Source organism: Chiloscyllium plagiosum, unplaced genomic scaffold (genome assembly GCF_037043375.1).
Source record: "Chiloscyllium plagiosum isolate Xiang-an unplaced genomic scaffold, Cpla_swu_hap1 HiC_scaffold_29, whole genome shotgun sequence".
Taxonomy (NCBI): Eukaryota; Metazoa; Chordata; class Chondrichthyes; order Orectolobiformes; family Hemiscylliidae; genus Chiloscyllium; species Chiloscyllium plagiosum.
The window spans coordinates 2,545,701-2,608,811 of NW_028270167.1; the positions used below are offsets into that span (position 1 = coordinate 2,545,701).

Below are 63,111 nucleotides of genomic sequence, written 5' to 3' on the forward strand. Positions count from 1 at the left end.
TGGATACTATTCACAGTTTAAGCAGATGCACCGCAAACATTTCACACAATCGCCATTGCATTCTATGAATTCCTAGTGACAGCACTGAACTGCTTTTGGTGCTTGAGTTAATCAGTAATATTACTAGAGCACCAGCTCCCAGAAGAAGCTGCATCACCTCTATTAAACATCCAGCTCTTTACCGTGATACTGTGCTGTTTCGAATTTTCTGTCAGCCACAGTGACAGAACAGTCGGATCAGACTGCTTCGCACAAGGTTCATCCAATGGGATCAGGCCCAGGTTGTCAGGTTTCCCATCAGGGCGAGGTACCTGCAGGTCACATGGGAAATAACTCAGCAAATGGGAATTCAAAGTCATTTTTAAATTAATTTTTATGAGGTGCTGGTGTGCTGGAGGGGCTGAAATCTGTAAACAGTTTAATGTGCTGTAATATGCTGAGCTGTGTCTAATTGGACCAGGGTATTATGTGAGTATTATTCATCCTAATATCGGATCAGTGAATTAGGTTGTCAAGACCACTTCCTAGTTTGATATGTTTCTGCAGTATGTGGAACAGACAGTAATTCATCAGCACTGTTAAGAGATAAAAAGAATAATTACAAGTGTTTGAATAACAAACTAAAAACAAAATTAACTTCAGAAAAATAACAATGTAGAAAAGGAAACTGAATTGTGATAATATAAATATTTAATTTCTGAACCTTCAAAAAGGCATCAATATCACCCACTGAAGGAATGAAGTCTGGAATGAATGGCTTCAGCTTATGGTCCAGCTCAATGGATTGCGGAGTATATCTGTCACACACAAAGCCAAAAGCAGTCAAAAACACTTCTCTAGACTCGTTTAACAGCATTGATGCATTTAAGAGGCAAACTGTTTTTTAATTTGTTCTTTCATGGAATAAGTGCGTTGCTGACTGGGGAGCATTTATTACCCATCTTTAATTATTCTCAAGAAGGCAATAGTGTTATAAGTACAAAGAATTACATAAAATACATACAGCAAGGAAACAGAACATTTAGCCCAATTAGTCTGTACAGGTCTTTACATTCCATCGAATTACCTTCAAATATATTCATTTTCTCTCAGCCTTCTCAGCAAATCTTTTAATTCCCTGCTGGGATTTATAAGTCACTGAGGTAGATATGGAGAAAATATTTCCATGAGGAGAATCCAAAATCAGAGGCCAACCATCTATTTGATTCAGTATTGGATTTATGAGTCACCTTGGATTGTTGGTTGGTCACTGGTTTTGGATTTCCTGGTGGAAGTATTTTCTCTGCAGGTTATGTATGTACTGTGCAGGTAAACAGTGCCTCAGCAACTCACCAAACTTACTTTAGCAGCAGCTTCCAAATCCTCAGCAACTGCCACCCAGAAGGACAGGAGCAGCAAATGTCTAGGAACACCACCACCTGCAAGGTCCCCTCCATGCCTCACACTATCCTGACTTAGAATTACATCAACATTTTTTGACTGTTGCTAGGTTAGAATCCTGAAATCTCCTTCCTAACAACACTGCAGGTTTCCTCAGGCCCCAAAAACCACAGTGGTTTGAGAAGGCAACTCAACATTAACTTTCTACGGCAATTAGAGATGGGCAATAGAGGCTGGCCTAGCTATTAACGCGCACACCCCATGAAAATATTAAGAGACAAGTGCATATTGTACAGGAAGATAATGAGTTGAGTAAACTGTGCTGGTGCACAAATACATGTTGTACAGGTACAGAATGAGTTAGAAAGGGTTATGAACATAAAGTGGGAAAAAGGCATTTTTGAAGTTTTCAGTCAGCTGTGATTACATTAAATGGGGAGCCAGCTCAAAAGGCTGATTGGCCTACTCCTCTTGCAATGTATGCATCTCAGCAGCAATCAGTGGATCCTTCTGCCTCACACCTCAGGGAAAATTGAGGCAGGTGAGAATGTAAACTGGAGGATACTGTTGCTAAAGTTCTGCCATAGGAGATTCTCTAAAACGATCGCTAGAATATAAAAGCACCATAGAACAACAGGAATGTGGGTGACTCCTAACTGCTCTCTGAAATGACATGGCAAGTCACTCAGTGCAAATGCATCCAGCGACGGTCAACAAATACTGTCCTTGCCAGTGGCATCCCCATCCCATGAAAAACAAAATCTACTTGAAACAAATTATTCGTGACTTTTACCTGGTGATATACTGGAACAGTTCCTTTATCTCATTGGAAGTGGGAAGATGCTCATAATCTGCAGGATCATATGCACTGAAAGAGACAGAACATTATAAATTATGGGTAGTGAGTCAGTACCTGATTCTAATAACAATAATTAGATCTGACATTAAACTAATTCTGTACATGGTACCACAGAAAATAATATGAGGAAAATCTCTAAATAGTGAGATAAGAGAGAGTCTGTTAAAAGACAAAACTCAGAAAACTCAAGGACTTAAGAATTAAGATCTCATTAAAATCCTTTTATCTTTAAAAAGCTTACCTTTTTAAAGATAAAAGTAAAAAGAATCTTAGTATTTCATGTCTCATCTTGCAACTAATGTTTCTTATTTTGGCATAAATATACTGTCTGTTGTGTGAGAAGAGTACGTGCTCATACCATTTATGCACCTAGTACAGGGATACACAGCAACAAAGCTCTCTGTTCAACTTCTGGGTAATGCTCAGGTTCCCCTCGACCACAATGCAACTAAAGCACACAGTGTGAATGGGATCAGCTCATGGTATGATCAACGCCGATGAGCCCAAAGGCATTATTTTGTGTGAAAAATAAAAGCTATGAATAAATTGGTCATTTTAAATGAGTTAACAATGATGTTAAATCAAAAAATCAGACTAGAAAACATTGGCAAATGTGCCAGAGACATGGAGAGCAATGAATTACTTTCTCTGCATTTCCTGTGAAATTGTAAACAGGTTCAAAAGAATTGCCTGACTGAAAACACTGACTGTGGACTTGGAATATCAATCTCAAAATCTTGCCACTTACAGCTTCAGACATCAAGAGCTCTACAGAAAAACCTTAGTGGTCTCCAAAGATACTAATTGAGTACAATTGTTGACTGCATATAGTGAGTACTTTCTAGTGGCATGATTTGCCTACAGTACACATTGGTTGATAAAAATCATAAGTAGTTTTAGCAATTGAACAATTCCTGCAATTGTGAAGTGTGAATAGCCAATTATAACAGGCTTTGTCTCAAGTGAGGGAGCATTAAAAAGTTAATATTCTAATCTAGAAAGCTAGATGGTGAATGTGAGAACCAGAGCTTAAACTTTAGACAGTTTATAAAATTTTATTTATGGAAATGTACATTACAAACATATGTTTCCTAAACCAGTGGCAGTTTCAATCTGCACCAATATATTTGTTTGACTAAATCAAATAACCTAATTAACAAAAGAAAAGAAGGCTTCTTACAGAATTCAGAATGATGTGATTCGTGTCTGATTTAAAAGCGCGTGCAAGAGGAATAAAGCCTTACTCTTCCTGCAACAGCTCAATACTCGATGTTGACAATGACCAAGCCATCAGGCTGAGTTCTCTGGCTTTCATTTCCACTCAGCTTGATTTGACTCACCCTTCTGGTGGTGCTCCATGCTCCTCATCATCATCATCAGATTCTGTGTCATCTGAATCCTCATCCTCCTCCTCATCTTCATTCTCCACAAACCCCTGCTGCATGGCCTTTGATCCTTTCTTCTTCTCCTGTTGAATAGTTGCAAAAAACTGCCCATCTTTAAGTCGTAACTTTAGCTTATTGAGCTTTTCCCCTTGTTGCTAAGCTTGCTGCTACTTTATTTCCATCTATGAGAAAAAACTCTTAATTTTCCCTCTCCTAGACGTATTGTCTCTTTCTGGAAATTTTATAGGAGTTGCTGACTTTGGTACTCTGCCTGATGCTTACAACAAGAATCTGGACTCTAAGAGTTACAGGTGAGGCTGATCCTGTTCCCACACATAAATTAGGACCTCATGACTGTGGTGGTCCCTGACTCTGATCCATGAGGCCTGGGTGCAAGTCCCACCTGCTCCTGCGGGGTGTAATGATGTCTCTGAGCAGGTTCAGTAGAAAATATTGCACAAGGGTCTCAGGGCTCCTGTGATGTTATGGTTGTGTCCCTAGTTCTAGAATAGGAGGCTTGGATTCAAGTCCTATCTGATCCAGAGATGTGTCATAACATTTCTGAACAGGTTGTTCATAAGAAATTAAAAATTAATAAGATTCTTTGGATTCCTGTGGCACATTAGTAATGTCCCTACCTCTGGGCCAGGAGAACCAGGTTTAAATCTCACCTCCTCCAGAGGTGTGTAAAATTATCTCTGAACAGGTTGATGAGAAAATATAAATAGATTAGTAAAAATGGGATGTCCACATTCAAGTCCCACTTGTGCCAGAAGTGTATCAGAATATGCTTGCACAGATCAATTCAAAATAGGGGCTTTTGATGTGCAGAGGTAGTTGTCTTACTCCTGAGCCAGGAGGCTTGAGTTCAACTCCCACCTGCTCCAGAAGTGTGTTATAACACATTCTGAAGAAGGGCCTGTGCCCGAAACGTCGAATCTCCTGTTCCCTGGATGCTGCCTGACCTGCTATGCTGTTCCAGCAATAAAGTTTCAACTTTGATCTCCAGCATCTGCAGACCTCACTTTCTCCTATAACACATTTAAACAGGCTGATTAAAAATATTGCAGCAATCTAAATGAACTTAACAAGATGGACCTTGTCCTTCTTAAATAAAAATCTCCAGGAGGCCTGGGGTCAATTCCTATCTGCTCCAGAAGTATGTATAACATCACTGTACGGATTGATTAGCAAATATCTACTCAAAGGCCTGTGGACAGTGTACAGGAGCAGGAACCTTGGCTGACTGCCTCTTTTCTAACTGTCAACTATTATAAAATCAATATCTTTGTAGTTATAATACGTGCTGTGCAAGCCAGCAGCCTGTGTAATTTGCATCATAAGCACAAGATGTTCCACTGCTAATCACATTTAAAACTCTCTTGGAGTGTTTCTATCAGTTAATCAAAACAATTTAAGGGTCACTGAACAGCAATTCAACAGTCAGTTCAAGTCAGTGAGTGAGTGCAAAAGTCTGTAAAGGTGACTCAATGGTGCTGAACTGCTATTGAAATTGGATTCATGCACTTAGGGCAAAGGCCAGTCCATGAGCTTTAGGGTTCTGCTCAAAGCAGCTCAAAAGCTGGAACTGCACCAATGATTCTGGAGTGCAGCTATGTTTGACCAGAGAGATGCAGTCTCAGGAGAAGAGGTTAAGCTTCTAAGAGCCGAGCAATTATTGGCAGTAGTACAGTCCTGCATTTAGATGCTAGACAATAGTCTGGTCAATATAATGGATGACATTTCAGGTCAGCTCAGCTGGCAAAGATGACCAGTAAGGTGGGGACAAGGAGCAAATCTGACAGAGATCTGGAAAAAGAGTGCCTTTCGGTTAAGGATCGTACCTGTGAAATTTAGGTGGGGTTGAGCGGCTGTTGGTTGGGACCAAACCAGCTTTAAAAGAGAGGTGTTGAAATTCTTCTGAGTGAGATAGAGTTCTAAAAGAAATTTTGTGACACGGAGATCACGCTCAACTGGGTGGGTTACTGAGATATTTGTAGGATTTGTTTTGGCTGAACATGCTGGGTCATGTGTATGGTATAAAAAATATTTTACCAGTTTCCACATTAATTCATGTTTACTTCACATTAATTCTGGATTATAGATAAATTGTGTACACATAACTATATGTTGTAAAATGTATTACATTTACTTGTATAATTTAGTAATGTTGATTTGTTTAAAAACCATTGAATCTTGTGGTATATTTTCTAAGCAAGTACATGGGATTTCAAACTTTATCTACTTTAAACAAAATCTCTACCAGGTAATTCCACAAATTTGGCAGTTTTATCTAGGACTTTTGCACAAAAATTAGCCCAATGAGATTATATCAATTAGTACCAACTGAACATGGATCCAATTCAAAACCTTTTTGCTCCTTAGAGCTCAGCTCTGGTTTGGACCATCTGCCTCCTACTAAGTTATCTTTACATGAACCTGTGATCAATTGACATCAATTAAAATCTGAGAAGAACCAGGCACAATGTTAACTTATACCTCTCTGAAAAGGGCACAAAAAGCTCCAATTGAGACAAGGTCGTTCAGCTTGTGGAGCTCTCCCTTTTATTGTTCATGGACAGGATCTCAGCTTGCTGCTGAGCCCATACCCATTCTCTGCAGTGGAATACTATTTACTTGAGGACCTTGATCTACTTCCTTCTTCAGTGACCTGCAATTGCACCTATTGATCATTTTCAGATGTGAGTGTCAGCAGATTTGTTTGCAAATGGCTAGGTTTAAATATTTATAATAACTACATACACGCAGCATTTTCTAGGAAAAATGAATGGTGATCCAGAACAGGAAACCTGGCTGATTGGTATCCTTTGGGTTAGAGAAACCCTTCCACTGTTACACTTGAAACAAATCATCCCAGGGCAGGGACTAGTGGACAGCATGGATTAGGTCAAGGTCTGAAACAGTCAATTGCTCGGTGAATTTACAATGAACCATTTCAATGCTAGTGGACAGAGAAACTGGAAGAATTTCCAGCTGGTCAGACACTTTGAGTACCAGTGGTAGTAATCAGCTTTAATCTGTTACATTCCTATCTGGAGCCTGTCAAATCCTTGAGGGAGGAGACTTCTGGAATGTATACAGAGGACCCAAGCGACGCATCATAAGAAATTGCAAAATTCTGAAGCCTGCTCGATTGCTTGATCAGATCAAGAGAATAATCTTCCCAAAGGTTTTTGTTGAACTTGGTGACAGATTATCGACTCCCGCTACTCCCAGGAGCTGGCATCACTAGCAGTGATCATGTAATACATTTTGTTGAGACATCCTGCATTCAAGATCCTGACAGCTTCTTTAATTCATCCTTTTTATATGTTCTATATATAAATGGGGGCTTTACTAAGTAGCAAACAGAACTTCAAAAACTTCAGTCATCAGCTAATGTAAATGGCTGCTCATGCAAAGATGCATTAACCTCAGCAGTGAACAAAGACTCTCAATTACATTTTTACAATCTATCCAATTGCATTCTTATTCTATATTTATCAGTGTTGTAATTTCTTGAGTGATGACTGGGACAAGTCCACTACCTTTGTGGAATGCCTGTATTTTCATATTCTGTGAAAAGCCAGAATTTGCCTAACTTGCCACAGATATTAAATACTCAGGGTGCAGAAACACATAGCTCTCTGGCTGTTAAGACCCTCAAGTCACTAAACTGGAGAAAGACAACACATAAATTTAGGTAAATCTTCCCGAGAGGAGGTAAAGATCATTGAACACTGCCTTCAGTTGGGTCAGGTAACACTGCATTGCCACAGGGTCAGAGGACAGAAATTGTGTGAGAATTCCTATCACAATTCCATTATGATTTCCAGCACAGAATGATACAGTCCAATTAACCATTTCACTGCATGCTGCTCCCTCCAGGTATAGCCTTTCAAATTTGAACTGATGATCTTATTGCTGTTTTTTAATTTAATTTTGGCTTCTTGGCCACTATTTCCAACACCATGCTGTACTGACTTTCTGATTTTAGCCCTTCAATGAGGTTTCTTCACTTTAAAAACATTCATACACCCAAATCCAAGTCAGTAGGGTTAAGCACATGTAAAGGAATGTGTATGCTGTCCAACCTGTGCTAACAGCAGCATACGCAGAGATTTGAGCCCTACCTGGGTGACATTACCTTCAAGTCACACCTTTCCCTTGTGTAGTGTTGGTGTAACGCTGTGGAAAATGCAGAGCCCTTGGTAGTTGTGGAGAATGTATGCATTACCTCAGTGGACGTTATCTTACTGTTCTCCTCCTCATACTCATCACTGCTGTTATCTGCCATGAGTCTGGTCTGGGAACGGTTTGACCTGAGACCAGCTAGAAGTAGAGAAAATTAAATTTCAGAAAATCATTAGAGTTTAGTCTTAATGAAAACTGGCTACAAAGGTGCAGCAGGCTCATATTATGAGATACATGGGTAAATAATGTTTTTATTTCTGCCGTGGCTCAGGCATAGAGATTTCAATATTGTTATTAAACAGTGTGACTTTAAGAAGAAAGGGATATATTTACGAATGCTGTGAGATTAGTGAGACTGAGTGGACACCCATCTTCTCATCCAAATTAGTAACTTATTCTTATGCACAACTGAACACAGTCAAATGGTTGTGATATAAACTCTGTTCATACTTCTTTGCAGGCCTCAGCAGCTCATTCCAGTGAGTCAGAGCACTCTTTGCTAACTAATATATTTTAAAGATGAGCTGTATGTTCAAATAAATCCATTAACAGTTCACTACAGATTTGTGGTAAAATACCAAGGGTTACTTGGAGGAGGACAATCTCTCTTTCCAGCATAACTCTTTCTAATGCAATGATTGCAGGATCTGTGAAACACATTTAAGTACTGAATTCCAGTTGAAGTCCCGAGAGGGAGGAGCAGACAGTGACTGGGTACTGACAGTGGCAGGGCCATGCATTCCGAAATAGCAACTGGAGCCGAGTATAAAATACCTGTTTAGGTTGAACAGTTATTCTCTTTAATGAAACATTATATTTTGGTTACTCAGTGACCAGAGGGGTGGCACAGTGGTTAGCATGGCTGCCTCACAGTGGCAGGCACCCAGGTGCAATTCCAGCGTCTGGTGACTGTTCGGACTTTGCACGTTTTCCCCATGTCTGCATAGGTTTCCTCTAGTTGTTCCAGTTTCCTCCTATAGTCCAAAGATGTGCAGGTTAGGTGAATTGGCCATGCTAAATTGCTTCTCAGTTGTCAGGGATGATCAGGCAAGGTGGATTATCTATGGTAAATGTGGAGTATGGGGATAGGGTGGACAGGCTGGATCTGGGTGGACTGCTGTTTGGAGGGTCAGGGCAGACCTGAAGGGCTGAATGGCCTCTTTACACACAAAGGATTCAATGATTCTAAGTCAAAACAGGAAGCTGTCAAGTTCGATGCCTAGTAGGTGCTGAGTTAGCAGGTGTTCTGTCAGGAACAGTAAGGGAAGCTGAAGTGGGATGTGGTCTCCCTGGCAAAAAAACACTCTGCAGTCTTTTGTGTCTGGACCACTAACTAGCGATTCCTGTTCAAGTAACTGTGTGTGCAGGAGATTGAGTGAGAATGGAATTTGGCTCCTGTTTTACCTCCTGCTGTGAATTAGCAGCATTCTCACATTACAATAGCTATTTGGGTAATGAACTGAAGAGCACTCTGTCCCTGGAACTGTACCTCCTTCAGGAGTCACTGCTCTCACAAAAGGAGGGACAAACATGAGAGATTATATCAAGAGATATATACAGGTGATCGTGGCCAAACATTGGAAGCAAACACGTCAGGTGGAAACACATTACAATCAACATGAAGAGCGTCATTGGTATCTTCTGATGTGCCTTTATCTCTGATAATTTCTGTCATCAACCACATCCACTGTAGTTTTGTCAAGATATGTTACATCATACAAGTCTATGCATTATTTTTCATATGATACTGTCTGCAAATGATAACATGCACCTTCCTCTATCTATCATTCCTTTACAATACATGCTTCCATTATCTGAGACTTACCAGGCTGCCTTGGAGATGGAGTGTAGATGCTAGCTACCTCTTCTGGATCATTCACGTCCAGACTTTCATCATATGGTTGATTAGTAACAAGCTTTGTCTGAAAATAAAATAGCTAGTTTCAAACACTGAAGCCAATCAGTCAATACTGAGGAAGAGTGACACTGTCAGAGGGCTGGTACTGAGGGAGAGCCGCACTGTCGGGAGAGTCAGTACTGAGGGAATGCCGCACTGTCAGAGGGTCAGCGCTGAGGGAGCGCCGCGCTGTCGGAGGGTCAGTGCTGAGGGAGCACCGCACTGTCAGAGGGTCAGTGCTGAGGGAGCGCCGCACTGTCAGAGGGTCAGTGCTGATGGAGTGGGCACTGTCGGGAGAGTCAGTACTGAGGGAATGCCGCACTGTCAGAGGGTCAGCGCTGAGGGAGTGCCGCACTGTCGGAGGGTCAGTGCTGAGAGTGCCGCACTGTCGGAGGGTCAGTGCTGAGGGAGTGCCACACTGTCAGAGGGTCAGTGCTGAGGGAGTGCCGCACTGTCGGAGGGTCAGTGCTGAGGGAGTGCCGCACTGTCGGAGGGTCAGTGCTGAGGGAGCACCACACTGTCGGAGGGTCAGTGCTGAGAGTGCCGCACTGTCAGAGGGTCAGTGCTGAGGGAGCGCCGCACTGTCAGAGGGTCAGTGCTGAGGGAGTGCCACACTGTCAGAGGGTCAGTGCTGAGGGAGTGCCGCACTGTCGGAGGGTCAGTGCTGAGAGTGCCGCACTGTCAGAGGGTCAGTGCTGAGGGAGCACCGCACTGTCGGAGGGTCAGTGCTGAGGGAGCGCTGCACTGTCAGAGGGTCAGTGCTGAGGGAGTGGGCACTGTCGGGAGAGTCAGTACTGAGGGAATGCCGCACTGTCAGAGGGTCAGTGCTGAGGGAGTGCCACACTGTCGGAGGGTCAGTGCTGAGGGAGTGCCGCACTGTCGGAGGGTCAGTGCTGAGGGAGCACCGCACTGTCGGAGGGTCAGTGCTGAGAGTGCCGCACTGTCGGAGGGTCAGTGCTGAGGGAGTGCCACACTGTCAGAGGGTCAGTGCTGAGGGAGTGCCGCACTGTCGGAGGGTCAGTGCTGAGGGAGTGCCGCACTGTCGGAGGGTCAGTGCTGAGGGAGCACCGCACTGTCGGAGGGTCAGTGCTGAGGGAATGCCACACTGTCGGAGGGTCAGTGCTGAGAGTGCCGCACTGTCAGAGGGTCAGTGCTGAGGGAGCGCCGCACTGTCAGAGGGTCAGTGCTGAGGGAATGCCGCACTGTCGGTGGGTCAGTGCTGAGGGAGTGCCGCACTGTCGGAGGGTCAGAGCTGAGAGTGCCGCACTGTCAGAGGGTCAGTGCTGAGGGAGCACCGCACTGTCGGAGGGTCAGTGCTGAGGGAGCGCTGCACTGTCAGAGGGTCAGTGCTGAGGGAGTGGGCACTGTCGGGAGAGTCAGTACTGAGGGAATGCCGCACTGTCAGAGGGTCAGCGCTGAGGGAGTGCCACACTGTCAGAGGGTCAGTGCTGAGGGAGTGCCGCACTGTCGGAGGGTCAGTGCTGAGGGAGTGCCGCACTGTCGGAGGGTCAGTGCTGAGGGAGTGCCGCACTGTCGGAGGGTCAGTGCTGAGGGAGTGCCGCACTGTCGGAGGGTCAGTGCTGAGAGTGCCGCACTGTCGGAGGGTCAGCGCTGAGGGAGTGCCGCACTGTCGGAGGGTCAGTGCTGAGAGTGCCGCACTGTCAGAGGGTCAGTGCTGAGGGAGTGCCACACTGTCGGAGGGTCAGTGCTGAGAGTGCCGCACTGTCGGAGGGTCAGCGCTGAGGGAGTGCCGCACTGTCGGAGGGTCAGTGCTAAGAGTGCCGCACTGTCGGAGGGTCAGTACTGAGGGAGTGCCGCACTGTCGGAGGGTCAGTGCTGAGGGAGTGCCACACTGTCAGAGGGTCAGTGCTGAGGGAGTGCCGCACTGTCGGTGGGTCAGTGCTGAGGGAGTGCCGCACTGTCAGAGGGTCAGTGCTGAGGGAGTGCCGCACTGTCAGAGGGTCAGTGCTGAGGGAGCACCGCACTGTCAGAGGGTCAGTGCTGAGGGAGCGCCGCACTGTCAGAGGGTCAGTGCTGAGGGAGTGCCGCACTGTCAGAGGGTCAGTGCTGAGGGAGTGCCGCACTGTCAGAGGGTCAGTGCTGAGGGAGTGCCGCACTGTCGGTGGGTCAGTGCTGAGGGAATGCCGCACTGTCAGAGGGTCAGTGCTGAGGGAGTGCCGCACTGTCGGAGGGTCAGTGCTGAGAGTGCCGCACTGTCGGAGGGTCAGCGCTGAGGGAGTGCCGCACTGTCGGAGGGTCAGTGCTAAGAGTGCCGCACTGTCGGAGGGTCAGTACTGAGGGAGTGCCGCACTGTCGGAGGGTCAGTGCTGAGGGAGTGCCACACTGTCAGAGGGTCAGTGCTGAGGGAGTGCCACACTGTCAGAGGGTCAGTGCTGAGGGAGTGCCGCACTGTCGGTGGGTCAGTGCTGAGGGAGTGCTGCACTGTCAGAGGGTCAGTGCTGAGGGAGTGCCACACTGTCAGAGGGTCAGTACTGAGGGAGTGCCGCACTGTCGGAGGGTCAGTGCTGAGGGAGTGCCACACTGTCAGAGGGTCAGTGCTGAGGGAGTGCCGCACTGTCGGAGGGTCAGTGCTGAGGGAGTGCCACACTGTCGGAGGGTCAGTGCTGAGGGAGTGCCACACTGTCAGAGGGTCAGTGCTGAGGGAGTGCCGCACTGTCGGTGGGTCAGTGCTGAGGGAGTGCCGCACTGTCAGAGGGTCAGTGCTGAGGGAGTGCCACACTGTCAGAGGGTCAGTGCTGAGGGAGTGCCGCACTGTCGGTGGGTCAGTGCTGAGGGAGTGCCACACTGTCAGAGGGTCAGTGCTGAGGGAGCACTGCACTGTCGGAGGGTCAGTGCTGAGGGAGCGCTGCACTGTGGGAGGGTCAGTGCTGAGGGACTGCCACACTGTCGGAGGGTCAGCGCTGAGGGAGTGCCACACTGTCAGAGGGTCAGTGCTGAGGGAGTGCCGCACTGTCGGAGGGTCAGTACTGAGGGAGCACCGCACTGTCAGTGGGTCAGTGCTGAGGGAGTGCCGCACTGTCAGTGGGTCAGTGCTGAGGGAGTGCCGCACTGTCAGAGGGTCAGTGCTGAGGGAGTGGGCACTGTCAGAGGGTCAGTGCTGAGGGAGTGCCGCACTGTCGGAGGGTCAGTACTGAGGGAGTGCCGCACTGTCAGTGGGTCAGTGCTGAGGGAATGCTGCACTGTCAGAGGGTCAGTGCTGAGGGAGTGGGCACTGTCAGAGGGTCAGTGCTGAGGGAGTGCCGCACTGTCGGAGGGTCAGTGCTGAGGGAGTGCCGCACTGTCGGAGGGTTAGTGCTGAGGGAGCGCCGCACTGTCGGAGGGTCAGTGCTGAGGGAGTGCCGCACTGTCGGAGGGTCAGTGCTGAGGGAGTGCCGCACTGTCGGAGGGTCAGTGCTGAGGGAGTGCCGCACTGTCGGAGGGTCAGTGCTGAGGGAGTGCCGCACTGTCGGAGGGTCAGTGCTGAGGGAGTGCCGCACTGTCAGAGGGTCAGTGCTGAGGGAGCACCGCACTGTCGGAGGGTCAGTGCTGAGGGAGCGCTGCACTGTCAGAGGGTCAGTGCTGAGGGAGTGGGCACTGTCGGGAGAGTCAGTACTGAGGGAATGCCGCACTGTCAGAGGGTCAGTGCTGAGGGAGTGCCACACTGTCGGAGGGTCAGTGCTGAGGGAGCGCCGCACTGTCGGAGGGTCAGTGCTGAGGGAGCACCGCACTGTCGGAGGGTCAGTGCTGAGAGTGCCGCACTGTCGGAGGGTCAGTGCTGAGGGAGTGCCACACTGTCAGAGGGTCAGTGCTGAGGGAGTGCCGCACTGTCGGAGGGTCAGTGCTGAGGGAGTGCCGCACTGTCGGAGGGTCAGTGCTGAGGGAGCACCGCACTGTCGGAGGGTCAGTGCTGAGGGAATGCCACACTGTCGGAGGGTCAGTGCTGAGAGTGCCGCACTGTCAGAGGGTCAGTGCTGAGGGAGCGCCGCACTGTCAGAGGGTCAGTGCTGAGGGAATGCCGCACTGTCGGTGGGTCAGTGCTGAGGGAGTGCCGCACTGTCGGAGGGTCAGAGCTGAGAGTGCCGCACTGTCAGAGGGTCAGTGCTGAGGGAGCACCGCACTGTCGGAGGGTCAGTGCTGAGGGAGCGCTGCACTGTCAGAGGGTCAGTGCTGAGGGAGTGGGCACTGTCGGGAGAGTCAGTACTGAGGGAATGCCGCACTGTCAGAGGGTCAGCGCTGAGGGAGTGCCACACTGTCAGAGGGTCAGTGCTGAGGGAGTGCCGCACTGTCGGAGGGTCAGTGCTGAGGGAGTGCCGCACTGTCGGAGGGTCAGTGCTGAGGGAGTGCCGCACTGTCGGAGGGTCAGTGCTGAGGGAGTGCCGCACTGTCGGAGGGTCAGTGCTGAGAGTGCCGCACTGTCGGAGGGTCAGCGCTGAGGGAGTGCCGCACTGTCGGAGGGTCAGTGCTGAGAGTGCCGCACTGTCAGAGGGTCAGTGCTGAGGGAGTGCCACACTGTCGGAGGGTCAGTGCTGAGAGTGCCGCACTGTCGGAGGGTCAGCGCTGAGGGAGTGCCGCACTGTCGGAGGGTCAGTGCTAAGAGTGCCGCACTGTCGGAGGGTCAGTACTGAGGGAGTGCCGCACTGTCGGAGGGTCAGTGCTGAGGGAGTGCCACACTGTCAGAGGGTCAGTGCTGAGGGAGTGCCGCACTGTCGGTGGGTCAGTGCTGAGGGAGTGCCGCACTGTCAGAGGGTCAGTGCTGAGGGAGTGCCGCACTGTCAGAGGGTCAGTGCTGAGGGAGCACCGCACTGTCAGAGGGTCAGTGCTGAGGGAGCGCCGCACTGTCAGAGGGTCAGTGCTGAGGGAGTGCCGCACTGTCAGAGGGTCAGTGCTGAGGGAGTGCCGCACTGTCAGAGGGTCAGTGCTGAGGGAGTGCCGCACTGTCGGTGGGTCAGTGCTGAGGGAATGCCGCACTGTCAGAGGGTCAGTGCTGAGGGAGTGCCGCACTGTCGGAGGGTCAGTGCTGAGAGTGCCGCACTGTCGGAGGGTCAGCGCTGAGGGAGTGCCGCACTGTCGGAGGGTCAGTGCTAAGAGTGCCGCACTGTCGGAGGGTCAGTACTGAGGGAGTGCCGCACTGTCGGAGGGTCAGTGCTGAGGGAGTGCCACACTGTCAGAGGGTCAGTGCTGAGGGAGTGCCACACTGTCAGAGGGTCAGTGCTGAGGGAGTGCCGCACTGTCGGTGGGTCAGTGCTGAGGGAGTGCCGCACTGTCAGAGGGTCAGTGCTGAGGGAGTGCCACACTGTCAGAGGGTCAGTACTGAGGGAGTGCCGCACTGTCGGAGGGTCAGTGCTGAGGGAGTGCCACACTGTCAGAGGGTCAGTGCTGAGGGAGTGCCGCACTGTCGGAGGGTCAGTGCTGAGGGAGTGCCACACTGTCGGAGGGTCAGTGCTGAGGGAGTGCCACACTGTCAGAGGGTCAGTGCTGAGGGAGTGCCGCACTGTCGGTGGGTCAGTGCTGAGGGAGTGCCGCACTGTCAGAGGGTCAGTGCTGAGGGAGTGCCACACTGTCAGAGGGTCAGTGCTGAGGGAGTGCCGCACTGTCGGTGGGTCAGTGCTGAGGGAGTGCCACACTGTCAGAGGGTCAGTGCTGAGGGAGCACTGCACTGTCGGAGGGTCAGTGCTGAGGGAGCGCTGCACTGTGGGAGGGTCAGTGCTGAGGGACTGCCACACTGTCGGAGGGTCAGTGCTGAGGGAGTGCCACACTGTCAGAGGGTCAGTGCTGAGGGAGTGCCGCACTGTCGGAGGGTCAGTACTGAGGGAGCACCGCACTGTCAGTGGGTCAGTGCTGAGGGAGTGCCGCACTGTCAGTGGGTCAGTGCTGAGGGAGTGCCGCACTGTCAGAGGGTCAGTGCTGAGGGAGTGGGCACTGTCAGAGGGTCAGTGCTGAGGGAGTGCCGCACTGTCGGAGGGTCAGTACTGAGGGAGTGCCGCACTGTCAGTGGGTCAGTGCTGAGGGAATGCTGCACTGTCAGAGGGTCAGTGCTGAGGGAGTGGGCACTGTCAGAGGGTCAGTGCTGAGGGAGCGCCGCACTGTCGGAGGGTCAGTGCTGAGGGAGCGCCGCACTGTCGGAGGGTCAGTGCTGAGGGAGTGCCGCACTGTCAGAGGGTCAGTGCTGAGGGAGCGCCGCACTGTCGGAGGGTCAGTGCTGAGGGAGCGCCGCACTGTCGGAGGGTCAGTGCTGAGGGAGCGCCGCACTGTCGGAGGGTCAGTGCTGAGGGAGCGCCGCACTGTCGGAGGGTCAGCGCTGAGGGAGCGCCGCACTGTCGGAGGGTCAGCGCTGAGGGAGCGCCGCACTGTCGGAGGGTCAGTGCTGAGGGAGTGCCGCACTGTCGGAGGGTCAGTGCTGAGGGAGTGCCGCACTGTCAGAGGGTCAGTGCTGAGGGAGTGGGCACTGTCGGAGGGTCAGTGCTGAGGGAGTGCCGCACTGTCGGAGGGTCAGTGCTGAGGGAGTGCCGCACTGTCAGAGGGTCAGTGCTGAGGGAGTGGGCACTGTCGGAGGGTCAGTGCTGAGGGAGTGCCGCATTGTCGGAGGGTCAGTACTGAGGGAGTGCCACACTGTCGGAGGGTCGGTACTGAGGGAGCACCGCACTGTCGGAGGGTCAGTGCTGAGGGAGTGCCGTACTGTCGGAGGGTCAGTGCTGAGGGAGTGCCGCACTGTCGGAGGGTCAGTGCTGAGGGAGTGCCGTACTGTCGGAGGGTCAGTGCTGAGGGAGTGCCGCACTGTCGGAGGGTGAATGGGTATTTTCGGAGAGTAGGTTTTCAGTACATCAATGATAAGATTCCGATCTTGACCCCGACAGTTTCTAATCCTCTCCCCCACAGGTACACACTCTGAATCCCACCTTCTGACCAATAACCACTCGGCCCATCGCTGAGGAAGGGATCTTGCTGTGCGGAGTGACAGCTCCCCGGCGGTTACCTGAGCGCCTGCCCTCATTCCCCTGTAACTCTGAGGCCGAGGGCTGTGCCTGCAGGCACCGAGCTCTGGGAGCGGGGCTCGAAGTGAGGCGACGCGATGTCTAGGCCCGCGTTGCTATGGTTACCTTGGCGCCCTCGGAGTCCGACTCCGCCATGACGCCAACCTGGCGCGCCTGCGCATGCTCCACCTCCGGACCCGCCCACCCCCACCAACAAGTACAAAAGCCGCCAAGAGAAGACCAAGGTGCCAGCTCCCACTCTGGCCCTCCCGCTGCACCGCTCCCTGCAGCGGATAAAGTTATCTACAGCTGTACACTGCCGTAATTGTTCGCACAAGTAGATACGTTCAGTTTTAACTTCACTGATCAATGTAACTTTCGCTGCTGTTTATGGGAAATTGCAGTGTGTGAATTAACTGTTTAGTTTCACTCATTTTCATAGTGACCACAGGTGATTTTAGAGAATTGTATAAATCCATGAGGGGCATGGATGGAGTAAATAGCCAAGGTCTTTTCTCCAGGTTAGGAGACTCTGGAAGTAGAGGGCTAGAGAATGACATACCAGAGGAAATGGGGGAGGCTGGCACAATTACAGCATTTAAAAGGCACCTGATATATGGAGAGGAAGAGTTTAGAGGGATATGGGCCAAATGGGACTAGATTAATGTAGAATATCTGGTTGGCAGAGACAGGTCAGATTAAAGGGTCTGCTTCTGTACTCTACCTCTCTTGAGACTCTATGACCCAAAGCATTAACTGCCTTCCCTCCACAGAGGCTGCCAGACTGCCTGAACTTCTCTCGCAATTTTGGTTTTTGTTGCACAGGTTCTTAATTGGCTGTAATATACTATAGGTGGCCTGAAGTATTGAAAGTGCTATATTAATGCAAATTTCTCAACGTTCCTAGGAAAGAGTGGTTAATATCCATTTGAGAATAAATGCCTCTGCCGGTGGCACAGTGGTTAGCACTGCTGCCTCACAGTGCCAGGGACCCAGGTTCGATCCCACCCTCGGGCAACTGTCTGTGTGGAGTTTGCACGTTCTCCGTGTCTGCGTGGGTTTCCTCCCACACTCCAAAGATATGCAAGTCAGGTGCTTTGGCCATGCTAAATTACCCATAATGTTAGGCACATTAGTCAGGGGTAAATGGGTCTGGGTGGGTTTCTCTTTCAGAGGTTCAATGTGGACTGGTTGGGCCAAAGGGCCTGTTTCCACACTGTAGGGAATCTAATTTGTGCAATCATGAGGGTAGGATCTTAGGGTGGGTGTTTCATCAGCTGCTCGGAATGCTGGACTGGAATCTTAAAGCAAGGCACACTGACACCAATGGGGGACATAGTGGTCATAATTACTGAGTTGTAATCCAGAGGCCGAGCTCTGGAGTACAGGTTCAAATCTTACCTCTGAGAAGGACACTGCTTGTCACTGGCCACTCAGGTGTTTCCTTTCTTCTCAGTGGTGGAAATTGAATAAAGATTTGTACATCTGTTGTCTTTCACTGTGTCTCACACCTGCACACACACACAACATTGGTGCTGGGGAAAATACAAGCACTACCGCAATTAGGCGGTAGTGCAGGGGTTTTAAATAAAATCCCTCTGGCAACATAGAATAGTGGCTAAAATACAGATTTTAATTACTCTGAAAAGTCTGTCCAAATTAGTTGAATGCTTTTATTCATCATTATTATTATTTTGATTGCAGGACTACTATGAAAGTTAACAAGTTCCGAATTATGGGTAGACATGCTCAAGTCAGTTTTTGGTACCACCAATGCATTTTTGTAACTGTGTGACTGTAGTGCTTTCAGTTTATTTAAACAGAGGATATAAATCTTAGCCTACACTTGGTCAAACCAGAGATCAAATACATGGATTTCCTCAGTGTGATCAGTGATATTTAACCTTAGGTATCCTGTATCTAAAACAACTGAGAGGTGACATTACAAACTTTTCATTTGCGTGCATTTAACAATAAAGGCTATTCTATTGAAGGGTCACAAGATCTGAAATATTAACTTTTTTTCTCTCCACAGATGTTGCCAGGCTGGTGAGTTTTTCCAGCAATTTATTTTTGTTGCTGTATCTCTAATCTCCTCCAGTTGTGCAATAACTCCACCTCGACTCAGGCTTCTTGATCATCCCTACTTTCATTACAGGGCTATGCCTGCAGCTGCACATTGCCCAAGCTCTGAAATTCCCTCCCCAAAACACCCACTGCTCCTCTCAAGTACCCCAAGAACAAGCCTTTGGCCACCACTCCTAAGATTTCCTAATGTAGTTTGTTCTCAAATTTTTTTTCCTCATAACATTCCTATGCAGCACCCTGGGACGTTTTTATAAATACAACTCTGTGACTGGATTTTTCATACAGATAACTAAGAATCTCAATTCAATTACTGCTGTATTCTTTATTCACATTTCCAAATTCTGAAGTTTTTTTTTAAGTTTTGTGCGGGTACAATGTATTAAAAACAGAGACATGCATAGACCAGGATAATAGCAGAAAATACAAGAATTGGATGTAAGTGTGTCACAAATAAATCAGGAAGGATCCTGATGGGGAAGATATGAAAGTAAGAAGGAAGTGGTACATTTCACAATGCTGCGAGGTCAGAGACACTCTAGAAAACATGTGAAGCTGAATCACAAGAGTGCTAAACTGCTTTGGCAGAGTCATACAGAACACAATCATCACAGTTGCACCCTCCTCTCTGCTGCCAAAATAATGATGGCCAACATCAAGCACTTTAAGTCAGGTGATTGGAGGAGAAAACATTATTCATGCTTCCCAGTCCTGCGAGGAGGTATCTCCTACATTAGGCGCTGTGGTTCTATTTCATTGGCAGAGTCATTGATTGAAGGGGATGGATTTAATGCAGAGGAGTTTGGTGCAATCATTAGAGTCATGATTTGTAGGATTTTCTCCAGTGTTCTGGTCAACGGCCAGGGAAGAGGAGAAGCATTTCACAGAACTGTCACTAATGAGTATTTATTTGGTGGTACCCCAGGAGGTAAAACCTCAAACTGAGATAATCTAACATTAGCCAATTGACAGTTCAGCTGCATACCACCCGGAACATCCCTGATGCATAAGTGATGCACTCCTCCTTTATGGATCTTACTGGATTTGTGACCCAGTATCACTCTGTACATGGCAATGTGTACTCCGAAATCACTTTCAACTTAAAGTTAATGGAGCCAGCCTTCTCCCAATATGGAGCTGGAGGGATTGGTCTTTCTCCAGTCAATAGTAACATAGTATCAGGGCCCTCAGTGGTTAAATCCATGGTCAATGCTTATTGAGAGTCACATTCAATTAAATGTGGTTTCAGTGATTCACATCAAACACACAGACTCATCACTGAAGTCTCTGTCACTGAGTCATGATTATAGGTGTTCAACATGAGTTTTTAAAAAGTGTTGGATAAAGGTGCAGGTATTGGTTTGTGTCCTTAAGATGTTCTCTTTGTGTGTATCAACAAGTCCCTCTGGAGTCCCACATCAAGGTTTGCAGTGCCTGCTCTCCCAGGGAGAGGGTCTGTGATTAGTGTCAGTTTATTGAAGACCCCACGGCCGAAGTAATCTGCAATGACTGAGAATCCATCCTTTGAACACTTCAGCTGGAGACAAATAAATAGAGGGCATCAGAAGGAACAGGCAAAAAAAAACAGGTTAGTAATACAGTACAATCAGTACCCTACGTAATACAGTACAATCAGTACCCTATGTTCGGGGGAAATACCAGGCTTTAAATGAAGGATGAACAATCTGAGGTGCAGACCCAAGTCAGCCAATCTCCACAGGCAGCACATTAATGACCAATGACCCGGCAGGCATGTACACGTAGTATTTGAATGCACGGGTAGGGTGTGTGTGTGTGTGCGCGTGTGTCTTGGGGGGGGGGTTTGCGTATGTGCTTGTAAACCCTATCCGTGCATGCAAAAACTTCGCACACACGCCTGCCAAGTCATTGGTCATTAACGTGCTGACTGTGGAGATTGGCTGACTTGTGTGGGGGGTTTGCGTGTGTGGGGGGGCTTGCGTATGTGTCGATGTAGGGAGTTTTGCGTGTGTGGAGGGGGGGGTTTGCGTGTGTCTGAGTGGGGGAGGTTGGTTTGCATGTGTGTCTGTGTGGGGGGTGGTTTGCATGTGTGTCTGTGTGGGGTGGGGGTTGCGTGCATGTCTGTGTGCGGGGGGTTTGCATGCATGTCTGTGTGGGGGTTTTGTGTGTGTGTGGGGGGGTTTTGCGTGTGTGTGTGTGGGGGGGGTTTGCATGTGTGTGAGTGGAGAGCTTTGCATGTGTCTGTGTGGGGGGTGATTTGCTTGTGTGTCTATGAGGCGGGGGGGGGGGAGGTTGCATGTATATGTCTGTGTGGAAATCACTAACCACTGTTTCCTGCACAAGCTGGATATAAGGAGACACATTGTTAGGACCAACCGTCATGGACCTCACGATTAAGTTGTTTGTCAAATCCATGAGAGTCCTGTTCCCCTGAGCCCCTCATATGTGATGTTTACCTGATGTTGGAACTTGTCGTGAAGATCCAGCTTCTGTTCCTGGGCATGGATCATGTCCATTACTTTCCGGTTTTCAGGCATGCAGGTTGGACATTCCGAATCATGCTCTGCATAACTCTCAAAGCAGTGTTGGTGGAAGGAGTGGCCACACAGGAAGTGGACAGAGGGCAGTTCCAGGGGACTGTTACACATGCTGCACTTGGGTTTCTGAAAGATCTTTGCACTGACAACAAACAATAGTCTGATAACTCCAGCATTCCAGGCAGAGCACAGAATATTACTGATTTCAAGACAGATGCCTGGAACAGGCTCTCACAATTAACAATGCATCAGTTCAGGAGCGCGAGGGAACAGAAGTGAAAATAATAAAAAACTAGCATCAGAAAGCACGAGCTTTCACATTAACTGGGGAAAGGATCTTTCCTCTCAGCACACAATTACACCAAGCTCAAGATGAGTTTCTGCTTCTTGGAGATGGGGTTGCTGAAATCTCTCTCTTCTGTGGCCCAGAGACAGAGTTACATGACTCCGAAGCACTTGGAAAATGAACACAACAAAACAATACGCAGACAAGCATTAAAATTATGAACAAAAATAAGTTGTGCAAAACACCAACACGTTTGAGTTGTCTCAATTGTGCTGGACATTAGGGGCTTGAATTATAAGTGCAACCTATGAGATGCAGTCAGAGACCACCCCATCCCCCCACTACCACAGTAATGCAGCAAAGCAGCATTTTGGCTGCTTTACGCTCATTTACCTGCTTTTTAGTTCTTCAATCTCCTCCTGGATTTTCTTGGTTTCTTCGCGATATTGTTTGATCCTTCGCTCATCTTCAGCAATGTGGTCACTTTCTTGCTGTAGCTTATTAATGAGATAATCCTTAATGACTGAGAGTGTGGCTGTTGAGTTGTGAGCCAGTGTCTGTACAACTGCAAAGGTGGGAGGAGGGGAAAGGAGAGATACATGGAAAGTCTCAGATTTATGAATCTGTGCTTAATGGAACAGCAGAATCTCCAACAGCTTTTAGAAGGTAAGTTTCTTTTTAATTCGTTCATGGGATGAGGGCGTCACTGGCCAAGCAGCATTTATTGCCTATTCCTAATTGCCCAGAGGGCAGTTATGAGCCAGCCACATTGCTGTGGGTCTGGAGTCACTACTACAGACCAGGTAAGGATAGCAAGCTTCTTTCCCTAAAGGATGTTAGTGAACCAGACAGGTTTTTCTGATATTCAGTGATAGTTGGTCATCATTAGACTGCGGATGACGGATTTTTGTTTTATTGAATTAGAATTCCACCATCTGATGTGGCAGGATTTGAACACGTGTCCCCAAAACATTACCTGGGTCTCTAGATTAACAGTCCAGCAATAATACCACTGTACCATCACCACCCCCTGGTTGTAAGAGACATTTGTTTGTAATGTCAAAGACCCGAGAGAGAGTGCAATAGGTCGAATGGCCTTCTTCGGGACAACTCTGAGAAGACCATTTTCTTAGCACCTGATTAAATGTGACCAGGCTGTGCAGTAATGTGCACCATCCCTCCCCAGAACTCAGATTTCTTTTGCTTGCCAACTGTACAACCATGCTATACTCCCACCATTTACAATCTGGTCATTGTAAAGCATGGAAGACAATTACTCCAACAGGAGGCCCACATATCAAAGGTTTTAAAGAAACCTTTACAATATCATAAAGTGATCTAGTGTCTGGCAGTGGTCAGCTCTCAAAGGAAAGTCTTGTTGAACAGAATTTCATATTTTTGTCATGCGTGTTTCTGTTGCTGTAATACAGTGTTGATCAATTCACTGACCATATGCAGGAAACTGGGAAATCAGATGTAATGAACTCGGTCCAAATTAGTAAAATGTAATAAACATCATTGCTGATCATGTGACCTTGATGTATTGTCACATGGTGTGTGGATGTGACCTTTAATCTTTGTTGAGAGAAGCCGCAGGAGAGGAAGCGGTCTTTCATCTCCTTGGTTACTGAAATGTTTGTTAAATTAATTTAGTCAGAGAGGACTCTCAGTGTGTATACATGTACACATAGCATCTGAGGCTTTGCTACTAAACTCTGTGCTAGTTACTCTGTGGCTACATTTTCTATTATGCAATGCTGCAGGAGCCAACAGTTTCTGCAGTGATGATACAACTGACTGCTTTTCACATGTCAGATTGACAGGGGAGGGGCAGGGATCATGGTTTGCCACCCACAGAACAAAATGGATAGTCTGAGACTACCCAGTGAGGAGACTCAGTCTTACCCAGCAGGGGAGGCATCAGGTTGTTCCTGTCGATGTACCTCAGCACACTGCTGATGTATTCCTTACAATCCTCCTCCTTCCGTGCAAAGTATCCAAGTGCTTGTTCCCAGAGGCAGGCCTCTTGCTCCCCGTACCGCTCACATGTCTCGATCACCTTGGCATACTCATCGTTTTGCATATGATAATGCATTATCTGCTGGTATCTGAGGGAAAGCATCCACAACTTGGAACAGAGGTGAGACACAGACAAGACCCTCTCCTCCCCACCTCTCCTCATCAGCGACCTTACTACAGAAACAAAGATTCATGTTTATATAACATCTGTCACAGGCTCACGACCACAGTGTTTTATATAACATCTATCACAGGTTCATGACCACAGTGTTTTATATAACATCTGTCACAGTCTCAGGGCCAGTGTTTTATACAACATCTGTCACAGGCTCACGACCACAGTGTTTTATATAACATCTGTCACAGTCTCAGGGCCAGTGTTTTATATAACATCTGTCACAGGCTCACGACCACAGTGTTTTATATAACATCTGTTGCAGGCTCAGGGCCCGTGTTTTATATAACATCTGTCACAGGCTCAGGGCCAGTGTTTTATATAACATCTGTCACAGGCTCAGGGCCAGTGTTTTATATAACATGTCACAGGCTCACGACCACAGTGTTTTATATAACATCTGTCACAGGCTCAGGGCCCGTATTTTATATAACATCTGTCACAGGCTCAGGGCCCGTGTTTTATATAACATCTGTCACAGGCTCAGGGCCAGTGTTTTATATAACATCTGTCACAGACTCAGGGCCAGTGTTTTATTACCAATTAACCAACTGTCTTTGAAGTGCTGTTATTGTTGTAATGTAGGAAACCCAGCAGCCAATTTCAGCACAGCAAGATCCCAAAAAACAGCAAGTTGGCGATGACTAGTCTTTTGTTGAAACGTTGATTGAGGGATAAATATTGGTCAGGACACTGGGCACAACTTCTGTGCTCTCTTAAACAGTGCCAGGGGATCTTTTACATCTACCCAAGAGTGCAGTCTTGGACAATGCAACACTCCAGGAATATTGAGACTGAAAGAATGTCAGGCTAGATTTTATGTTCAAATCTTTCCAAAGGGACATGAACCCTGACCTCCTCATGCAGAGAGGGTGGTGCTGCCCACAGTCACAGGGCTGATCCCAAGAACCCACACATCAGGGAATATCTCTGTCCAAGAGATTTGTGAAATCCTGCATGGCCTCACCTCAACCTCTGGTAGGTACAACCTTCCGTACTGGTTCACCCCTTCCCACAAAATCTGACCGTCTGCCTTCTCACTGGACCATGCCTTCAGCTGCCTGCTCTACTAAGCTTTGGAATTCGTTTCTTAAAACTCTCCAGCTCTAACTTTCTCTGCTCCCTTACAACAGTCCTTAAAAGTCTTTGACCAGGACCTTACTCATCATAACATCTTTTTTGGCTTGGTGTCAATTTTCATCAGGTTCTGATCCTATAGGATAAATTACATTGAAAGGTGCTTTTTAGACACAAACTGTTGCGTTCAAAACCTGTACAGCTGAGCTCTGGTACTCATTAAGAATTCCACCAGTTTGGCTATATTTCCTAATTCCATCAAAAATGGAGCTTTTCTCAAAAGTGACTGGTGAATCCATTTCCTCCTGCGCTTACATAGATTTTAAATTTGTGCTGAGGCTGTCTGGTGCAGTGTTCTGCTCCAGTGATGGCTCAAATCCTGATTTCCTTGTTTGTTGTTTCTCTGCAAATGAAGCCAATTCAAATGTCTGCTCTCTGTCAGCCTCTGACCAGCTGTAAATTATAAAACACAAAGGCACCATTGTTCCAGTCCTGGGTGAGAATATCACAGCATTTCCGAAATACAAGTGATCTCATTCTGCACTCACAGTCGGCCCTGCTCATACAGGTACAACACTCCGTCTTTGAAATTGTGCATTTGGCACAGCACCAACGCCTTGTCAAAGACAGCTTTAAATAAACCACTCTTCAACAGACTCATCGCATCTTCCTGCAGTCGCTTCTTCACCTGATTGGGAAATGTAACAGAAATAACCATTTAATACACAGCAGGAGGAATGCTGAACTGCAATTCAGTAATTTCTAATAACAGACTGGAAGCATAAAGACCTCAGACTGTCCCTCCAGACCCACCATCCCTGGGCTGGATTTGAAGTGATATTGGTCATGTTAAAATGCTAGATAATATTCTACATTTCTGGATGACACCAAATGTTGGTGGTCTGGGATGGATAGAGTGGTCAATACAAAGGATGAGTGCAATAAATAACATAAGCAAACATTAATTAACTTGCAGAATTATGTTACAAGTAGCAGCAAGTGTTAATATAGACAATTTATTCTTTAATGGGATGTGAGCATTGCTGGCTGGGCTAGCATTTATTGTTGCCCTGAAGAAGATGGTGCCTTCTTGAACCGCTGTTGTTATTGTGATGTGGGTTTCATCAAAATGCTTTTAGGAAGGGACTCCAGGATTCTGACCCAGCAAAAGTGAAGGAATAGTTTTATTACTCCAAGTCAGGATGGTATGTGGATTTGAGAGACACTTGTAGGCAGAGTTATTCCCATGTGTTTGCTACGTTGCCATTCTGGATGGCTGAGGCCACCAGTTTGGAAGTGAGGTTTTAATTTTTTTTCAAAATGCACAATCTAAATTATATGAAGCAGCAAAGGGAACTGGGAGCTCAATACATAAATAACTAAAGATAATGACAGATAATAAGGCCATAATAAAAGCAAAATTTGTACATGTGGGAATTGAGAAGTAGAGAAGCTAGTTCATATCAAATCTTGGTTAGGCCATACTTAGAATACTACATAGAGTTTATTTAAAAAAAAGATAATGGAGGACATGCAATACAGATTTATAAGATGATACAAAACTGAGAGATAGCGATCAGGAAAGCTGCTTCTCTTCACCCGAGAGAAGGACACAGAGGGATTGGGAGTGAGTTTTTCTCTACAATTATAAATGGGTTTGATAAAGTAATGCAGGGAATGTTTCCAAAACTTGAGGCCACCAATTTAAGATAGTCACCAAGAAATCAAAATTCAGTTGAATCCTCTTTATCCAGGTTAACAGTGAACTGGCTGCCATTGCCCTGAGGTGAAATGCAGAGTTACACTTAACAGGAAGCTGAATATATTTTGAAGATGAAAGTAAAAGTGAGTTATATTGTTGCAGTGAATGAGGAGGACACTATGGCACTAAATGGCAGGACACAAAGAAGCTTTAGCTGAACAGAGGGATTTCGAGATACTTAGAATCCCTATCGTGTGGAAACAGACCATTTAGCGCAATAAAACCACACCAACTCTTCCTGAAGAGCATCCTATCCCCCTACTCTATCCCTGTAACCATACATTTGCCATTGGTAATTTAGCATGGCCAATCTATTTAACCTACACATCTTTGACAGGAAGAAACCGGAACACCCAGAAGAAACCCACGCAGACATGGGGAGAACATGTAAATTCCACACAGACCATCACCCGAGGGTGGAATTGAACACGGATCCCTGGCAGTGTGAGGCAGCAGTGCTAACCACTGAGCCACCGTGCCACCCTTCTCCAAAGATCCCCGAAGGCAGAAGGCAGTTTATTCGGGAAGTCAAGGCAGTATACTGGACATTTGCCTTTATCAGTTGTGGTATAAGAGTGGGAAAGTTATGTTGAAGTTGTATAGAATTTTGGTCAGGTCACAGCTGGAGCACTGTGTGCATTCACCAGCATGGTGATCCGAATTGAATGCTTCAACTATGAAGAGAGGCTGGATTACCAGGGGTTGGAGGGGAGTGTGTGTGACACCTGATTGAAGTGTGTAAGATTATGAAGGGCATGGACAGGATGGATAATAAAAAGCAGCTGTTCCCCTCAATTGAAGGATAATAATGAGGGGCCATAATATTAACCTAAAGGTTAGGAATTTAAAGGGAATTTGAGGGTAGTGGGAATCTGGAATACACAGTCTGGGAGGGAGGTTGAGGCAGGAAACCTCACAAACTTTAATAAAATACTTGGATGGACACGAAGTATCATAACACTCGAGGCTGTTGGCCGAGTGCTGCCAAATGGGACTTGCACTAATTTAGAGTTTTTTTTTGTTGGTGTAAACTCAATGGGCTCAAGGGACTGTTCTGTACTGTCTTCTGGAAATGTTAGGAGGTTTCACATAGAGCACATGTTGGTACAGAATAGCTGAATGGGGCATGTGCCGTTTTTCTATGCACAACATTTGATATAACTCTATGTCATCGAGCCATTAGTAAATGCAGAAAATTTCTAAGAGCATCGTGGCGCACAAATGTATATGGGAATCTTCCCAATAAATTTGGAATATCTCTGAAGCCCCAGCAAGGGTAGTGTGATAAAAATGGGAACCTGCACAGCAACGAAAATGCTTAAGCTGGGACGAGGTGATTTGCTGGAGCAGGATAAAAAACACACTAAACCCACATCCCCGCACTAAACTGGAGAAAGAGGAGGAGATTGTCTATACTGGGGAAAATCCCATCAGCGCACATCAGGTAAAAGACAAACAGTTCAAACCTGAACATCCTCCTCATGGGCCCAGTCCTGCAGCCTGAGTTCGAGCAGAGTATCGTACACACCCTGTGGGGAGTTCGCCTGAACCTGGATCATATGCTCCAAGAAATTCTTCAGCTCCCGTGGGTTGTTGGCAAAGATTGAAATAAACTCCTCAGAGTTTGCCTAAAATGAGAAAACACAAGCCAAAAACGAAGAATGTCAATCCTGAGGGAGGAGATTCACCAGAATGGTCCCAGGGATGTTGGACTTCGGATATGTGAAAAGACTGATGAAGCTGGAGCACAGAAAATTAAGCAGAGTATTTTTTTTTTTAGATTAGATTACTTACAGTGTGAAAACAGGCCCTTCGGCCCAACAAGTCCACACCGACCCGCCGAAGCGCAACCCACCCAGACCCATTCCCCTACATTTACTCCTGCACCTAACACTACGGGCAATTTAGCATGTCCAATTCACCTGACCCTGCACATTTTTGGACTGTGGGAGGAAACCGGAGCACCCGGAGGAAACCCACGCAGACACGGGGAGAATGTGCAAACTCCACACAGTCAGCCGCCTGAGGCGGGAATTGAACCCGGGTGTCTGGCGCTGTGAGGCAGCAGTGCTAACCACTGTGCCACCGCGCCGCCCACAGTATTGATAGTAGATTTTCGAAGGATAAGAGGTTTGACTGAGTAAATGAGAAACTAGTTTCAGTGATGGCACGGGCAACAACCAAGGAGAGACAAGGGTTTTTAATAAGTGCATTGAGAGTATCATCATCTGGAATGAGCTGTCTGAAGCAGCAAGTTCAATAATGGGTTCAGATAAACAGCTGAAAATTCACAGGGTTCAGGGGAAAGGCATGGATGGGGGGCGGGGGCGCTTTGGAACTGAAACAACTCTTTTATGAAGATAGCACACGCATAATGGGTGACAGAGCCTCCTTCTGTGGTGCACTTTACGACAGAAAGGGAAAGGGCTTCATCCGTACCTTATTCTTGTTTCTTCCTGCAGATTCTGTCTCTGCTGGTAGCTCTCCGCTGGCTCTGTAATCTGTACACAGGATTTTCAGTAGCTCAGTGGTCTCATCTGGAGCATGGTGCATGAGTGTCTTGCCATAATTCTTCATGTTCCTCTCTGCCTGGTCAAAGGGCAGCTTCCCAATGTAGCACAGGGCTTCCTGGTAGTTCTGTGAAGAGAAAACAATTCCAAGAGCCAAAGGTCTGCAATAGGGGCTCAGAGGGAAAATAAATAAAACCAGGATTTCAGAATCACGGATAGAACCTCTTCGTCTGAAACTGTCAGATATGGTGGTGAATCAGTTTTAGACTCAAGGGATGATGATGAATCAGACAATACGTATGGGGAGGTGGAGAATCTGGTGAGAAGACAATGGAAGGATAATGTGGGGTAGCTCTACCTAATGTGCCCAAGTTATCACCCAATCCCACGTGTGTGTCATAACAAAGCTCAATGTTTTGAGTGAGAGATGGGAGGGGGCTGATGGAGTGGAGCACATGATATCTTCAGGTACAATTAAACAGTCAACTCCATAACTATCAAATGGCAAATTCATCTGCTATTAGTTACACACCAACTTTTAATTGATTAATCTTCCAAGCAGTGGAATGGAGATACTGCAATATTTGATGACAAAAATACGTGAATGGAGAGAATCAGGTGACAGGATGTAGAAAACAGGATTCAGGACAATGTGAGAAATCGAATGGGGTAGATATGACCAGCGTGTAGATAGCAGCAGCAGTACAATCTCCAATCCCTTTTGTATTTCAGCATGAGGAGCAGTGTGTGATTACTGAGGAAGGAGCAGCTGGACATGGATATAGCTACCTTGATATCCTCGAGCTGGATCTTGAGGTACCACTCGTGGTGAGAGTGTTTATCAGCCAGATAGACAGCATGTCTGTAATAACCTGCCTGACGCAGCACCTTGATTGCAGTTTCAACATCAAAGTGGACCTCATTATCACTGGTCTGGGATGAAAGGGAATAATAAACTAGTCAACACGCAAAAGTCAAATCTTACAATGAACTGCTGCCCAATCTACTTCACTGATATTTACAACTAAAAAACCCTGCATTTCTGTGACACCATTGAGAAGCTGTACCTGCCTACAGGACCCACCCCCGGCTCCTCCTCTTTAAACCACTGGAATCTTAAATCAGTTCATCTCAAGCTGTCAGGAGATATTGTTAACAGTACTCTTCAGCTGCCCTGCATGTAAACTATGGCATTATTAATGTTTCACATGATTGATGACTGTATTTGCCCCATTGACTGTGAAGTATCTTATCAAATGTGTACTTCTAACATCTGAGGGAAACCATGCCCGGAAATATTTGAGCGGGCAAAATGACTGCATTAGTTAAACACAAACCATTTCAGGCAGGTGACTGCTTCACACCCAGTGGTCAGTGTTCACCGAGAGTTTCCAGCTTAGGACACTGAATGAATCTTACTGCTACAAAAGGTCAACGTGCTATTTATGTTTCCTCACTACCAAAGAGTCAGCTGATTCTGTACTGAGCACTACAGTTCATGGGAAGGAGAGAGTCAGAACACATTGACTTTACTTTGATGAACTCCTCAAGTTTGGAGCTGTCTTTCAGTTTCGTGTAACAGTTGAGTAGAAGCGTTGTGTGGTCCTCATTGGCCAGTGACTGACGGTGCAGGGCCTGAAGATATGCTGTCAGGTTGTGGATCCGCTGCGCATCCAGAAACTTCCGTATCACATATGATGGCTCCAGCTTCCCGATGGTGCTGTGGACAGCAAGGAGGAAGAGGTTTACTGCCGTAATGAAACAAACCCAGCATGCTGCATTCGCCTGACTGTGTGACATGTTCCTCAGTCTGGACAGCAGGGACAGGGGACGGGTGGTGTTCGAGATCTTGGTTGACATGGCAAGAGGGGCGGGAGCTGGGAATTCTAACTCACCAGGAACTGCAACAATTAAAGAAATAGACAGAGATTCCTACCAGAAAGTATATATTTTTTCATGGATGTGGGTGTGTTTACAATTTCCTGGATCCTAGGAAAGGTGAGGAAAACAAACTGACAGTGTACTCTGAAGCATGTGAATGTGTGCATAGGAAATTGCAAATGAATAACTCAGCAGCTGGCAACAATAACTCAAATATAGGCAAGGTGGAAAGGAGGAAATTGGTGGTGTTTGCATGTACTCTGTTACTTTTTCTTTTAAAACTATTTTTTTTCCTCGCAGATGTACGGGTCACTGACTGGGCCAGCACTTGTTGGCCATCCCGAATTTCCCCCTGACTGACTGGCTCATTCAGCTATTGCAGAGGGCAGTTAAGAGTTGCCTGCATTGTTGTGAGTCTGGAATCACATGTAGACCAAACTGGGTAAGGGACAGCAGATTTCCTTTCCTAGGGGACATCAGTGAACTAGATTGTCATGATCAGCAATATATGATCATTTCCAAATATTATTAATGGAATTTACAATTAACCAGCTTGCCAGTGTGGGATATAAATCCTGTTCAATTTAAGCCTGGGCCGATGGGGTACGAGCCCAGTGACAAAAACCATGATGCAGCTTCTCCCATGAAATTGGATGCAACTTTGGTTATGGCTCACCATGAAGATGGGGCAGGGAGTTTGGGGGAGAGGGGTGAAGAGAGGGTGTGTGGTGGGCAGTTGGTGGGGGAGGCAATCATGTCTCCCACAGACTCTGCCTTCTGAAGGGCAGCAGTTCACGATGGGTTATGTTCCACGCCAACGCTGGTCTTCAGCTGAGATACAACAGCTCACGGAAACAGGTTCTTTTCAATGTCTGACAAACCAAATAGAGTCATACAGAGGTAGAGCACGAAAACAGACCTTTCAGTCCAACTCGTCCATGCCGTCCAAACATCCCAACCCAAATACAGCCCCACCTGCCAACACTTGGCCCATATCCCTCTAAAACCTTCCTATTCATATACCCATCCAAATGCCTTTTAAATTGTACCAGCCTCCACCATTTCCTCTGGCAGCTCATCCCCTACACCCTCTGCGTGAAAAAGTTGCCCCTTGGGTCTCTTTTATATAGTCATAGAGATGTACAGATGGAAACAGACCGTTCAGTCCAACCCGTCCATGCCGACCAGATATCCCAACCCAAACTAGTCCCATTTGCCAGCATCCGGCCCATATCCCTCCAAACCCTTCCTATTCATATGCCCATTGAAATGCCTTTTAAATGTTGCAATTGTACCAGCCTCCATCACTTCCTCTGGCAGCTCATTCCATACACGTACCACCTTCTGCGTGAAAAAAAGTTACCCCCTTAGATATCTTGCCCCTCTCACCCTAAACCTTTGCCCTATAGTTCTAGACTCCCCCACCCCAGGGAAAAGACTTTGTCTACTTATCCTATCCATGCCCCTCATGATTTTATAAACCTCCAAAAGGTCACCCCTCACCCTCCGAAGCTCCAGGGAAAACAGCCCCAGCCCGTTCAACCACTCTCTATTGCTCAATTCTTCCAACCCTTGTAAATCTTTTCTGAACCCTTTCAAGTTTCATAACATCCTTCATCATTGGACAGGCAAATGGACGTACATGGAATGGTGCACGTGGGATGGGCTTCAGATTAATATGACAGGGTGGTGCAACATCGAGGGCCAAAGGGCCTGTACTGCGCTGTAATGTTCTATGTCTATGTCTAAAGGAAAGCATACCAAACACCCGCTTCACCATCCCATCCATCTGTGACTCTACTTTCAAGGAGCTATGAACCTGCACTCCAAGGTCTCTTTGCTCAGCAACACTCCCCAGGACCTTACCATTAAGTGTATAAGTCCTATTCTGATTTGCTTTTCCAAAATGCAGCACCTCACATTTATCTAAATTAAACCCCATCTGCCATTCCTCAGCCCAATGGGCCATCTGATCAAGATCCCATTGTAATGTGAGGTAACCGTCTTCGCTGTCCACTACACCTCCAATTTTGGTGTCATCTGCAAACTTACAAACTATACCTCTTATGCTCACATCCAAATCATTTATATGAATGACAAAGAGTAGTGGAGCCAGCACTGATCCTTATGGCACTCCACTGGTCTCAGGCTTCCAGTCTGAAAAATAGCCTTCCACCACCACCCTCTGTCTTCTACCTTTGTCCCAGTTCTTATATCCAAATGGCGAGTTCTCCCTGAATTCCATGAGTTCTAACCTTGCTAACTAGTCTCCCATGAGGAACCTTGTTGAACGCCTTACTAAAGTCCATATAGATCACATCCACCTCGCTGCCCTTTTCAATCCGCTTTGTTACTTCAAAAAACTCATCAAGCTTGAGAGACATGATTTCCCACGCACAAAGCCATATTGACTATCCCTAATCAGTCCTTGCCTTTCCAAATACACGTACATCCTGTCCCTCAGGATTCCCTCCAACAACTTGCCCACCACCGACATCAGGCTCACTGGTCTATAATTCCCTGGCTTGACCCTATTCTTAAATAGTGGCACAACTTTAGTCAACGTTCAGTCTTCCGGCACCTCACCTGTGACTATCGATTATACAAATATCTCAGCAAGGAGCCCAGCAATCACTCCCCTAGCTTCCCACAGAATTCTAGGGTACACCTGATCAGGTCCTGGGGATTTATACACCTTTGTGCGTTTCAAGACATCCAGCATTTCCTCCTCTGTAATATGGACATTTTTCAAGATGTCATCATTTATTTCCCTACAATCTATATATTCCATGTCCTTTTCCACAGTAAATACTGATGCAAAATACTCGTTTAGTAGTTCCCCCATCTCCTGCAGCTCCACACAAAGGCCACCTTGCTGATCTTTGAGGGGAGAAAGTGAGGTCTGCAGATGCTGGAGATCAAAGTTGAAACTTTATTGCTGGAACAGCACAGCAGGTCAGGCAGCATCCAGGGAACAGGAGATTCGACGTTTTGGGCACAGGCCCTTCTTCAGGAATCTTTGAGGGGCCCTATTCTTTCCCGCGTCACTCTTTTGTCCTTAATGTATTTGTCAAAACCCTTTGGATTTTCCTTAACGGTATTTGCCAAAGCTATCTCATGTCCCCTTTTTTGCCCTCCTGATTTCCCTCTTAAGTATACTCCTACTGCCTTGAAACTCTTCTAAGGATTCAGTCGATCTATCCCTGTCTATGCCTGACATATGCTTCCTTCTTTTTCTAAACAAAACCCTCAATTTCTTTAGTCATCCAGCATTCCCTACACTTACCAACCTTTCCTTTCACCCTAACAGGAATATACTGTCTCGAGACTCTCAGTAGCTCATTTCTGAAGGCTTCCCATTTTCCAGCTGTCCCTTTACTTGTGAACATCTGCCTCCAATCAGCTTTTGAAACTTCTTGCCTAATAACGTCAAAATTAGCCTTTCTCCAATTTAGAACTTCAACTTTTAGATCTGGTCTATCCTTTTCCATCACTATTTTAAAACGAATAGAATTATGGTCACTGGCCTCAAAGCGCTCCCCCACTGACACCTCAGTCACCTGCCCTGCCTTATTTCCCAAGAGTAGGTCAAGTTTTGCACCTTCTCTCGCAGGTACATCCACATACTGAATCAGAAAAATTTCTGAACATACTTAACAAACTCCTCTCCATTTAAACCCTTAACACTATGGCAGTCCATGTTTGGAAAGTTAAAATCCCCTACCATAACCAACCTATTATTCTTACAGATAAGAGATCTCCTTACAAATTTGTTTCTCAATTTCCCTCTGACTATTAGGGGGTCTATAATCCAATCCCAATAAGGTGATCTTCTCTTTCTTACTTCTTAGTTCCACCCAAATAACTTCCCTGGATGTATTTCCAGGAATATCCTCCCTCAGTACAGCTGTAATGCTATCCCTTATCAAAAACGCCACTCCCCCTCCTCTCTTGCCTCCCTTTCTGTCCTTCCTGTAGCATTTGTATCCTGGAACATTAAACTGTCAGTCCTGCCCATCCCTGAGCCATGTTTCTGTAATTGCTATGATATCCCAGTCCCATGTTCCTAACCATGCACTGAGTTCATCTGCCTTCCCTGTTAGGCCCCTTGCATTGAAATAAATGCAGTTTAACTTATCAGTCCTACCTGTTCTCTGTTTTGTCCCTGTCTGACTCACTCCCTTTCCCAACTGTACCAGTCTCAGATTGATCTCTTTCCTCACTATTTGCCTGGGATATCCGCCCCTTACTAGTTTAAATCCTCCCAAGCGGCTCTAGCAAATCTCCCTGCCAGTATATATTAGTCCCCTTCCAATTCAGGTGCAATCTGTCCTTCTTGAACAGGTCACTTCTACCTCAGAAAAGATTCCAATGATCCAAAAATGTGAATCCTTCTCCCATACATCAGCTCCTTAGACATGCATTCATCTGCTCTATCTTCGTATTTCTACCCTGTACTGGCAGCAATCCAAATATTACTACTCTCGAGGACCTCCTTTTTAAACTTCTGCTTAACTTTCTATATTTCCCCTTCAGAATCTCATCCTTTCCTCTTCCTATGTCACTGGTTCCAATGTGGACAATGATCCTTTGCTGGCCCCTATCCCCCTTGAGAACATTCTACACCCTCTCTGATGCATCCTTGATCCTGGCACCAGGGAGGCAACACACCATTCTGATTTTTCTCTGCTGGCCACAGAAATGTCTGTCTGTGCCTCGGACGAGAGAGTCCCCTAACACAATTGATCACTTGGAACCTGACGTACCCCTCATTGCATTAGTGCCAGAAACTTGGCTGTTCTCTATTGTCACTCTCCCTCCACCCACTGTTTCCAATCTGGGTCTACACATACCGGATATATTGCTGTATGGCACCGTCATGATCCCCTTTCACATACAGGTGGTCACCGTACTGTCGGAAGATATCTGCCAGTCCGTCGTTATCTAAATGGTGACTCTTCGCCAAATTGATGGCCATAACAAACAGGTTCTTTTTAAATAACATCTGGCAAATAGGAAACACATCACATCAGCAAAATCTCATATTTCTATAGCACCTTTTAACCTCTAAAGGAACACTTCACAGAACGGAATCTGAGACTGAGCCACAGCAAGTACAATTAGGACAGTGAGATTTGAGATTTATAGCTCAGGTTGAGGTTCTAGATTTAGATTTGCTCGCTGAGCTGGAAGGTTCATTTTCAGACGTTTGGTCACTATACTAGGTAACATCATCTGAGCGCCTCCGGTGAAGTATTGGTGTTAGTGATCCGCTTTCTATTTATTTGTTTAGGTTTCCTTGGGTTGGTGATACCATTTCCTATGTTGGTGATGTCATTTCCTGTTCTTTTTCTCAGGTAAATGGGATCCAAGTCAATGAGTTTGTTGATAGAATTCCGGTTGGATTGCCATGCTTCTAGAAATTCTCGTACGTGTCTCTGTTTGGCTTGTCCGTGGATGGGTGTATTGTCCCAGTTAAAGTAGTATCCTTCCTCATCTGTGTGCAAGGATACTAGTGTTAGCGGGTCATGTCTTTTTGTGGTTAGTTGATGTTCATGCATCCTGGTGGCTAGTTTTCTGCCTGTTTGTCCAATGTAGTGTTTGTTACACTTCTTGTATGGTATTTTGTAAATGACATTAGTTTTGCTTGTTGTCTGTATAAGGTCTTTCAAGTTCATTAGCTGCTGTTTTAGTGTGTTAGTGGGTTTGTGGGCTACCATGATGCCAAGAGGTCTGAGTAGTCTGGCAGTCATTTCCGAGAGGTCTTTGATGTAGGGAAAGTAGCTAAGGTTTCTGGAAGCGTTTTGTCTGCTTGTTTGGGTTTGTTGCTGTGAAATCTGTTATCAGGGTTCTTAGCAGAGGCAGTAGTGCAGAGACTCAAACAAACAGCTTTGCCAACCATCCAACCCAAACTTTGGGTCTGATACGTGGATGACACCTTTGTCATCACGAAACAAAAAAAATTATAGGAAACCTTCAAGACCATCAATAATACCCATACTGGCATAAAGTTCACAAAAGAGGAGGAAAACAACAAACTGCCATTCCGAGATGTCACAGTAGAGTGAACAGCCAATGGGGAACTTTAAACCAGCATCAACACAAAAACAAGATATACGGACCAAATATTGAACTACAGAAGCAATCATCCCAACATCCATAAATGAAGCTGCATTAGAACATTATTTCAACGAACCACCACGCACTGCAGCACAGAGGAACTAGGCAGAGCAGAGGAAAATCACCTATACAGTGTATTCAAAAAAGAATGGGTACCTAATGAACACAGCCCACCGACTTCTGAGCAACAAACCCAAACAAGCAGACAAAAACACGTCCAGAAACCCGAACCACTCTTCCCGACATCAAAGACATCTCCGAAATGAATGCCAGACTACTCAGACCTCTTGGCATCATGGTAGCCCACAAACCCACCAACACACTAGAACAGCAGCTAATGAACTTGAGACCCTATACAGACAACAAGCAAAAGTAATGTCATTTACAAAATACCTTGCAAGAAGTGTAACAACACTACATTGAACAAACAGGCAGAAAACTAGCCACCAGGTTGCCTGAACATCAACTAGCCACAAAACGACATAACCCTCTCTCACTAGTATCCTCCCTCCCCTTCCTAGACCTTTCTGTTTCTATCTCAGGCGACCGAATCAACACGGACATCTACTACAAACCTACCGACTCCCACAGCTACCTGGACTACACCTCCTCCCATCCTGCCCCCTGTAAAAACGCCATCCCATTCTCCCAATTCCTTCGTCTCCGCCGCATCTGCTCCCAGGAGGACCAGTTCAAAATACGTACAACACAGATGGCCTCCTTCTTCAAGGACCGCAATTTCCCCCCCGACGTGGTCGACGGTGCCCTCCACCGCATCTCCTCCACTTCCCGCTCCTCCGCCCTTGAGCCCCGCCCCTCCAACCGCCACCAGGACAGAACCCCACTGGTCCTCACCTACCACCCCACCAATCTCCATGTACAGCGCATCATCCGCCGTCACTTCCGCCACCTCCAAACAGACCCCAGCACCAAGGATATATTTCCCTCCCCTCCCCTATCAGCTTTCCGTAGAGACCACTCCCTCCGCGACTCCCTTGTCAGATCCACACCCCCCACCGACCCAACCACCACTCCCGGCACCTTCCCTTGCAACCGCAGGAGGTGCAACACTTGCGCCCACACCTCCCCCCTCACTTCTCTCCAAGGCCCCAAGGGAAACTTCCATATCCGCCACAGATTCACCTGCACCTCCACCCACATCATCTACTGCATCCGCTGCAGCCGGTGTGGCCTCCTCTATATTGGGGAGACAGGCCGCCTACTTGCGGAGCGATTCAGAGAGCACCTCTGGGCCACCCGGACGAACCAACCCAACCAACCTGTGGCACAGCATTTCAACTCCCCCTCCCACTCCACCGAGGATATGCAGGTCATTGGACTCATCCACCGCCAAACCACAACAACCCGACGGTCGGAGGAGGAGCGTCTTATCTTCCGACTGGGAACCCTCCAACCGCAGGGGATGAACTTGGACTTCACCAGTTTCTTCATCCCCCCTCCCCCCACCTTGTCTCAGCCGGATCCCTCCAGCCCGGCACCGCCTTCCTGACCTGCAGTCTTCTTCTTGACCTCTCCGCCTCCATCCTACTCCGACCTATCACCCTCACCTTGACCTCTTTCCACCTATCACATTTCCAACTCCCCTCCTCCAAGTCCCTCCTCCCTACCTTTTATCTTCTCCTGCTGAACACTCTCTGCTCATTCCTGAAGAAGGGCCTGTGCCCGAAACGTCGAATCTCCTGTTCCCTGGATGCTGCCTGACCTGCTGTGCTGTTCCAGCAATAAAGTTTCAACTTTGATCTCCAGCATCTGCAGACCTCACTTTCTCCACGAGTATCCTTGCAAACAGACGAGGAGGGACACTATTTCGACTGGGACAATACATCCATCCTAGGACAAGCCAAACAGAGACATGCACAAGAATTCCTAGAAACATGGCATTCCAATCGGAACTCTATCAACAAACTCATCGTGATAGACCCCATTTATCACCCCGTGAGAAAAAGAACAGGAAATGACATCACCACAAAATGACCACCAACCAAAGGAAACCTAAACACAATATAAAGTGGATCACTAACACCAGCGCTTCGCTGGAGGCTCACTGATGAGGTTACTTAGTATGGTGATGAAAGATCTGAAAACAAACCTTCCAGCTCAGCGAGCAAACCTACATCCAGAACAAATTTCAAGTAAGTAATAAGTTTGATGAGAAGCCACCTCTTTGAAAGGGTGCCTTGGAGGATGAGAGAGGTGAAGAGGTAGTGAGATTTAGGGAGGGAGTTACCATCACCAACGACAGAACAACAAAAAGTAGGAAGACATGAGAAGCCCGAGGAGTTTATAAAATCATGAGGGGCATAGATAGGGTAAATAGATAGTCTTTTCCCTGGGGAGGGGCAGCCCAGAACTAGAGGGCTTAGGTTTAGAGTGAGGGGGGAAAAATTTAAAAGGGACCTAAGGGGCAAGTATTTCACGCAGAGGATGGTGCGTGTATGGAATGAGCTGCCAGAGGAAGTGGTGGAGGCTGGTACAATTATAACATTTAAAAGGCATTTGGATGGATATATGAATAGGAAGGGTTTAGAGGGTTACGGGCCAAATGCTGGCAAATGAGATTAGATTAGGTCAGGATATCTGGTCGGCATGGGCGAGTTGGACCGAAGTGTCTGATTCCATGCTGTATATCTCTGAGTCGATCAGTGCTGGGATCTCGAGTGGATTATGGAGTCCACCATTCAGCTCTTGCAGCCTGTTTCACAGTTCAATACATACATGGCTATCATCTACTTCAGCTTCACTTTCCCATTGAGTTCTGTATCACTGGGTGTGAAGTTGCTAAAAACAGAACTTTTTCTTAATATGCAGAACTTCTAAATGTTGGTATTCAAACAGGCTTTGGTGTAGTCGTATGAGGAACACAGAGTGAGTATGCAGGTGCAGTGTACAATTAGAAAAGCAAACTTCATTTATTGGAAGCAGACTGAAGTACCGTAATAAAGAACTGCTATAATTGCACAGGGTTTTGGTGAGACCACAACAGGAATACTGCATGCAGTTTTGATCTCTGTATTTAAGGAAGTATATAATTGCACTGGAGGCAGTACAGCAAAAGTTCACTAGATTGGATAAGGGAGCGAAAAAAAGTTTAGAATCCCGACAGTGTGGAAACAGGCCCTTTGGCCCAACAAGTCAATACCGACCCTTTGAAGAGTAACCAACCAGACCTATTCCCCTACCCTATATTTACGCCTGACCAATGCACCTAACCTGCGCATCCCTGAACACTACGGGCAATTTAGCATGGCCAATTCACATAACCTGCACATCTTTGGATTGTGGGAGGAAACCAGAGCACTCAGAGAAACTCCATGCAGACACGGAGAGAATGTGTAAACTACACAGTCGCCCAAGGCTGGAATCGAACCTGGCTCCCTGGCGCTGAGCCACCGTGCCATCCTAATTAGGTCTATGTTCTATGGATTTTAGAAGAATGAGAAATGATTTCATTGCAACATACAAGATTCTGAAGGGGCTCAACAGAATGGATGGTAATAGGTTGTTTCTGCTGATTGGAGAATCAGGAAGACAGGGATACAGTCTCAGGATAAAGGGTCAATCATTTACAAAGGAAATAAAGAGAAATTTCTTCACTCAGGATTGTGAATTTTTGGAATTTCCTACTCCAGACAGTTATGGATGATTCATCATGAATTTATTTAAGGCTGAGATTGACCGAATTTTGATCTCAGAGAGAAACAAGGGATATGGGAGAGGGTGGGAAAGTGGACTTAAAACCCATTATCGTACTGAATGATGTAACAAGCTCAATGTGCTGAATGGGCACTTGTTCCTGCTTCTTGTGATTTCCTCGAGTCCAATAATCTATTTTTCTCTGTATAGAATCTGCTCAATGAGTGGACACCCAGTAGAGAGAAAATTCAGAAATCTGAAGTGCAAAGAGACTTGGGAGTTCTAGTCCAGGATTCTCTCAAGGAAAACTTGCAGGTTGAATCAGTAGTTAGGAAGGCAAATGCAATTATGGCTTTTTTTTGACAGACAACTTGAATATAAAAGACCGCATTTAAAGTATTGTGAGCAGTTTTGGGCCCTACATCTCAGGCAGAATGTATTGGCTCTGGAACGTGTTCAAAGGAGGTTCAGGAAAATGGTCCCAGGAATGAAAAGCTTAACATGAGGAACGTTTGATGTCTCTGGATCTATACTCGATGGAGTTTAGAAGGATGAGGGAGATCTAGTTGGAACATGCAGAAGACTGAATGGCCTGGACAGAGTGGGTGTGGGAAGATGTTTCCATTGGTATGAAAGTCTAGGACCTGAGGGCAGAGCCTTAGAGTAAAGGGAAGACCTTTTCGAACAGAGATAAAGAGAAACTTCTTCAGCCAGAGAGTGGGGGATCTATAGAATTCACTGCCACAGAAGGCTGTGGAGGCCAGGTCATTGAGTATACCTCAGATGGAGATAGGTTCTTCAATGTCAAGGGGATTAAGGGTTACAGGGAGAAAGGGGTTGAGAAACTTATCCTAGCCATGATTGAATGGCAGAGCAAACTCGATGAGCTGAATGGCCTAATTTCTGCTCCTATGTCTTATGATCCACAGATATCTATAGTAGAGAATTTCAAACCTGACAAGAGAAATTTCTCATTTGACTCTGCTCTTGTGGTACAGTGGTAGTGCCCCAACCCTTGGCCAGAAGCTCTAAGCTAAAGTCCAACTGTCCCAGATGTGGCACACCATGTCTGAACATGTTGATTAAAAATATCTACCAGACCTGCCTGTTAATCTGGTGTATCACATACAAGACATCAAAATCCTTCTTCCTATCAAAATAAATACTTATTCATTCGTCGGATATGGGCACTGCTAGCTCAGCCAGCATTTATTGCCTATCCCTAATTGCCCCAAGGGCAGTTAAGAGTCAACTACATCATGAGGCACATGTAGACCAGACCTGGTAAAGATGGCAGATTTCCTTCTCTGATTTTATTTAAAATGTTGAATTCAAATTCCATCATCTTCCATGGTGAGATTGAACCCATTAACTTGAGCTTCTGGATTACAGTCCAGTGACATTTCCCCCACTTATACTTCCATTTCCGGCCCACTCACTGAACCTGTCCATAACATTTCACAGACTCTCCTCGTTTGTCTCACGAGCAAATCATTGTCTCACAAGCAAATTACGAGAAATAAAGATACTGCGAATCATCTGCATTGGATATTCCACAAGCTTCCACTTGGTGTGAAAATGCTGCAGGACCTGAGCTCCCTCCACTGTCACAAGGAAGTTACTGAATTACAACGTAACCATACAGACCACATGGGATTTACAAAGAGAACAAGTCAATCATCTGGCTTCAGCTGTCATTCTTATCCAGGACTTGTGATTTTTTCATCCTATTCAACATTCCACACCCAAAACTAATCGACTCTATTGCTTACCACTCAATCAAATGCTTTTATTTTAACTTTGAAAAAAATCCTCAATTTTACAACAAAAATGTGCATTTATGTCACAGTTTCTTTATGTTAAAGAATATACATATATAACCATTACTAAGCAGCAGGAGATTCTGGGTGAGCCCAAGCTGAATCCTTGCTCTGAGATTCAGGTTAAATTTTTCACGTTTGAAAGAAATGAAGTCACTTCCATCTAGTTTGGTGATTGTCACAGGAAGTTGCTGAAAAAAATGCATATTTCCATGAGTATAGCTTCCATGGACATAGTGCAATGTTTTACTTTAGTGTAATGGGGGGAGTTTATGCAAGTTAATTAACAAGGACAAGGAGACAATGGCAGAGTGAGAATTGCACCAGTTCAGTAGTCTAGATGCTCAGGCTAAGGTGTCCTAGGGACATGGGTTCAAGTGCAACTACAGCAAATGGTGAAATGTGAATTCAATAAAAAATGCAGAACAAAAAAGCTAGTCTAATTGTGACGGTGTAACAAATGTCATTGTTCTTTCAGTCCGCTAATGTTTTTTAGGAGAAGGAAATCTCCTGTCCTTCCCTTGTCTGACCTACATGTGCCCACAACAGGGTGGGGTACTCTTAATAACTAGTGCAACTAATGCCAACAACATCCACATTCTGCAAATGAATTTTAAAAATTAACTGTGCAAACAGCAATGATTCAACATGTCTAGGACCTTTCAGAGATGAAAGAGAAACTGGACTTGATTTGTTTGGGAAGCCTTTTGAATCTTTTCATCTCAGTATCTAACTCCCTCTCCTCCCACTATGTCTGAATGAAAGATGGCACTTCTGACAGTGCAGTACCTGGTCAAATGCTGTGCCCATCATCTGTCTAGATCAGAAAGTCACATGCTGAAGTAGCCTCAGATCTCATAAGGTTATCATTATTTCTGGGATAGGATCTACAGCCGTTTATTTCTCATGCCCAATTGCAAAAGGTGGTGGTTGTTGTGGTTCTGTTCGCCGAGCTGGAAGTTTTTGTTGCAAACGTTTCGTCCCCTGGCTAGGCGACATCATCAGTGCTTGGGAGCCTCCTGCGAAGCGCTTCTTTGATGTTTCCTCCGGTGTTTATAGTGGTCTGTCCCTGCCGCTTCCGGTTGTCAGTTTCAGCTGTCCGCTGTAGTGGTTGGTATATTGGGTCCAGGTCGATGTGTTTGTTGATGGAGTTTGTGGATGAATGCCATGCCTCTAGGAATTCCCTGGCTGTTCTCTGTCTGGCTTGCCCTATGATAGTAGTGTTGTCCCAGTCGAATTCATGTTGCTTGTTGTCTGCGTGTGTGGCTACTAAGGATAGCTGGTCGTGTCGTTTCGTGGCTAGTTGATGTTCATGTATGCGGATTCTTAGCTGTCTTCCTGTTTGTCCTATATAGTGTTAGTGCAGTCCTTGCATGGTATTTTGTACACTACATTCGTCTTGCTCATGTTGGGTATCGGGTCCTTCGTTCTGGTGAGTTGTTGTCTGAGCGTGGCTGTTGGTTTGTGTGCCGTTATGAGTCCTAGGGGTCGCAGTAGCCTGGCAGTCAGTTCCGAGATGCTCCTGATGTATGGTAGTGTGGCTAGTCCTTTTGGTTGTGGTATGTCCTTGTTCCGTGGTCTTTCTCTTAGGCATCTGTTGATGAAGTTGCGTGGGTATCCGTTTTTGGCGAATACCTTGTATAGGTGTTCCTCCTCTTCTTTTTGCAGTCCTGGTGTACTGCAGTGTGTTGTGGCCCTTCTGAATAGTGTCCTGATGCAGCTTCGTTTGTGTGCGTTGGGGTGGTTACTTTCATAGTTTAGGACTTGGTCTGTGTGTGTGACTTTCCTGTATACTCTTGTAGTGAATTCTCCGTCTGGTGTTCTCTGTACCATCATGTCTAGGAATGGGAGTTGGTTGTCCTTTTCTTCTTCTCTCGTGAATCGGATTCCTGTGAGTGTGGCGTTGATGATCCGGTGTGAGATGATCCGGCACTAAACACTATATAGGACAAACAGGAAGACAGCTAACAATCCGCATACATGAACATCAACTAGCCACGAAACGACACGACCAGCTATCCTTAGTAGCCACACACGCAGACAACAAGCAACATGAATTCGACTGGGACAACACTACTATCATAGGGCAAGCCAGACAGAGAACAGCCAGGGAATTCCTAGAGGCATGGCATTCATCCACAAACTCCATCAACAAACACATCGACCTGGACCCAATATTCCAACCACTACAGCGGACAGCTGAAACTGACAACCAGAAGCGGCAAGGACAGACCACTATAAACACTGGAGGAAACATCAAAGAAGCGCTTCGCAGGAGGCTCCCAAGCACTGATGATGTCGCCTAGCCAGGGGACGAAACGTTTGCAACAAAAACTTCCAGCTCGGCGAACAGAACCACAACAACGAGCACCCGAGCTACAAATCTTCGCACAAACTTTGAAAAGGTGGTGGTAATAGGTTGGCATGTTTAAACCCTGTTAGCAGTTTGATACAAAATGGTACCTTGTTGTGGGACTGGAGATATTACAGTCCCAGACAGTGCGAGGATGGCAGGTTTGCTCCCTGAAGGACTCTATGACAATCTGACAGCTTCATGGACATTACTACTGAGGTAAGCTTCGTCTGAATCACTGAAATCAGATTTTTGAAGAGTCAAAAGCCAATTTGCTTCAATGTTATCGCAAATTTGTTCTAGTTAATTCATAAGAACAGGGAGACAATGAAAGCAAAGCTCCCTATTCTCTTGATTATTCATCAAGCAGCAGCCAGGAACCACCACAGGTGGGAGCGTGCTCCCTCTGACATGATTCACATTGAGTGAGCTCCAAAGGGCTGCTGGAGGCTTCAGTTCAAGCTGATTGCTCTCTCACTGCCAGTTCAGTACCTCAAGTTTTGTCTGTGTGTCCTTCTCCTGCAGAACACTGATTTTACGATTGTTGGTCAGCACATACAGTGAGCCCCACTCAGACAACACATCCACAATGTCATCAAAAGCTGCCGTGTATGCAATGAATTTGTTATCCAGGTCATAGATGGTGAGAATCTGCTTCTCTGACGACTGCTCATTACCTCCAACAAGATCAGTCCTGGGAAAAGAAGCACCAAATGAGACATTGTGGCTGCAACTCAGTGCTCAGCCCCTCAAGACAGCAAAATAATTCCAGCCCAAACCACAAGTTATTATCGCTCCGATCGGGAGAAGGTAGGCTTACACTTCAAACCCTGAAGTGCCACGGTGAGCTTTAAATCTACAAACACTGAAAATTAATTCTCAGGATGATAGTCATGCTAAGAATGACATTTATTGGCAATCACTATTTAAGATGAGAAATGAGCATTCTAAATAGCTGGTCACTGGATGGCTGGTTTCATTTCAAAATCTCATCCTCACTGCAGTGACACCAGGAATGATGGATTCAAATCGTCCTCTCTGGTCCCAAACTCCATTCACCCCCTTCAGTCCCACCTCCCTGCACAGGTGCCCAATTGAGATATGAAATTCACAATCACTCACATACTCGAGCTGCTTATGGTTGTGGAACATATTGAGACTCTAAGCCACATGGTCAATTTTGTAAATTCCAGCAATTTATTCTCCTCACAAGACAAGGTCTAACCCTGTACGGTACCTATCTCAGGAGCTTTACTCTCAGCTTACCAGTGCAGAGGTAGCTCTTCTTTCAGTTTAAAAGTGTAAATGGAGCTTCACTCTGTACCTAACCCCATTCTGTACCTGTCCTGGGAGCATCTGATGGAGACAGTGTCAAGGGTACTTTACTTCCATCTTAAAAGAGTTGAGGGAGCGTTACCCTGTATCTAAACTGTCCTGCCCTGGGAGTGTGATGGGGCATCATTGTCAGTTTAAAAGAGATGGGGCAGTTTTAATCTATATCTAACCTTGTGCTGTTCCTGTTCTGAAAGTGTTTGACGGGAACAGTATAGGGGAAGTTTTACCCTGTATCTAAACCAAAGCCGTTCCTGTTCTGGAAATGTTTAATGGTGCAGTGCAGAGGTAGCTTTACTCCCAAGTGTGGGAGCTTAATTCTAAATCTGCTCCTACAGTGTTCTTATCTAATGTTGTCATCAACTCTCTAGTTTGGTCTTTCTTAATAACTGATTAAATAAAGAAGTATGAGTGAGCGAATAATTAGTGATTGGTTACATCCCTCTCAGACAGGAACTGAAACTATTCTCATACTTGGAGGCTTTCTTCTCCTGCGACACGATGAGGAGGTAGCCACGGTACCAGTGCACAATCTGCTTCTGGCCATCAAAAGCAAAGCAGGGCCCACGCTCATCAGGCTGGTAAAGATACACACAGTCATCGCCGGCAACAATCAACTGGTTGTCCTGCGAGGGGTCACAGAGGGCTGAACAACGTAGGCTGCAGCCATGGTTATCCAGCTCCACCATAGGGAACTCCTTCAGAGAAACATTGTACGACTACAAAAGAGAGAGGATAACATAATACTAAGAAAAAGGTTGGCATTTATATAATACTTTTATTCCGTGATGTCCCAAACTAGTGAACAATCTCTGAAGTGTTTTAATGCAAGAAATACAGCAGGCACAGTAAGAGCCCACAAGCAGCAATGTGACCACGATGGAATAACCTGGTTCAGTGAATGCTGATTTGCAGGAAATTGGGAACAGACCCCTGTGCCTCTTTAAATGATGCCATGAGACCTGACACACCAGGGACAGCAGGTAGGAACATCTTATCCAGAAAACTACTCCTGCGACATATCTCAATACTGACCCTCCAACAACGTGGTGTGCCCTTAATACTGACCCTCCAACAATGCAATGAAATTCAACTCACCTTGACATTCTCTGTTGTAACCACAAAGAGATGGGTTTGTTTCCCAGACTGTTGGAATCCAAGACCAGTGATGGGGTAGGTCCCCTCTGCTAGAACATCAGTCTTGCTGTGTCTGTCACGAGTAATGTCTCCTTTCTTCAGGACAACACTCCCATCCGTGAAGCCTGCACAGAACAGTGTTGAGATCAGAGAGTCATAGAGACGTACAGCACGCAAATAAATCCTTTGGTCCTACTCGTTCATGCCGACCAGATATCCTAAATTAATCTACTCCTATTTGCCAGCACTTGGCCCATATCCCTCCAAACCCTTCCTATTTATATACCCATCCACATGCCTTTTAATTGTTGTAATTGTACCAGTCTCCTCCACTTCCTCCTGCAGCTCATTCCATAAATGCACCACCTCTGCGTGAAAAAGTTGCACCTTAGGTCCCTTTTAAATCTTTCCCCTCTCATCCTTAATTTATGCCCTCTAGTCTTGGACTCCCCCATCCCAGTGAAAAGTCCTTGTCTATTCACCCTATCCATGCGCCTCATGATTTTAAAAATCTCTAAAAGGTCATCCCTCAGCCTCCAATGCTACATGGAAAATAGCCCCATCCTGTTCCACCTCTCCCTATAACTCAAACCTTCCAGCCCTGGCAACATTCTTGTAAATCTTTTCTGAACCCTTTCAAGTTTCACAACATCCATCAGAATCTTAACCTTTTCCCTTTCTACGTCGTTGGTTCCAATGTGGACAATGACCTCTTGCTGGCCCCTCTCCCCCGTGAGAACATTCTGCACCCTCTCTGAGCCATCCTTGATCCTGGCACCAGGGAAGCAACATACCATTCTGCTTTTTCGCTGCTGGCCACAGAAACATCTGTCTGTACCTCGGACTACAGAATCTCCTAACACAATTGATCTCTTGGAACCTGACGTACCCCTCGTTGCATTAGACCAGTCTCAATACCAAAATCTTGTCTGTTCGTGCTACGTTCCCCTGAGAATCCATCACCCCCTACATTTTCCAAAACAGCTTACCTGTTTGAAATGAGTATAGCCACAAAAGACTCCTGCACCATTGCCTACCTCTCTTACCCTTCCTGGAGTTAACCCATTAATGTGACTGTATCTGAGACTTGCCCCCCTTCTTATAACTACCATCCATCACATACTGTTGCTGTTAAAAATTCCTCATTGCTTCTAACGGTGTCTCCAACCGATCCATTCAATCTGAGAAGATTCGCAACCAACAGCATTTATGGCAGATATAATCTGCAGTGACCCTTAAACTCTCTTTGAACTCCCACATCTGACAAAAAGTACATATCACTCTACTAAAGGCCATTTTTGCTCCTTCACAATCTACAGACCCAGAACAAAGAAACCTTGGAGTGCAGGTTCGATTTTGGTGTCATCTGCAAACTTACTAACTACCTCCTATGTTCACATCCAAATCATTTCTATAAATAATGAAACTTAGTGGACCCAGCACCGATCCTCTTGGCACTCCACTGGTCACAGTCTCCAGTCTGAAAAGCAACCCTCCTGCATCATCCTCTGTCTTCTACCTTTGAGCCAGTTCTGCATCCAAATGGCGAGTTCTCCCTGTATTCCAAGTGATCTAACCTTGCTAACTAGTCTACCGTGAGGAACTGTATATACGGGGAAGATAGACAAACACAGGAAAGTTATTAGGCTATGCCTATAGGGTGAGGTAAAGAGGAGGGAGAACCCTTGAACCCTTAGAATAGAGGTTTTGGGCTGAATGGTGTATTTTGTAAATTAGAGAAATCCTGAGTGCTTTAAAGGGTGTTGTCGTTTTTGAGGGATGGAGGGGGTGTGTGAGTGAATGAGGGAGGGAATAGTGTTTCATGATGAATGAAGTCTGTGAACAGATTCATGGCCTTGATCTCTGAAGATGCACAGACTAGCCAATCAGCTGTTGGTGCTTTGTACCAATTGCCATGTGGTTCAGGTTCTCGTGGACAGTGAGGCATGAGACTTCTGTGGGCTTGTTGCCAGGAATCGCGGAAAAGATCCGTGTGCAGAGAGGATTCCCACTGCTATCCCGCTTCTCCAGATTCCAGACCTTCACCTGGAATGTAAAAACAAAATAAAAATATTGAAGTCCACGAACTCCTAGTTTATTGAGAATCCAGTTCATTATTATTAACTCCAACTGACAAAACTGCAAATTTCTTGTACAAATCAAAGTGTTTTCATAGAAAACCAGCCATAAACACAAAACACCAGTTATTCTCCAGGAGCAGAGAACATGGTCAATATTTGACTTTGGAGGGTGAGCAGTGACTCACAGGAAGCTGTCTCACTGCTGAATCAGAAGGATGTAGGTTAAAGAAATCTTTGGGCTTCAGCAAAATCCAGGTTGCAGTTCATGTACCGAGAGAGTGCCACACTATCAGGGATGTCATCTATCGGATTAAACATTTAATCCATGCCTGTCTGTTCTCCCAGGTGAGAGTAAAAGATCCTATGGCACTATTTTGACGATAATGGGGGTTTTCCTCAGGTGCAATCTTTATCCCTCAAGTAACATCACAAAATAATGATCATCAGGTCATTTTCATATTGTTTGGAAGAGCTTGACGTGCACTCATTGGCTGCTGGGACTCCCATTGGTGACTACATTTCATAATTTCATAATGATTACATTTCATAATCCTACTTTGTCAAATGAGACATTCCTGGAATGGCTGGAGACTATGACAGGTACTATATAAATGCAGTCTTCACATACCAAGGTTTCGTAAAACCATTTACTCAGGTTGAATCAGATTGGTCACAACTTGCATCATGAACACAGTCTTGAGCAGCTCTAACCCTCCCTCAACCCTGTTGCTGGAATGATCATCTATCCCTGGTTCAGTCTAAGCTCCTGTCTTTGAAAAACTTCACGTTTTAAAAAAATTCATTAATGGGATGAGAGTGGTCCTGGCTGGGCCAGTATTTACTAGGTAAAAACAATGACTGCAGATGCTGGAAACCAGATTCTGGATCAGTGGTGCTGGAAGAGCACAGCAATTCAGGCAGCATCCAAGGACAGGCAAAATCGACGTTTCGGGCAAAAGCCCTTCATTCCTGATGAAGGGCTTTTGCCCGAAACGTCGATTTTGCCTGTCCTCGGATGCTGCCAGTATTTACTACCCAACCCCAGTTGCTTGATGTGGTGGTGAGCTGCCTTGTTGAACTGCTGCAGTCCATGTGCTGTGGGTAGACCCACAATGACCTTAGAGAGAGAATTACAGGACATTGACCCAGTGACACTGAAGGAACAGTTATATATATCCAAGTAGGATGGGGAGTGGCTTGCTGGGGAACTTACAGGGGGTGGTGTTACCATGTATCTGCTGCCCCTGTCCTTCTCAATGGCAGCGGCTTTGGAAGATGATGTCTGAGGATCTTTGGTGAATTTCTGCAGTGCATCATGCAGAGAGCACACACTGCTGCTACTGAGCAGATTGTTGGTGGAGGGAGTGCATGTTTGTGGATATGGTACTAATCAAGTGGCTGCTTCGTCCTGGATGGTGTCAAGGTTCCTAAGTGTTGTTTGAGCTGCACCCATCTAGGCAAGTGAGAGTATCTCATCACACTCCTGACTTGTGCCTTGTAGATGGGGAGTCAGGAGGCAAGTTATTCGCTGCAATATTTCTAGTCTGTGATCCGCTTTTGTAGCCACTGTGTTTATGTGTTGATTCTAGTCAGTTAATGCTAACCCCTCATCCATTTATAATGGAGGATTTAGCGACAGCAATGCCATTGAGCATCAACGGGTGATGGTTCGATTTCCTTTTGTTGGCAATGGTAATGTCTTATGTGCTTCTTGCCACAACAAACCAGGATATTATCCAGATCTTGCTCCATATGGACAAATCACAAATAACAAAAACTGTGCAGTCATCAATGAATTTTTCTCACTTCTGACCTTATGGAGGAAAGGTCATTAATGAAACAGCTGAAGATGATAGGGCCCAGGACACTACCCTGAGGAACTCCTGCAGAGATGTTCTGGAACTGAGATGATTGACCTCCAGCAACCTCAACCATCTTGCTTTGTCCCAGGTATAACTCCAACCAATGGAGAGTTTGCCCTGATACCTATTGACTCCAATTTTTCTAGAACTCCTTGATGCTACATGCAGTCAAAAGTAGCAGTAATATCATGGACAGTCACTCTCACGTCATGTCTGGAATTCATGACTCTACTATCTCATCCCTTCTGTTCCTTCCTTACTGAGTTATATTTCATATGTTAAAGCCTTTAAAGGACCTCAATCTTTCTGACCTACAGTCCCTTCCAGCTCTACAGCCTCTCCTTGAACTTATTCTGATGAATACTTTTAATTCTGACTCAGAGATGCCGGTGTTGGACTGGGGTGTACAAAGTTAAAAATCACACAACACCAGATTATAGTCCAACAGGTTTAATTGGAAGCACACTAGCTTTCGGAGCGACGCTCCTTCATCAGGTGATTGTGGAGGGCTGTGTTACGATCGAGCCCTCCACAATCACCTGATGAAGGAGCGTCGCTCCGAAAGCTAGTGTGCTTCCAATTAAACCTGTTGGACTATAACCTGGTGTGTGATTTTTAACTTTAATTCTGACCTCCTTCATGTCAGCATTACTTTTATTTTCAGTCACTTTCGCACCACCCAATTACATCTCTCTAAACTTCTTCACTTCCCTCTCAGCCTTTTAAAACCTTCCTTAAAACCCAGCATTTTGATCTAGTTTCTAACCACATCTATCATCTTTGACATATTGTTCTTTTTTTTTTAAAATCGGTGAGGCCGATGATTAGCACTTTAGGACATAGAGTCATAGAGATGTACAGCACAGAAACAGACCCTTCGGTCCAACTTGTCCATGCCGACCAGATATCCCAACCCAATCTAGTCGCACCTGGCCCATATCCCTCCAAACTGTTCCTACTCAAAAACCCATCCAGATGCCTTTTAAATGTTGCAATTGTAAAAGCCTCCACCACTTCCTCTGGCAGCTCATTCCTTACACGTACCACCCTCTGTGAGAAGATGTTGCCCCTTAGGTCTCTTTTATATCTTTACCCGCTCACCTTAAACCTATGCCCTCTAGTTCTGGATTCCCCCATCCCAGGGAAAAGAATTTACCCTATCCATGCCCCTGTATAAACCTCCAAAAGGTCACCCTCAGCCTCCGACGCTCCAGGGAAAACAGCCCCAACCTGTTCAGCCTCTCCCTATAGCTTAAACACTCCAACCCTGGCAACATTCTTGTAAATCTTTTCTGAACCCTTTCAAGTTTCACAACATTCCTTCCGATAGGAAGGAGACCAGGATTGCATGCAGTATTCCAACAGTGGCCTAACCAATGTTCTATACAGCCCCAACATGACCGCCCAACTCCTGTACTCAATACTCTGACCAATAAAGGAAAGCATACCAAATGCCTTCTTCACTATCCTATCTACCTGCGATTCTTCTTTCAAGGAGCTATGAACCTGCACTCCAAGGTCTCTTTGTTCAGCAACACTCCCCAGGACCTTACCATTAAGTGTATAAGTCCTGCTGAGATTGGCTTTCCCACAATGCAGCAATTCACATTTATCTAAATTAAACTCCATCTGCCACTTCTCAGCCCATTGGCCCATCTGATCAAGATCCCATTGTATAAGAAGTAACCTTCTTCACTGTCCACTACACCTCCAATTTTGGTGTCACTTGCAAACTTACTAACTGTACCTCTTATTTTCATATCCAAATCATTTATGTAAATGACAAAAAGCCCAGCACCGATTTTTGTGGCTCTCCACTGGTCACAGGCCTCCAGTCTGAAAAAATAAATCATCCACCACCACCTTGTCTTCGATCTTTGAGCCAGTTCTGTAACCAATTGGCTAGTTCACCCTGTATGCCATGAGATCTAACCTTGCTAACCAGTCTCCCATGGAGCACTTTGCTAAATGCCTTACTGAAGACCATATGGATCATGTCCACTGCTCTGCCCTCATCAATCCTCTTTGTTACTTCTTCAAAAAATTTAAGTTTGTGAGACACAATTTTCCATGCACAAAGCCATGTTGACTAACCCTAATCAGTCCTTGCATTTCCAAATACATGTACACCCTGTCCCTCAGGATTCCCTCCAACAATTTGCCCACCACCGAGGTCAGACTCACTGGTCTGTAGTTCCCTGGCTTGTCCTCACCACCTTCTTAAATAGTGGCGCCATGTTAGCCAGCCTCCAGTCTTCCAGCACCTCACCTGTGATTATCGATGATAAACATGTCTCAGCAACGGGCCCAGCAATTACTTCTCTAGCTTCCCACAGAGTTCTAGGATTCATCTGATCAGATCTTGGGGATTTATCCACTTATGTGTTTTAAGACATCCAGCATTTCCTCCTCTGTAATATGGACATTTTTCAAGATGTCACCATCTATTTCCCCATATTCTATATCTTCCATTTCCTTTTCCACAGTATCTTCTATATTTGGGAAAATAAGCATTCAGACATTACTGGACTGCAAGGATTTGCCAGGAGATTGTTTGGAACTGGAAAGCAGTGCCCAAAGATTTCGAAAAAGGTAAAAGATGGAGCTTTTTGATTTAATTGTTGGGCAAACAGACCAGAAAAGCCCAATGGATAGATGTTGCCAACGCCTAGTAATAGCTTCTGGACTGAGGTGTTGGTGTTTTGTCAGTATGCCCCTAGAAACTGTGAGCAGTTGAAGTTTACAAGGATGCAATATTATGTCTGTAAGCATTAAAGCTTGAAGGTGAAAGCAGCACTCTCTAATGTCACTTTCTGAAGTAGCTTGGGTGAATAGAAAATCCAATAAAGTTTCAAACCTCCCAATGGTTTGTCTTCCGAATCTAAAATCTGTAACTGACAGCAATGTGAGGTAGCTAACAACAAACATCCAATCCTTTTAGCTTGAGTTCTTAATCAACAGGTTTTCCCCTATTTTTTCCTACAAATTGCTAGAGCTGTGCTGTGTAGCTCTGTGACCTGACTGTGTACATGTATGTGTGTAGATTTAGGATTAAGGGGAGATCAACTAATTTGTATACTCAAAGATAAGCAGTCTGCTTGGTGTTTGGAAATAATAAATGTGTTATTTTTGAGTTTATTGAAAAGCCTCATGAAAGCCTTTTTGGTTCTAGTTAACACCAATTAAGTCATCTTTGGTGACATTCTTGATGCCAATAAGACATTTACATTTGGTACATCCATGGAAACAGTGAGTCTTTACATCCAGGTGCAGTCCTCCCATCAGTGTCATAACTACATGAAAGGTGTTATGTAAATACAACTTGTTGCTGGATTAACCAGTATACCAACACCGCACTTCGCAGTTTTCAGAGTCACAGAATTATCATGGGGCAGAAGTAGGTCATTGGGCCGAGCATTCCTGCACCATCAGTTTTAACGTCTAGATTTACTCTGCGCACAGATATCAGGGATCGAGAGAACACATGTAGGCAGACCATGGTGATGGGCAGGACAGGACAGGTAGGGTTGCGATAGTTGGTGATTTGAACTACCCAGAGTAGACTGGGAAAAAGATAGAGTGTAGTGCACATAGGGGGAGAAATTCCTACAATGTGTGGAGAATTTTTTGGAACAGTACATTTTCATTCCTAACAGTGAGGAAGCTAAGGCAGGCCAAGTGGAGATCAGAGCGGGGGAAGCATTTGAGAAATAATATTTAAACTTGTTATAATCAGTAAGTTTGAAAGAGGAAAAAAATCAATCAAGGATTAAGATCCCAGACAGAAAAAGATTTTAGGGGTATAAAAGTTGATCTGGAACAGGTTAATTAGAAATGTATTTTGGTGGATAAAAGAGGGTGAAAACTGGGAGAATTTCAAAACAGAGGTTAATAGGGTGCAAGCTAGGTACACAACCAGGAGAAATAAATACAGGGTTCCCAAAGCTAGAGTACTCTGGATGACGAAGGATATTGATGAGAAAAATGAGGAAATAAACTGAAGCACATGATGCATACTGGAATAATAATAGCAATACAAATCAGGAAGAGTACCTCATGTGTAGGAGAGAGGCTAAGGCTGGAATTAGGAAAACTAAGGAGAAACATGAGGAAAGGATGGTAGATGTTATGAAGGTATAAGGGGTATTGTACCTTTAAGAGTGTTGAAGGGCTTAGCATGCACACAGAGTGTTGGAGAATTTACAGTGTAACATTTGATACAGCAGCTAGCAGCACCTGGGTTGCTATGAGACAAAGAGCAAATTCAAATTCAGCCAATTAATTTAAATTATGCATCGAGGGTGTGGTCCTGGAAAAGCACAGCAGGTCGGGCAGCACCCGAGGAGCAGGAAAGTTGACATTTCGGGTATAACCCCTTCATCATCTGCCCAGATACTAAACTCTAATCAAGTTTGAATTTGGAATTTTGATAATATTAAAAACCGATGAAACAATCCGATGCTTTAGGGTATAAATATTAAATACATTGGACAGTTGGAGGAGAACTGCCAAAAGACCAACAGATATAGGCGGCTGCGAGGTACCTGTCTGGAGAAGGAGTTTGCACTGGAAAAAGGATCTACACCCCCCCCCCAACCTGGAGAGCAAATCTACAGAGGAAGATACCAGGAGAAAATTCGACAGCTGGCTCATTTTGAAATTTAAATTTTTCTGTAATCCTTAATCAGGGGTTTTATCAGACCAGTATTGTAGAGGGGAAGGTAAAAGAAAAGTTTAGATAAATGAGTTGTAAATAGTTGTTAGTTAATTATTTTCTGTTAGACTTTAAAAAATTAAAGTTGTTAATTTTTACTTTAAATAATGACTTTTGGATAGCTCTTTGCCTCTCGAATTTTAATAAATTACAGCACAGGGTGAATTTTTTCTGTGTTGCTAGTTTAAATTAGCAGAGAGGTTTACCCCGGGTTGTAACAGTAGACTGTGCTAAAACAACTAGTAATATGTTTTTCAAATGTATTAATAGCAAAAGATTAGCGATCGATAGAGCGAGCCCCAAAAGGGACAAGCAGGGTAAGCCGCTCACTGAAGCAAAGGTAAGGTAGAGGTACGAAATGAGTACTTTTTTGTCTTTACCAAATTAGAAAATTGTGACAAGGACTGAATTGAAAATGCAGATGTTTAACAACTGAACAGTCTAGTGTTAGAGGTGTCAAAAAGGCTGGCAGCACTCCAGGTAGAGAAGGTGCCAAGCCCAAATGGGATGCATGCTGGAATGCTGAGAGACTATGGGAGCAAATTGTGGCGCCATTGACAGAAATCTTTTATGCCTCTCTGAATGTAGAATGAGTCCTGGGGCAGGGGCAGCTGGAAATGTTGACACCATTGTTTAAGAAAGGGGCAAATAACAACCCAGGAAATTACAGAGCTATCAACTTGCTGTCAGTAGCGGGGAAAGCTGAGAGAGGCCATAATACAGGATAAAGTATTTATACACAGATAGATGCAAGTTAATACTCTCAGCAATCAACATGACTTTGTCAAGGCAAGTCATGTATGACAAATTTAATTAGGTCTTTTGATTAGGTGTCACAAGCAGTGGATGACAATAGTACTGTGGATGTTGCATATTTGGTCTTTCAGAAAACATTTGATGGCAGATTGATTAATAAATTACAAATGTTTGAAATTGCTGGGTCCTTAGTAGCATGGATTAGAAGCTGGTTAAGGGATAGGAAGCAGAGGGTAGGTATAGATGGGTATTTCTCAGACTGGAGACTAGTTGAAAGTGGTGTTCCCCAGGTATCAGTGTTGGGATCCTTGCTTTTTCTAATTTACATAAATCTTTCTGAGCTGGGTATTGAGGGCAAAACCTTGAAATTTACAGATGATACTAGTCTCGGGTGAATTGTGAAGATGATATTGATCGGCTTCAGAGGGTCTTTAACAAATTGACCAAATACCTGGCAGATGAATTTCAATGCAGAGAAATGGAATGCATTTTGGTAGAAGAAACATGGAGACACTACACAGGCTGAACAGTACAACTTTGAGAGGAATAGAGGAGCAAAGGAACTTCAGAGCTCGACTGCATAATTCTCCAATGGTGGCCAGGCAAGTTGAAACAGTTGTTAAGGTGCCTCATAGGATCAATAGGTTTATACTCAATGCCTTTATTTATAAAAACAAGGAAGTGATGCTACACCTCTACAAATCAATGGTCAGACCATATTTGGGTATTGTATTCAATTTCAGTTATAGGCATCTTATTTAAAGAATTTGTTAAATCTTTTTGAAAGAGTGCAAAGGAGAGTTACTAAAATGATACCAGTAATTGGGTACTATAGCTACAAGATGAGATAATGGGCTTATTCTTATTGAAGCAGAGAACATTAAGAGGTGATCTTCTTGAGACATCCAAAATTATGAACAACTTTGACAGGATAAAGGATTCCATGAGCTGGCAAGTCAGTAGTCACAAGGGTCACAATTTCAAGATTGTTAGCAAGAGACCTAGGAGTACGATGAGGAGAAACTTCTTTATTCACAGTTATTAGCAATTCAAATGCACTGGGAGAGTGGTGGAAACAGAGTCCATACAAGGTTCCAAAAGAAAGCTGAATGTATAGTTGAAAGTGATGAACTTAGAGGGTTACAGAGAAAGTGGTGGAGAATGTGACTACCTAGGTAGCTCTACTAATCGGTAGAATAGCTCCCCTCCATTCTGTAAATTCTATGATTCTATGAGTGACACCACCCCCAATGGTTCAGGTCTGTGCCCTGATCAGGTGCTGAGGGGAAGCTGGGAAAGAGTGCTTATGGATCCAGTACCCAAGGATACAGGTCCAATGAAAAGTTCATAGAAAAACTGGACTGGGGCAGGTGAAAGGAAAGGAATAATATTAAGATATATTAAGCTTAGCTCTGAAGTGAGCAAATGAACTTGATTGCTTCAGCTTCTCTGCTTGATATGCATTTTCAAACTGTCAGGGATGTGTTGATAATCTCGCATATTAGATTAGATTAGATTAGATTACATTACAGTGTGGAAACAGGCCCTTCGGCCCAACAAGTCCACACCGCCCCGCCGAAGCGCAACCCACCCATACCCCTACATTTACCCTTCACCTAACACTACGGGCAATTTAGCACGGCCAATTCACCTAACCTGCACATCTTTGGACTGTGGGAGGAAACTGGAGCACCCGGAGGAAACCCACGCAGACACGGGGAGAACGTGCAAACTCCACACAGTCAGTCGCCTGAGGCGGGAATTGAACCCGGGTCTCTGGCGCTGTGAGGCAGCAGTGCTAACCACTGTGCCGCCCATATGGACTGTGGGAATCCAATCGCAGCCTTGTCAGCCAATTAACAAAGTTATCACTCACCAGAGGATTAATGCCGAGCTCATCCTCGCCGACGGAGACCAGAATACTGTGCTGCTTGAGCTGGTAGAGGTGTGTAACTCGCAGCTTGTATGCTTGGAAGGAGGTGGATTGTAATGTTCGTGGCACAAACCAGATATTCCCCTCAATATGTGCTATGTGGTTAAGGAATTCCTTCATTACAAATCCAATGAACCCAATTTCGAGAGGTGGAGAAAGTATCACAACATGAATCAGGACCAAGACACTTTCTTGATCACTGTCAGAAAGTTGAGAAGATTCACTGGCAACTGTCCCTCTAAAACTGAATCACCAGCACAGAGACTGCAGCAGCTTCAGATCCCTCCTGCTCTCAGTCCAAACAGCAGCAAGACCAGAGCTGCTGCAGGAAATTGATCCAGCCGAGGACAGGGAGTGGAAGCCTCATAAGAAACTCATAAAATCACTAAAGTGTGGAAACAGGCCCAACAAGTCCACACCAACCCTCTGGACAGTAACCCACCCAGACCAATTCCCCAATCCTATTATCCTACATTTACCCCTTACTAATGCACCTAACCTACACATGGCCAATTCACCTGACCTGCACATCTTTGGATTGTGGGAGAAAACCAGAGCACCCGGAGGAAACCCATACAGACACAGGGAGAATGTGCAAACTCCATACAGACAGTGGCCCGTGGCTGGAATCGAACCTGGGACACTGGTGCTGACAGGCAGCAGTGCTAACCACTGAGCCCCCCTAGACCAAGCACATTCCAGTAGCCGAGCCTGGGGTTGCAGTCCTAGTCCCAGAGGCAGAAACAGAGGCCTATACCGGAGGCACACGGGGTGAGGAGGGGGAGCGGCCTGAAGCCTGGGGGTTGCGGTGGGCAGGAAGGGGAGCCTGAAGCCCAGGTGGAGGAGAGGCCGAGGGGGGAAAGAGGGTCCGTGGTCCTTGAGGGTGAGGGAGAGGCGAGTCCGAGGCCCCGGGGGGGGGTATCCAAGGCCCCTGAGGGTGGGGGTGTCCGAGGCCCCGGGGGCGGGTATCCAAGGGCGCTGGGGGGGGGGGGTCCGAGGCCCCGGGGGGGGGGGGCGGTGTCCGAGGCCCCGGGGGGGGGCGGTGTCCGAGTCCCTGGGGGTAGGGGGGGGGGGGGCGGTGTCCGAGGCCCCGGGGGTGGGGGGGGGGCGGTGTCCGAGGCCCCGGGGGTAGGGGGCGGTGTCCGAGGCCCCGGGGGTAGGGGGGGGGGGGGCGGTGTCCGAGGCCCCGGGGGTAGGGGGGGGGGGGGGGCGGTGTCCGAGGCCCCGGGGGTAGGGGGGGGCGGTGTCCGAGGCCCCGGGGGTAGGGGGCGGTGTCCGAGTCCCCGGGGGCGGGGGGGGTGTCCGAGGCCCCGGGGGTAGGGGGGGGGGGGGCGGTGTCCGAGGCCCCGGGCCGCCGCGCCATCCCCATCCCCTCCCCGGGCTCTGGTGAAGGATATCCCCCAGCACAAGGCTGCCCCTGCCGCTGGTGCAGACGCTAATGGCCGAGTCTCCGGGGCAGCGGAACTCGGCGGCGGCCGCCTCCCCCCGCTCCAGCAGCGGCTCCTTGTCGAAGAAAACGAACCGTCTCCATTGCAGGAAGGCAGCCATCTTGCAGTCACGTGATCACGGGGTCATGTGACTCTCCTTAAAGGGGCATCGCTCATCACGTGGTCACTGGTTGGCCAGGACCAGGCCATTCAGCCCTTCGAAGCCAACTTCGCCATTCTGTGCTGGCACTGGGTGGACTCCACCAGCCCGTCACCCCCCTCCCCCCCAACAACATTAATCTAAGTCCATGGTCAGTTGGTAAATTGGACATAACATTGTCTTGGTCAAACAATACAGAGGGAGGACGGTTTCTCTGATTTGTGGAGGGACCCCTTGTTTGCAACCTCTATAAACTATTTGGATGAAAATGTCAGTATCCGATTAGCAAGTTAAAAGACGACACAAAACTTGGTGCAGTTGTGGATGATGAGGAAGGTTATCAACGGCTACAACAGAATATAGATTAGATTCCCTAAAGTGTGGAAACAGGCCCTTCAGCCCAACCAGTCCACACTGACCCTCCAAAAAGTAACCTACACAGACCCATTTCCCTCTGACTAATACACTAAAAGCATGGGCAATTTAGCATGACCAATTCACCTGACCTGCACATCTTTGGACTGTAGGAGGAAGCCAGAGCACGCAGAGGAAACCCAGGCAGAATGTGCAAACTCCACACAGTCACCAAAGACTGGAATCGAACCCAGGTCCCTGGCACTGTGAGGTAGCAGTGCTAACGACTGATCCACCGTGCCACCCCATAGATCAGTTGGAAAGTTAGGCAGAGAAATAGCAGATGGAGTTTAATCCAAATAAGTGTCAGGTGATGCACCTTGGGAGGTCAAATGCAAGAGAAAGGTCTTCAGTAAATAGACTCCCTACAGTATGGAAACAGGCCCTTCAGCCTAAGTCCACACCAACCCTTCTAACTATATCTCACTCAGACCCATTTCCCTACTCTACATTTACCCCTGACTAACACACCTAACACTATGGGCAATTTAGCAATTCATTTCCCTGGCCCCCAACACCTTATTTTTACCATGGACATCCAGTCCCTGGACACGTCAGTCCACCATGACGAAGGTCTCCAAGTCCCCCGTTTCTTCGTCTCACACCGTCCCAACCACTACCCTTCACCTAACCTGCACATCTTTGAACTGTGGGAGTAAACTGGAGCACCCAGAGGAAACCCACACAGACACAGGGTGATACAAAGACAGGTAGAGGGGTAGGTAGCATTTAGAAGGCTGCAGAAGGATTTGGACAGGTTAGACGAGAAAGAAGAAGGGGCCGCTGGAGTGCAACATCTTTAGCCAGAATGACAAACCGAGGGATCATTGCCCAGAAGGCTGTGGAGGTTCAGGTCATTGAGTATATTTAAGACCGAGATAGATGGGTTCTTGAGTATCAAGGATTACTAGGAGAAAGTGAGAGAATGGGGATGAGAGACATATCAGCCATGATTGAACAGTGGGCTAAATGGCCTAATCTCTGCTCCGAGGTCTGAAACTGGAATTGTTTTCAGGAGAAAGTGAGAACTGCAGATGCTGGAGCTCAGAGTTGATAGAGTGTGGTGCTTGAAAAGAACAGCCAGTCAGGCAGCATCCGAGGAGCATGGGTCCCAAGGCAGAATGAGGAGTTCCTCCTGCAGGTGTCAGGTGGTAACAGTTTGTTGGCGGAGGCGGCCCAGGACTTGCATGTCCTTAACGGAGTGGGTGGGGGAGGTGAAGTGTTCAGCCACAGAACGGTGGGGTTGGTGGACGTGCGTGTCCCAGAGATGATGTCCTGTCTCCCCGCTGTAGAGCAGACCGCACCAGGTGCAATGGATGCAGTAGATGACATTTGGAGAGGTGCAGGTGAATTTATGACAAAAATGTCTATGGAACGATCCCTTGGGGCCTTGGACAGAGGTGAGGGGTGTGGTGTGGGCACAGGTTTTACACTTTTTGCAGTGGCTGGGAAAGATGCCAGGAGTGGGGTGCAGGTTGGTGGGAGGTGTGAACCTGACGTAGTCGCTGAGGGAATGGTTTTTTGGAACACTAATAGGGGTGGGGAGGGAAATAAGTCTCTGGTGGTGGGGGTCTGTTAGGAGATGGCAGAAGATGATGCGTTGTATGCGGAGGGTTGTGTGGTGGAAGTTGAGAACCGGGGGGGGGGGTGCGGGGTTCTATCCTTGTGTTGGGCAGCGGTGCGTGGAGATGATGCGTTGGAGGGCATTGTCAATCATCTGGGAAGGGAAGTTGCAATTGAGGTGGAATTGGTCATCCATGGAACAGATGCAATAGAGGCGGAGGAATTGGGAATAAGGGATGGTGTCTTTACAGGAGGTAGCTGTGGGAGGAGGTGAGCTTGTAGTAGATGTCTGTGGTTAGTCAGTTGCCAGAGATGGTGATAGAGAGGTCCAGGAAGGGGTTGGGAGGTTGCCGAGATGTTCCAGGTGAATTTGAGGTTGGGGTGGAAGATTTTGGTAAAGTTGATGAACTGTTCAACCTCCTCATGGGAGCACGAGGTAGCACCGATACAGTCATCGATGTAGTGGAGGAACAGGTGGTGGGTGGTGCTGGTGTAACTGCGGAAGATGGACTGTTCCATGTACCTGACAAAGAGGCACAGTTGGGTCCCATGTAGGTGCCTATGGCTACACCTTTGGTTTGGAGGAAGTGGGTGGATTGGAAGGAGTTGTTGTTAAGGGTGAGGACCAGTTCAGCCAGGCAGATGAGGGTATCAGAGGAAGGGTAGTGGTTGGGACAGTGTGAGACGAAGAAACGGGGGACTTGGAGACCTTCGTCATGGTGGACTGACGTGTCCAGGGACTGGATGTCCATGGTAAAGATAAGGTGTTGGGGGCCAGGGAAATGAAA

At 46.4% G+C, this 63,111-nt stretch overlaps 2 protein-coding genes across 7 annotated transcripts in view; both read right to left on the minus strand.

Moving 5' to 3' along the window:
- Positions 1-16,859, minus strand: part of ift46 (intraflagellar transport 46 homolog (Chlamydomonas)) — a 23,877-nt gene extending 7,018 nt beyond the window's left edge. Inside the window, exons 1-7 of one of the 4 annotated variants that reach the window (XM_087976306.1) lie at positions 16,813-16,859; positions 9,644-9,740; positions 7,862-7,956; positions 3,580-3,707; positions 2,174-2,248; positions 704-797; positions 183-311 (exon numbers count right to left, since the gene is read on the minus strand). In XM_087976306.1, the coding sequence (XP_087832432.1) occupies positions 183-311; positions 704-797; positions 2,174-2,248; positions 3,580-3,707; positions 7,862-7,956; positions 9,644-9,740; positions 16,813-16,842 (648 nt within the window). In that variant the 5' untranslated portion in view covers positions 16,843-16,859. Of the gene's footprint in view, positions 1-182; positions 312-703; positions 798-2,173; positions 2,249-3,579; positions 3,708-7,771; positions 7,957-9,643; positions 9,741-16,611 lie in introns of all 4 variants that reach the window. The other 3 variants (XM_087976303.1, XM_087976305.1, XM_087976304.1) reach the window with 3 other exon arrangements.
- A 2,217-nt stretch (positions 16,860-19,076) lies between these two features.
- On the minus strand, positions 19,077-60,322 carry vps11 (VPS11 core subunit of CORVET and HOPS complexes). 3 transcript variants are annotated; one of them, XM_087976309.1, is made up of 16 exons: positions 60,157-60,322; positions 58,703-58,851; positions 49,321-49,459; positions 47,375-47,538; positions 46,751-46,995; positions 45,437-45,638; positions 35,851-36,002; positions 30,650-30,836; positions 29,906-30,049; positions 29,046-29,243; positions 28,073-28,234; positions 25,393-25,532; positions 23,479-23,681; positions 21,967-22,138; positions 21,207-21,429; positions 19,077-20,308 (listed from the first exon to the last, which is right to left on the minus strand). In XM_087976309.1, the coding sequence occupies exons 1-16, from the start codon at positions 60,305-60,307 to the stop codon at positions 20,141-20,143; spliced, it is 2,799 nt and encodes a 932-aa protein (XP_087832435.1). In that variant the 5' UTR covers positions 60,308-60,322; the 3' UTR covers positions 19,077-20,140. The 3 variants fall into 3 exon arrangements, with proteins under 3 accessions (XP_087832435.1, XP_087832434.1, XP_087832433.1); XM_087976308.1 differs by lacking the exon at positions 60,157-60,322 and having other exon boundaries at positions 58,703-58,894; XM_087976307.1 differs by lacking the exons at positions 45,437-45,638; positions 46,751-46,995; positions 60,157-60,322 and having other exon boundaries at positions 58,703-58,904.
- Between the last annotated feature and the right edge of the window lie 2,789 nt (positions 60,323-63,111).

Excerpts from the sequence above, each read along its gene's own strand:
- vps11 (XM_087976309.1), bottom strand. The coding sequence starts at position 60,307 with ATGGCTGCCTTCCTGCAATGGAGACGGTTCGTTTTCTTCGACAAGGAG. Across the intron at positions 47,539-49,320 it reads CCTGAACCACATGGCAATTG|GCTTCACGGATGGGAGTGTT; the intron begins GTACAAAGCACC and ends TGTTCTGTGCAG. Across the intron at positions 25,533-28,072 it reads CCCATGAGGAGGATGTTCAG|GTGAAGAAGCGACTGCAGGA; the intron begins GTTTGAACTGTT and ends TTTCCCAATCAG.